Genomic DNA, 72,089 nt, shown 5'->3' with positions numbered 1-72,089 from the left:
TCTTCTGTCTACCATGAAATCATATGTTTGGGGTTTTGAGGAATTCGCATCATTATATTAGTCAGATAGTTATTTCTCAAAAATTATTAATGAACTGAATAGTCATCCTCATGATAATTTTTCCCTGATTGAAGGATTTTTATTTAAAGGCAATTTGCTTTGTATGCCAGACTGTTTCCTGCGACAACGTTTGATTTCTAAGATACATAATGAGGGACATTTTGGTCGAGACAAGACAATGCATTTAGTGTCTTCAACATATTTCTGGCCTCACATACGAAAGGATGTGAATAGATTCATGGAAAAATGGCATACATGTCATATCACAAAAGGAAATGTCATAAATATTGTGTTATATTTGCCATTGCCTATTCCTGAGAAACCTTGGCAAGATATAACCATGGATTTTGTTTTAGGGTTACCTAAGACCTCTCATAGTCTTGATTCTGTCTTTGTAGTCGTCGATCGATACACAAAAATATCTTGATTTATTCCATGTAGAAAAACCACGGATGCATCTCATATTGCAGATTTATTTTTTAAGGAAATTTATAAATTGCATGGCATTCCGAAAACTATCACTTCAGATAGAGATGTTAAATTTATAGGACATTTTTTGTGACAATTATAAAAAAAGCTAGGAACCAATCTACAATTTAGCATTGTGCATCATCCTCAGACTGACGGTCAAACTGAAGTTGTTAAGCGATCTTTAGGAAATTTGTTACGAGTTTTAATTAATGATAAACCAATGTCGTGGTCTTAAATAATTGCACAAGCTGAATTTTGCTTTTAATAAGTCTGTGAATCGTTTTACTGGATTTAGCCCTTTTACTATGTTGTATGAATTTAATCCTTGTTCTCCTATTGACTTAGCTCATATTCATGTTATTGGTCCTGTTTTAAATTCTATTCAAGATCGTATTTCTTTGTTACAAGATATTCATGAACAGGTACATTTGAATCTCCAAGACAACATCAGTAAGTATAAAGCAAGCTATGATAAGAAGCATCGACATGTATTGTTTGAAATGGGAGATCTGGTATGGGTTACTCTTACTAAAGAATGTTTACCTCCTGAGTTACATGGTAAGTTGGTGACTAAGTGCATTGGTCCTTGTGCAGTTACTAACACCATTAATACTAATGCTTACAGGGTTCAGATGCCGCCTCAATTCAAAACTTTGAACGTGTCCAACTTCAAACACTTGGAGCAGTATCGTGGTGATGCAGAAGGTGAGGAGACGACTTCGAGGATGAAGACTTTTCAACCTGGAGGGATGATGCAGAGCATCCACAGACAAACGGATTTGGATCCCAATCCAAATCTCCAGACCCATTTCGGACACCGCTACCCAAGGTGATCCACACGCTTGCAGGACGTCCCTGGTCCTTGTGGATCTCTCAGTTAGTTGATGCTCATCGTGCTCCTTTTATTGTCTTGATTCCATTGTGGAATCGTATTTTGGACTTTGTTTCAATAATTGTCGTGTCATGTAATCTTTTTTTTTTTTTTTTAGGAGCCGGATTCTACGGATCCGGATAGTTATGAAACCCTATAGGATTTTTTGTGGTACTAGAGGGTGTATGGGGTTCAAGGGTAGTTTTTTTATTTTTCGCATATTCGCTTCTCTAACGTGTTGGTGTAGGATCCATTTAACTGCATGATCCAAATCTGGATCGAGATCCGTATTCAAAGAGGAATCTTAGTTGGCACCACATGAGTGTGGTCCATCTTGGACCTCATTTAAATCTTGTTGACCAGTCCAAAGTCAAAAAAATGGGTTGTTGGATATTTATTTGCTCTTGGTATTTCCAGAATCATTGGAAAGTTGTACGAGTCGCACACAACTTTTATTTGGACCGTTTTTGTCAAAGTACAACGCTCGGGTCCTGAAAACTCGTTTCTCAGAGTTCTATCCAGACTCTCTATCATTTAAGCTTTTGCATGCATTTGGATCCTAGATCATGGATCGGTGTGTACCAAGTCCACACCGTACCATTGCAACATTTTGGTATCAGATCGAAGGTTGTTGGATTTTTTTCAATCTGACATGATTCTCGGTGTAGTGGGAAGTCAAAAAAAAAATTAGGAACCATTCATCATGGCGGGTCGAATGGGCGGTCGAGGTCAAAATAATTTTAATAGAAGAAACGATGATCGTGACCATCGATATGAGGTGCGAGATTTGCAAAGACAACTCATCGAGGCTAATCGCCGAGTTGAAGATTTAACACGTCAAATGGCCGAAAATGCTAGAGTTGACGATTGGCGAGATGAGTGAAGTTTGCATAGTTCTCGAAAAACTCATGAAACTCATTCATATGATTTTGATGATGACTTTGAGTCACACCGACGAAGTTCAGACAGAAGAGATAACCTACAGCCCAGGAGATCCCATTGGGATTCGGGCTTACGTTTTCATATCCCAGAATTCAAGAGAACTGGAACTCTCAAAGAATTCCTAGATTGGATTAGCGAAGTTCGTGAAATCTTTGAATTTAAGAAAGTCCCCGAAGATCGTTGTGTAGGATTGATATCTCTCAAATTAAAGGATCGAGTTGCAGCCTGGTGGCGACAACTCAAGCAAATGTGCAGACATCAGGGTCGTGCACCGATTGAGCGTTGGGAGCACATGGAGCAGAAACTCCGTGCTCAATTCTTACCATTGAACTATCACCGAGAACTTTATCAGAAATACCAAAGCCTTAAGCAAGGAACTCGTTCGGTGGACCAATACACCGAAGAATTTCAAGATCTTGTTGCACCGAACGACATCCGTGAAAGTGAGGAATAGTTAGTATCAAAGTATATTGGAGGTTTGAACTTCCAATTACAAGATATGTTGAACTCGTAGAGTGTTGGACTGTGTCACAAGTACACCAAAAGGCACGCCAATGAGAGAGGTCCACCCAGAGAAAGACCTTGGCTAGGCCTAGTCCTGTGACTAGACCAACAACGCGGGCTCCTATGGTCCCCAATGCAAAAGTTGTCCTACCCTACCGTCACCCCAATACGTCAAACCCACCTAGGGTTACAAGCTAGAATAGCCCGGTAGACAACTAGACTAGAACCTCTAATTCGAGCACCCCCATCAAGTGCTATACTTGTGGAAAACCCGATCATAAGTCCACTGAATGTCGTGGCAAGGCCTTATTCATTGAAGGAATTCATCAGGAAGAGGATGCTTAATTCAATCTCAAGTTTGACCTCATTTATGACCCGGAGGTTGAATACTTTAAAGAAGAATTTGTGGATGAGGATGTGTTGCTACCTGATAGAGGTGAAGTACTCATCACTAGGCGAGTTTTTTTAGCCCCGAGACAAGAAACGAGTGATCGATGACTAAGAACTCACATCTTTGAGTATGTCTGTACCATCAATGAGAAAGTATGTCGATTCATCATAGACTCATGTTGCTGTGAGAATGTCATTTCGGTTGAAGCCATGACCAAGGTATGTTTGAATTGTAAGACTCATCCACATCCCTATCAGATGTTTTGGCTCCAAAAGAGCATTGATGTTCGTGTTGACCGACAATGCTTGTTCGAATTCTCAATTGAAAACATCTATTTCGATCAAGTCTGGTGTGATATGCTCCCTATGGATGCTAGTCATATCATTTTGGAAAGACCATGGCAGTATGATCGTTCTATTATACATAATGGTTGATTTAACTCATACTCGTTCACCTTCGAAGAGCGGAAGATTCACTTGAAGTCGTCCAAGGATTTACCACCTTTGCATTCGACATATTCACCTGCTTCACTCGTACTTCTGCTACCACCCAAATTTCCCAACCCCCTTCATCCCAACCTACTCCTTCAAAAGTTAAGTTTTCAAGTGCTTTTATTGCTAGACATGAGCTTCAATAGGCTCCAAGTCAATCTAGCATATGTTATTTTTTGTTCTCCGTTGATTTTGATTCATAGCGTTGCAAGTCAAAGTCTGACACCATGGATCTTAGAATCACACCCCTGTTAGAGAAATTTTGCGAAGTCTTTCCCGATGAATTATCGGATGGATTACACTCTCTGCAGGAAGTCCAACATCATATCGATTTACATCCTGGTGCGGTATTGCCACATGCTCCGCATTATCGCATGAGTCCCACGAAGCATGAGGAGCTTCGTAGACAAGTTAAAAATTTGTTGACTAAGGGTCACATTCGTAAAAGTTTTACTCCATGTGCGGTTCCTACCCTTATTGTACCCAAGAAGAATGGAACATGGCGTATGTGCATTGATAGCTGAGCTATCAATAAAATAACCATCAAGTATAGGTTTCCCATTCCAAGATTGGATAATCTGTTGGACCAACTGACTCGTTTAAAGATATTTTCCAAGTTAGATCTGCGTAGCGGATATCATCAAATTCAAGTTAGGCCTGGAGATGAATGGAAAACCGTATTCAAAACTCGTGATGGTCTCTATGAGTGGCTCGTAATGCCATTTGGCATATCCAATGCTCCATCTACCTTCATGAGAATCATGAACCAAATTTTCTGACCTTACATCGGCAAATTCCTGATCATTTATTTTGATGACATTCTCATATATAGTCGAACCAAACCTGAACATCTAGAACACTTACGTGTAGTGTTTGATATCCTCAAAAGAAAATAATTTTATGCGTTTATAGATAAGTATGTCTTCTAGGCCACTGGAGTTTTGTTCCTTGATTACGTGGTCTCGATGATAGGTATATTTGTTGACCCTTCAAAGGTTGAGTAGATCCGAGATTGGCATGTGCCAAACTCCATTATTGTTGTTCGTAGTTTCCATGGGTTAGCTTCATTCTATAGGAGGTTCATTCTGCATTTTAGCAGTATCCATGCTCCGTTGACTGATTATATCAAAGGTAAAACCTTTCAATAGAATCCTGAAGCTCAACAATCATTTGAGCATTTGAAATCCTATCTCTGTTCGACGTCTGTGTTAGTCTTGCCTAATTTCAAACTTGCTTTCGAATTGTCATGTGATGCATCTGGAGTAGGTATAGGTGTTGTGTTGAGTCAAGAAGGTAAACTTGTGGCCTACTTAGCAAGAAGCTGAATGAAGCCAAACTGAAGTATAGTACCTATGATAAGGAATTCAATGTTATCATTAGATCATTAATGCATTGGAGGCATTATTTGGTGCATCAAGAATTTATGTTCCATACTGACCACGAGGCTCTCAAATACATCAATGGTCAGCATAAGCTAAATGCCCGAAGAGCCAAATGGGTAGAATATCTGCAAGAGTTCACATTCGTTCTGAAACATAAAGCAGGAAAGGATAATGTTGTCGCTGATGCCTTAAGTAGGAAAACTGTTCTTCTGTCTACCATGAAATCATATGTTTGGGGTTTTGAGGAATTCGCATCATTATATGAGTCAGATAGTTATTTCTCGAAAATTATTAATGAAGTGAATAGTCATCCTCATGATAATTTCTCCCTGGTTGAAGGATTTTTGTTTAAAGGCAATTTGCTTTGTATGCCAGACTGTTTCCTGCGACAACGTTTGATTTCTAAGATACATAATGAGGGACATTTTGGTCGGGACAAGACAATGCATTTAGTGTCTTCAACATATTTCTGGCCTCACATACAAAAGGATGTGAATAGATTCATGAAAAAATGTCATACATGTCATATCGCAAAAGGAAATGTCACAAATATTTGGTTATATTTGTCGTTGCCTATTCCTGAGAAACCTTGGCAAGATATAATCATGGATTTTGTTTTAGGGTTACCTAAGACCTCTCATGGTCTTGATTTTGTCTTTGTGGTCGTCGATCGATACACAAAAATATCTCCATTTATTGCATGTAGAAAAACCACGGATTTATCTCATATTGCGGATTTATTTTTCAAGAAAATTTACAAATTGCATGGCATTCCGAAAACTATCACTTCAGATAGTGATGTTAAATTTATAGGACATTTTTGGTGACAATTATGAAAAAAGTTAGGAACCAATCTACAATTAAGCATTGTGAATCATCTTCAGACTGACGGTCAAACTGAAGTTGTTAATCGATCTTTAGGAAATTTGTTACGAGCTTTAATTAATGATAAACCAATGCCATGGTCTCAGATAATTATACAAGCTGAATTTGCTTTTAATAAGTCTGTGAATTGTTCTACTAGATTTAGCCCTTTTACTGTGTTGTATGGATTTAATCCTTGTTCTCCTGTTGACTTAGCTCCTATTCATGTTATTGGTCCTGTTTTAAATTTTGTTCAAGATCGTATTTCTTTGTTGCAAGATATTCATGAACAGGTACATTTGAATCTCCAAGACAACACCAGTAAGTGTAAAGCAAGCTATGATAAGAAACATCGACAGGTATTGTTTGAAAAGGGAGATATGGTATGGGATACTCTTACTAAAGAACGTTTACCTCCTAAGTTACATGGTAAGTTGGCGCCTAAGTGCATTGGTCCTTGTGCAATTACTAACATCATCAATACTAATGCTTACAGGGTTCAGTTGCCACCTCAATTCAAAACTTTGAACGTGTTCAACGTCAAACACTTGGAGCGGTACCATGGTGATGCTGAAGGTGAGGACACGACTTCAAGGACGAAGCCTTTTCAACCTGGGGAGAATGATGCAGAGCATTCAGAGACAGAAACAAACTTGGATCCCAATCCAAATCTCCAGACCCATTTCGAACACTGCTACTCAAGGTGATCCACACGCTTGCAGGACGTCCCTGGTCCTTGTGGATCTCTCAGTTAGCCGATGCTCATCGTGCTCCTTTTATTGTCTCGATTCCATTGTGGAATCGTATTTTGGACTTTGTTTCAACAATTGTCGTGTCATGTAATCTTTTTTTTTTATTTTTTTTAGGAGCCGGATTCTACGAATCCGGATAGTTATGGTACCCTGTAGGATTTTTTTGTGGTACTAGAGGGTGTATGGGGTTTAAGGGTAGCTTTTTATTTTTCGCATATTCGTTTCTCTAATGTGTTGGTGTAGGATCCATTTAACTAAACGATCTGGATCTGGATCGAGATCCATATATAATGAAGGATCCAAGTTGGCGCCACATAAAGTTCGTCCATCTTGGACCTCATTCAAATCTTGTTGACCAGTCCAAAGTCAAAAAAATGGGTTGTTGGATATTTATTTGCTCTTGGCAAAAAATGATGCCTTTCATGCTCGTTTTTGGTGCAAGGCTTGGGAAGGCCCATGGCCACTTTATTGTGGCGCTTCCCAAGCCACAATGCTTTTAATTGAGGAGGTCGACCAAGGGGAGGGAGGCTCCTTCTCTTGGAAAAAAATTATGCGTTTTGGTGGTGGCTGGAGAGTGCTTGTGAGAAACTTTTGAGTGTGGTGCTTTGGTAAGAAAGGAAGAAACATATTACCTTGTGAGTATAGAAGTAGAACTTGTGAGAGGGTTCATTATGTTGTGGTTGTGTTGAGTTTAATCGTGGTGGTTGAGATTCCATCCCTATTGTTTGTGGTTCATCTTGTGGCGTTGGTTGCTTCCCAACGACGGCCATTATCGATCTCAACCCGGATATCACCATCGGTTCTTCGTTTTAATTCTTTGTCACTCTTATTTGCATTTGTTTTGCGATTATTCATGATTTATCGTTGTTAAGTTGTATTAGATCATAGAGAATTGCGAATCCAAGTTAGAAGTGTTTTTCATGTTATGATTTATCTCTATTGATCTTGAGTTTTCTCGGAATATGGATGTGTGTGAATGAAACTCGGATCCTGTCAAAAGACCAAAGTTTTGTTACAAGTTGACAGAGGCAACTCTGAAGAAACATTTGTACCAGACTCATTACTGATCAAATTTTAGCGTTCTTTAGCTTCCCGAAAAGCTAAAATGATTTTCTATAACTTTGTAGTTGAAGGTTTTTGGTGCAAGGCTTGGGAAGGCCCATAGCCTCTTTAGTGTGGCCCTTCCCAAGCCACAATGCTTTTAATTGGTGAGGTTGACCAAGGGGAGGGAGACTCCTTCTCTTGGAAAAAAATCATGAGTTTTGGTGGTGGCTGGAGAGTGCTTGTGAGAAACTTTTAAGTGTGGTGCTTTGGTAAGAAAGGAAGAAACATGTTACCTTGTGAGTATAGAAGTGGAACTTGTGAGAGGTTTTATTATGTTGTGGTTGTGCTGAGCTTGTTCATGGTGGCTGAGATTCTATCCCAATTGTTTGTGGTTCATCTTGTGGCGTCGGTTGTTTTCCAAACGGCGGCCATTATCGATCTCAACCCGGATATCACCATCGATTCTTTGTTTTAGTTCTTTGCCACTCTTATTCGTATTTGTTTTGCGATTTTTCATGATTTATCGTTGCTAAGTTGTATTAGATCATAAACAATTGCGAATGCATGTTAGAAGTATTTTTCATGTTATGATTTATCTCTATTGATCTTGAGTTTTCTCAGAATATGAATGTGTGTGAATGAAACTCGGATCCTGTCAAAAGACCAAACTTCTGTTAGGAGTTGACAGAGGCATTTCTGAAGAAACATTTACATCAGACTCATTACTGATCAAAATTTCGCATTCTTTAGCTTCCCGAAAAGCTAAAATGATTTTCTATAACTTTGTAGTTGAAAGTCTTTCGTGATTTGTTCATTTTAACCTCTAAAAGTGACTGTCAAGGTGTCAGACTGATGGAAGTCCACTATTATATTCCTGTTACAGAACCATCGTATTTGTGTTTGGTATTTTCTTGTTATTTGAAGACTCTCTGCATGAAATTTCAATTTTTTTATTATGTGGAAAGCTACGATCTAGACCTACATCTTTCTTGTTTTGAGTTTTCAATAAATCATATTTGTTCATCGAAAATAACAATCTCTCTACTGCTATCGTATATCTAAAGTGTTAATTCCTTGACAATATTTTATATCATTTCATAATATCAAAAATTCGTAGAGGGCTGTAAAAAACTCATAAAATTCTGATTCTTAGTGTTTTAAAAAGGTCTGAACCTGACCTTCGATTGCTTAGTTGTGAGTTTCAGCAAACTCTATCGTTTAAGGGGTCGAAAACCCCTTTGAACAGTCTGTTCATGGAATTTGATAGTCTGTGTTGGATTTGTTTAGTAGTCCAGATTATGAGTCTGTGGAATGGACATTCCTGCTCCACATCTTGTGTTTTCAGATTCGATGAAAAGTTGTGCGAGTCGCGCACAACTTTCATTTGGACCGTTTCTGTCAAAGTACAATGCTTAGGTCCCGAAAACCCATTTCTCAGAGTTCTGTCGAGACTCTCTACCATTTAAGCTTTCGCGTGCGTTTGGATCTGTTTGGATCCTAGATCGTGGATCAGTGTGTACCGAGTCTACACTATACCATTGCAACATTTTGGTATCAGAGCGAAGGTTGTTGGATTTTTTTTAATCTGACATGATTCTCGGTGTAGTGGGAGGTAAAAAAAAAATTATGAACCATTCACCATGGCGGGTCGAATGGGCGGTCGAGGTCAAAATAATTTTAATATTGGAAATGATAATCGTGACCATTGATATGAGGTGTGAGATTTGCAAAGACAACTCACTGATGCTATTCGTCGAGTTGAAGATTTAACTCATCAAATGGCCAAAAACGCAAGAGTTAACGATCGTCGAGACGAGCGGAGTTCGCACAGTTTTCGAATAACTTGTGAAACTCATTCATATGATTCTGATGATGACTTTAAGTCACACCGACAAAGTCCAGAGAGAAGAGATAACCTACAGTTTAGGAGATCCCATTGGGATTCGGGCTTACGTTTTGATATCCCAGAATTCAAGAGAACTAGAACTTCCGAAGAATTCCTAGATTGGATTAGCAAAATTCGTGAAATCCTTGAATTTAAGAAAGTCCTCGAAGATCGTTGTGTAGGATTGATATCCCTCAAATTAAAGGGTCGAGCTGCAGCCTGGTGGCGAAAACTCAAGCAAATGCACAGACATCAGGGTCGTGCACCGATTGAGCGTTGGGAGCACATGGAGCAGAAACTCCGTGCTCAATTCTTACCATTTAACTATCACCGAGAACTTTATCAGAAATACCAAAGCCTTTAGCAAGAAACTTGTTCAATGGACCAATACACCAAAGAATTTCATGATCTCGTTGCACGAAACGACATCTGTAAAAGTGAGGAACAGTTAGTGTCAAAGTATATTGGAGGTTTGAACTTCCAATTACAAGATATGTTGAACTCGTAGAGTGTTGAACTGTGTCAGAAGTACATCAAAAGGCACTTCAATGGGAGAGGTTCACCTAGAGAAAGACCTTGGCTAGGCCTAGTCCTGTGACTAAACCAGCAGCGCAGACTCCTACGATCCTCAATACAATAGTTGTCCTGCCCTACCGTCACCCCAATACATCAAACCCACCTAGGGTTACGAGCCAAAATGGCCCAGTGGGCAACAAGACTAGAACCTCTAGTTCAAGCACCCCCATCAAGTGCTATACTTATGAAAAATCCGGTCATAAGTCCACTGAATGTGGTGGCAAGGCCTTATTCATTGAAGGAATTCTTGAGGAAGAGGATGCTCAATTCAATTCTGAGTTTGACCTCATTTATGACCCGAAAGTTGAATCCTTTGAAGAAGAACCAGAAGAAGAATTTGTAGATGAGGATGTGTTGCTACCTGATAGAGGTAAAGCACTCATCACTAGGCGAGTTTGTTTAGCCCCGAGACAAGAAACGAGTGATTGATGACTAAGAACTCACATCTTTGAGTCTGTCTGTACCATCAATGAGAAAGTGTGTCGATTCATCATAGACTCATGTTGCTGTGAGAATGTCATTTCGGTTGAAGCCATGACCAAGTTATGTTTGAATTGTAAGACTCATCCACATCCCTATCAGATGTTTTGGCTCCAAAAGAGCATTGATGTTCGTGTCAACCGACAATGCTTGGTCGAATTCTTAATTGAAAACATATATTTCGATCAAGTCTGGTGTGATGTGCTCCCTATGGATGCTAGTCATATCATTTTGGGAAAACCATGGCAGTATGATCGTTCTGTTATACATAATGGTCGATCTAACTCATACTCGTTCACCTTAGAAGGGTGGAAGATTCATTTAAAGCCATCCAAGGATTTACCACCTTTGCCTTCGACATCTTCACCTGCTTCACTCGTACTCCTGCTACCACCCAAATTTTCCACCCCACTTCATCCCAACCTACTCCTTCGAAAGTTAAGCTTTCAAGTGCTTTTATTGCTATACATGAGCTCCAAGAGGCTCTAAGTCAATCTATCATGTGTTATTTTTTGTTCTCCGTTGATTCTAATTCATCGTGTGGTGAGTCAAAGTCTGACATCATGGATCTTAGAATCATACCCCTGTTAGAAAAATTTCGTGAAGTCTTTCCTGATGAATTATCGGATGGATTACCCCCTCTGCGGGAAGTCCAACATCATATCAATTTACATCCTGGTGCGGTACTACTACAAGCTCCGCATTATCATATGAGTCCTACGAAGTATAAGGAGCTTCGTAGATAAGTTAAAAATTTGTTGACTAAGGGTCACATTCGTAAAAGTTTTAGTCCATGTGCGGTTTCTGCCCTTCTTCTTCCCAAGAAGAATGGAACGTGGCGGATGTGCATTGATAGCCGAGCTATCAATAAAATAACCATCAAGTATTGGTTCCCCATTCCAAGATTGGATGATCTGTTGGACCAACTGACTGGTTTAAAGATATTTCCCAAGTTAGATTTGCGTAGCGAATATCATCAAATTCGAGTTTGGCCTTGCGATGAATGAAAAAACTTATTCAAAACTCGTGATGGTCTATATGAATGGCTCGTAATGCCATTTGGCATATCCAATGCTCCATCTACCTTCATGAGCATCATGAATCAAATTTTCTGACCTTACATCGACAAATTCTTGATCGTTTATTTTGATGACATTCTCATATATAGTCAAACCGAACCTGAACATTTAGAACACTTACGTTTAGTGTTCGATATCCTCAAAAGGAAATAATTTTATGCATCTATAGATAAGTGTGTCTTCTAGGCCACTGAAGTTTTGTTCCTTGGTTACGTGGTCTCGACGACATGTATATTTGTTGACCCTTCAAAGGTTGAGTCGATTCGAGATTGGCCTGTGCCAAACTCCATTACTGTCTTTCATAGTTTTCATGGGGTAGCTTCCTTATATAGGAGGTCCATTCTACATTTTAGCAGTATCCCTGCTCCGTTGATCGATTGTATCAAAGGTAAAACCTTTCGATGGAATCCAGAAGCTCAACAATCATTTAAGCTTTTGAAATCCTATCCTTGTTCGACATCTGTGTTAGTCTTGCCTAATTTCAAACTTGCTTTCGAATTTTCATGTGATGCATCTGGAGTAGGTATAGGTGTTGTGTTGAGTCAAGAAGGTAAACCTGTGGCCTACTTTAGCAAGAAGCTGAATGAAGTCAAACTAAAGTATAGTACCTATGATAAGGAATTTTATACTATCTTTAGAGCATTAATGCACTGGAGGCATTATTTGGTGCACCGAGAATTTGTTCTCCATACTGACCACGAGGCTCTCAAATACATCAATGGTCATCATAAGCTAAATGTCCAAAGAGCCAAATGGGTAGAATATCTGTAAGAGTTCGCATTCGTTCTGAAACATAAAGCAGGAAAGGATAATGTTGTCATTGATGCCTTAAGTAGAAAAATTGTTCTCCTGTCTACCATGAAATCATCTGTTTGGGGTTTTGAGGAATTCGCATCATTATATGAGTCAGATAGTTATTTCTCGAAAAATATTAATGAAGTGAATAGTCATCTTCATGATAATTTCTCCCTGGTTGAAGGATTTTTATTTAAAGGCAATTTGCTTTGTATGACAGACTGTTCCCTGCAACAATGTTTGATTTCTGAGATACATAATGAGGGACATTTTGGTTGAGACAAGACAATGCATTTAGTGTCTTCAACATATTTCTAGCCTCACATACGAAAGGATGTGAATAGATTCATGGAAAAATATCATATATGTCATATCGCAAAAGTAAATGTCACAAATGTTGGGTTATATTTGTCGTTGCCTATTCCTGAGAAACCTTGGCAAGATATAACCATGGATTTCATTTTAGGGTTACCTATGACCACTCATGGTCTTGATTCTATCTTTGTCGTCGTCGTCGATACACAAAAATGGCTCAATTTATTCCATATAGAAAAACCATGGATGCATCTCATATTAAGGATTTATTTTTCAAGGAAATTTACAAATTGCATGGCATTCCAAAAACTATCACTTCAGATAGAGATGTTAAATTTATAGGATATTTTTGGCGACAATTATGGAAAAAGTTAGGAGCCAATCTACAATTTAACATTGTGCATCATCCTTAGACTTACTATCAAACTAAAATTGTTAATCGATCTTTAGAAAATTTGTTGCGAGCTTTAATTAATGATAAACCAATGTCATGGTCTCAAATAATTGCACAAGCTGAATTTGCTTTTAATAAGTCTGTGAATCGTTTTACTGGATTTAGCCCTTTTACTGTGTTGTATGGATTTAATCCTTGTTCTCCTGTTGACTTAGCTCCTATTCATATTGTTGGTCTTGTTTTAAATTCTGTTCAAGATCGTATTTCTTTGTTGTAAGATATTCATGAACATGTACATTTGAATCTTCAAGACAACATCAATAAGTATAAAGCAAGCTATGATAAGAAACATCGACATGTATTGTTTGAAATGGGAGATCTGATATGGGTTACCCTTGCTAAAGAACGTTTACCTCCTGAGTTACATGGTAAGTTGGCGCCTAAACGCATTGACCCTTGTGCAGTTACTAACATCATTAATACTAATGCTTACAGGGTTCAGTTGCCGCCTCAATTCAAAACTTCAAACGTGTTCAACGTCAAACACTTGGAGTGGTACCGTGATGATGTTGAAGGTGAGAAGACGACTTCAAGGATGAAGCATTTTCAACCTGGGAGAGGCGGATGATGCAGAGCATCCAGAGACAGAAACGGATTTGGATCCCAATCCAAATCTCCAGACCCATTCCGGACACCACTACCCAAGGTGATCCACATGCTTGCTGGTTGTCCCTGGTCCTTGTGGATCTCTCAGTTAGCCGATGCTCATCGTGCTCCTTTTATGGTATCGATTCCATTGTGGAATCATATTTTGGACTTTGTTTCAACAATTGTTGTGTCATGTAATCTTTTTTTATTTTTTTAGGAGCCAGATTCTACGAATCCGGATAGTTCTGGTACCCTGTAGATTTTTTTATGATACTAGAGGGTGTATGGGGTTCAAGGGTAGTTTTTTTATTTTTCGCATATTCGCTTCTCTAATGTGTTGATGCAGAATCCATTTAACTGCACGATCCAGATCTGAATCAAGATCTGTATTCAATGAGGGATCCTAGTTGGCGCCACATGAGTGTGGTCCATCTTGGACCTCATTCAAATCTTGTTGACCAGTCCAAAGTCAAAAAAATGGGTTGTTGGATATTTATTAGCTCTTGGCAAAAAATGATGCCTTGCAGGCTCATTTTTGGTGCAAGGCTTGGAAAGTTATGTAGCCTCTCTATTGTGGCCCTTCCCAAGACACAATGCTTTTAATTGGGGAGGTCGACCAAGGGGAAGGAAGCTCCTTCTCTTGGAAAAATTTTGTGAGTTTTGGTGGTGGTTGGAGAGTGCTTGTTAGAAACTTTTGAGTGTGGTGCTTTGGTAAGAAAGGAAGAAACGTATTACCTTGTGAGTATAGAAGTTGAACTTGTGAGAGGGTTCATTATGTTGTGGTTGTGCTGAGCTTGTTCGTGGTGGCTGAGATTCCATCCCTACTATTCATGGTTCATCTTTGTGGCGTCGGTTGCTTTCCAATGGCGGCCATTATCGATCTCAACCCGTATATCACCGTCGGTTCTTCGTTTTAGTTCTTTGTCACTCTTATTCGCATTTGTTTTGCGATTGTTCATGATTTATCGTTACTAAGTTGTATTAGATCATAGAGAATTATGAATGCATGTTAGAAGTGTTTTTCATGTTATGATTTATCTCTATTGATCTTGAGTTTTCTCAGAATTGCGAATGAAACTCAGATCCTGTCAAAAGACCAAACTTCTGTTACGAGTTGATTGAGGCATCTCTGAAGAAACATTTATATCAGACTCATTACTGATCAAAGTTTAGCGTTCTTTAACTTCACGGAAAGCTAAAACGATTTCCTATAACTTTGTAGTTAAACATTTTTCATGATTCATTCATTGAAACCTCTAAAAGTGACTGTCAAGGTGTCAGACTGACGGAAGTCCACTGTTATATTCCTGTTACAGAACCATCATAGTTGTGTTTGGTATTTTCTTGTTATCTGAAGATTCCCTGCATGAAATTTCAATTTTTTTATTTTGTGGAAAGCTAGGATCTAGACCTACATCTTTGATGTTTTGAGTTTTCAATAAATCATTATCTTTGTTCATCGAAAATATTAATCTCTCTGCTACTATCGTATATCTAAAGTGTTAATTCCTTGATAATATTTTATATCATTTCATAAATTTAAAAATTCGTAGAGGGTTGTAGAAAACTCAGAAAATTCTGATTTTTAGTATTTTGGAAAGTTCTGGACCTGACCTTTGATTGCTCAGTTGTGAGTTTCAGCAAACTCTATTGTTTCAGGGGTTGAAAATCCCTTCGAACAGTCTGTTCTTAGAATTTGATAGTCTGTGTTGGATTTGTTTAGCAGTCCCGATTCTAAGTCTGTGAAACGGAAATTTCTGCTTCGCATCTGGTGTTTTCAAATTTGTTGGAAAGTTGTACGAGTTGCGCACAACTTTCATTTGGACCGTTTCTGTCAAAGTATAGTGCTCGGGTCCCGAAAACCCGTTTCTCAGAGTTCTATCCAGAGTCTCTATCATTTAAGCTTCTGTGTGCGTTTAGATCTGTTTGGATCATGGATCGGTGTGTACCGAGTCCACACCCATTGCAACTGCATCCCTTGCTACTCCCTTGGTGGTTAGCTAGGGGGGGCTAAAGGGTTTGACAAACTAAAGGCCAGCTAATGTGCGATCCATTTTTTCCGTTGGATTACTAAAAAAAAAGTTGGTCTGTAAATGTTCCAAGTGCAGTTATATAAGCCGATAGATGAACTAAAGATAATCTTTTTTATGATTGAAATTATTGGGTTTTAGATCGGACCGGATCCAACCTGAATGTGACCCATATTGACATGGGCACATCAAAGGACATACATGGGAGAGGTTCTTGGATTTTGAGGGTTACATGATAGCTATGAGGTCTCATAATTGTCCATGCCCATTACTAACCTCTATCGGTGTCCATTATGAACTCATTATGGACTTCCACCAAATCTCCCTATAAGAAAAAAAACGTAGTGGTGTGATGAGTACGCATTGTTAGTCTCTCTCACCGTTTTTGGGTTCTAAGGGTCCTGCTCTTTGTTCGATATTATAGCCTGGGCTCATTGTTGGTGTCAATTGGCAGAGGAGAATGCCGACCACCTACATCTATTGAAGTGTCATTCGGATCATCCATGACTGCATCTGGTAAGTGGCTCTCCCTCGCCAAACTATCATTTGGCTTTTGAGAATCGATAACATAAGGAGGAAGGTGCAGGATAGCAACACACCATATGTCGGTCTACTGCAAATACTATGATAGCCCTGTCAAGGCCGACGAAAGTCGCCCCCAGCAAGCATAGCCATCGACAAGCTAGCTTTCTGCCATGTTTTTAGAGGCTCCGTTAGCAATCCCCGCCACCTTAGACAAATCATCGTAGCCACTGGGAGGCTGGATCAAGCTCTAACAAGCAGCCGCCAACTACCAAAGACTATGACTGTAAACAACCACAATTGGCCACAGGCAACCCAAGGTTGGTTGTTTTCTTTGCCAGTAGGTGACCCTGACAGTGCCAGTTGGTCGTCGACGATCGGTTGTCACCATCGGCGATTGAAGGTTGGTCGAATGTGTCTGCAGATGAAAGGGGGGGGGGGGGGCTACCCATGCCATTTTTTACCGACAAACGACCCAACGCGTGATTGCAACACTCGCAACAGTATAGGGTAGCATAGGATACTTGGCGTAACAAGTAGGTTTCATTCGATTTGTTGTGGATTGGATGACGGAGAAACTGTTGGTCCTGTGAGAAGGTTGGAAGATCTAGCCAAAGAAGGTGATAGCTCTGTAGATTTGTTCCCACGGTTCGCCCGCTGGAGGAAACTATAAGCGGCAAAGTCCAGATGGGAAGGAGGGGTTGAATCCCTCCAGCTTTAGTGTTTTCGCCCCTTGCAGCCACCAACAGATGGCTGAGGCCGATGACAGTTGGTCGCCATCACCATGGCATCTAAGGTCGGCAAGCCAATCATGCATGATGGCAGTGGAAGACGGTAAGAGTGGGAGCAACCTTGATAAAAAAAACCGTTACAGGGAGGAGAGGGATCAAGATTCCATTGTAGCAGCTATAGTGGATCCCGATCAGATCAGGGAACCGATCCTGAGCTCTGCGTGCATCGAATCTATGCCCATCCTGGGGGGCACCCGATCCAGGCCCAAAAACCCTATAATGGGTTTCTGGATGGATCAATTTTCACCCAACCTGGCAGGACCAATCCAGACCCCGTCTCATTGGTAGGACCAAGTGGATCGGGTCTTCACCTAATCTGACAAGACCTGACCCAAACCCTGACCCTGACCCAGACCCATTGGCGGGACCGGGTGGATCAGGTTTGCACCCGATCCAGTGAGATCTGATCAAGGGTCCAGACTCGTCCCAGGGTTTAGACAAACTGGGTCCATGTTTCTCTCGATCTGTGACCCAGACCCGTTAGGGGTTTTGGGTGGATTAGATTCATGCCCAATCCGATCGGATCCAGACCCGTTTCAAGGTTTTCGGGTGGACCAGATTTGAGCCCACACCAGAGGCACCCAATCCAAACCCGGACCTAGTAAGTGGGTTCTGAGTGGATTGGGACTAAAACTCAGTCGAACCCGATTTGAGACCCTGACCTAATAGGGTTTCGGGTTTGCGTCTGACCCTGTCAGACCTGGTCTTGGACCCAGACCCGATGAGCATTCTAGGTGGATCGGGTTTTTAGCCTGACCCGCTAAGACCCGGTCCAGGACCCATTATTATTTCAGAGTGGACCCAGTCAATAACTATAGGTCGGATAAGCTCCAAAACCATACCCTTTAACCCATTAAGGACAGAATCGGTCCAGGAATTGATACGGTCTTTCTAGGACTGGTTCAGAGGTTCCCGAGGTAGGTTATGGGGATCGATTTTGGGCTTCTTAAGACCAGTACAGTTATTTTTTGGACGGTTTCATGTCAGATCAGGTCCAAAGCAGAATCCATGCAGTATTTAACCCTTTTAAGGAGTAGAATCGGTTTGGTGACTGATTTACTAGATTTTGAGATTAGTTTGGAGCATTTTTTGACCGGTTCCAAAAGGTTTTTCACCACTTCCTAAAAGAGGAGACCATGTTTTCATGTATCAGTGAAAGAACATGGGTTTTCTCATTCGGTTTTAGGGGTTTAGAGGCTTTTATGCATGTTTCAAACAAGTTCAGTAGTTTTGAGACTGGTTCAGAGTCTTTCTTGATCGGTTTGAGGTCATTTTAGACCGGTTCATAGTATTTTATGGTTGGTTCCAACACTAGGACCCCATGTATTACCAGTAACAACATGCTTTTGTTATTTTCTTTATGCTTTTATGTGTAATTTTATCATGGATGCATGACTTTTTGCATGCATTTTATATTGCTTTGTGTTAACCATGATATTTAAGCATTAATTATGGTTGAATTCATGATATATGTGATATGTTTCATCAAAATTTTATATGCATATGAGATGTAGCTTGAATTTGTATTTTTAATGTTATAATGCATAGTTTAGCATGAATATGCATGCATTATAATGATTGCATGAACATGCTTTTTAATACGAATATATTTGCAATAAAAGATCTCGATCAACTCACTCTGGATATCACCAAAGTGATTAGAGTTGTGTTGATTGAAGATTCCTTGGATCATATTGAGAGTGTTATTCAATATTGCGATTGTGTGTGACTTTATAATGAAATGATTATATCCAAAGGCAGGCCATTGTGTTCTAAATTCACACAGGCTATAATAGTAGGTGTGTACATCAACCTATGAATTATGATTATAACTAAAGGTACAATGCCAAATTATCTCTCATTACATTATCTACTAGTTTCACTAATTGAAGTCAATTCCTTGTGAATTGAGGAGATGAAATAACTCTGAGTATTATTGTTTCCAAAAAGGTGAAACAATAATGACCCTATTTATACTTGCTTTAAAAAATGTGAACAATAAAGTATCTCATGTTTACTTTTTTTATATAAATCTTGTACATAGTGATTTACCTTTCATTCGTATAGAGAATAAAATAACATATCAGAAGGTTGTCTATGAGAAGTGTGAGTGCTCAAATAATCTAAGTTTATTGCTTTTGCAATCACGAGTAGCTAAGAATATTCGAGGTGTCATCTCTCATTGCAGAACAATAAAAGAATTTTAGAAAGCCATTGAGGTAAAATTTATTGATTTAAATGAGATTTTGTCTCAAGCCATATGGATAAGAAACTCTATTTTGGGTCCTGGTGTTGTAGACTCTATTGAGAGGCCACTGTAGACCTTTTATGATAATGAAGTTGTTGGATAGAGAATCATTTAGTGTGTATTGATATCATCAGTATGAAAGAAATGATTATGAATCCTTTTACTAAAGGTCTAGCACCGCAATTATATTCTCAACATGTAAGGAGGATGAGTCTACTTGATTCTTTCTGATGTATGGCAATACATTATGGTTATATGTGATCACATTTATGAAATTAAATTGATTCTCTATAGCTTTTATATATTGTTGATTCTGTATAAAGTGTCTCTCATTTGTGAAGAAATAATAATAGAATAACAATATTAAAATGGCTAATAGAATGGGTTAAGAGACTACTATGTTTATAAATATATTTTTACTATGTAAAACACTGAAAATGAATAATACTATTGTACATGAAAATATGACATCTCATATAAAGGTGTTCATTTCCATGACTCATATGATTCATTCTTTTAATGCAGGATAACATGCAAACCCACATAAAAATTTAATCGAGATAAAGGTAGTAAACCTTGATGAAGTGATTTTTCATGTCAATGAGTCAAGTGGTAGAATGTTGGATTTTAGATCAGATCGAATCCAACCTGAATGTGACCCATATTGACATGGGCACATCAAGAGACATACATAAGAGAGGGTCTTGGGTTTTGAGGGTTACATGACAATTATGAGGTCTCGTAACTGACCATTCATGACTATTATGGACCTCCATCAGTGCTCATTATGAATTCATTATGGACCTTCACCAGATCTCCTTATAAATAGAAAACCCATAGTGGTGTGATGTGTGTCATCTATGCATTGTCGGTCTTTCTTACCGTTTCTTGGTTCAAAGGATTATGGTCACCTTTCGACATTCTGGCTTGAGCTCATTGTGGGTGTCAATTGGCTGAGGAGAACGCCGACCACCCGCATTCACCGAAGTATCGTTCGGATCGTCCATGACCGCATTCGATCGGTAAGCGGCTCTTCTGCGATCTATTTTGTGCTACCACGACATTCAGAAACTGATAAAAATAAATTGTGCCATTCATGTGCATGCTATTCGACATAATAAAATGGTTGGCAGCTTGTGTAGTTCAAGGACGTAACCTTTGTCCCTTTTGCAACCATTGAACCTTCAAATAGTGAGCCCACATATTTAACTGGCAACCAGGTAAGTTGGAGAAATCAAGTTGTCAAAGAATCTCAACTTGCACCATCTTTTTACTAATCAACTATTTCGTGCATGGGAAGATATGCTATTTTCTTACCATTCTTATGTGTGTTTATATATAGTACCCGATGTCTGTTTAGATATAGTACCTAAGTGATGGGATTGATGAAACAAATCAAGAACGCTTCTCGTGAATTTAGTTTCAAATTGTTTTTTTTATTTGAATTTTTACTGAGGTGGAATGTAATATGTTAAAGATCACTTTTCACATTTAGACTTTTAGTGAGCTGGCTAGTACATTCATGATTTACTTTATTTAACTATGGTTTTAAGAAAAATTGATTTTCCTCCAAAACTAATTAGCAAACTAAAAGTTTTAATCACATCTTGAAAAATGAAATAAGATGGGATGGGATTCTATATCCTAAAGCTAGCTTAGAAGGCAAGGTCCTCTAGGTGTTAAGTCGAATCCATTTGCATTTACCTTTGCCTATGCCAATTTCATGGCCTTGCTGGTCATTGTCTTACCACGTTGACCTTGCTTCGATTTATAATTGCTCTTGCTTTGGCTTCAGGTTTAATGCAAGATTGGTGTAATTCATATTTTATATGTTGACTTTTATTTACATGGTTGTGACCATTGAGGGCCATAAGATGATCGCTGAAAAGAAGGCTATGTAGATGGTTTACCTTGATCCACCAAAATTTGATCCCTGTTGTTTTGTGTGTCAAGTAACCATTTGATCACATGGGTCAAAATGTTGATGGGAATCGTCATGTATGAAAGAAAAGGCATAATTTTTCATGTTTTATCGATTTTATTTGATACATTACTTCACAAATTAATAACGTACTAAACTATTTTTGCTCTAAACATGTTTTTTCACTATTTTTTAGTGTTTTCTTTTGCAATCGATTGCTAAAGAATAGTTGCTTTCTTTTGTAGCAAAAAAGCTTTAATTTGGTCTGAAACATCTATCATTTAAGTGGTTGCTTTTTAGGACTCAAGTACATTAATTATCCGCTGGCAACGGGAACAATATATTGTTGAGTATATATTTAATACAAATTATTATACCCACAATTTGGTTGGAATCTCATGATCCAAGTTGTTTTGACTCAATCTGACCTCATAGTATGTTCAGCATCGTCCATCTAGAGGGAGTCGACCTATAGATTGTGTCTTTTTTAATAAAAAAAACAGTGATTTTATAGCCATTGATTTTTGTATCACTGGAAAAAGCCTGTATACAAGTTATATTCTAGGGATCCAAAAGCGGGTTCCTACAAAAAAAGCGGATGTAATCACATCCATGTCATCAGTTCTATACAACAGAGAAAGATGGGATTAGGCAGACCCCTACCAGTTATGCAACTATACCATTGGGATTCGAACTTCCAACGTCCCAACACAATATGACGTGCACTAGCTGATCCTGCCAGACAAAGTCTTCAGACTAGCAAAGCAATTGAAGCATCCAAAGAGCAAAGGTGGAAATGCCAAGTTTGTTTTGCTTTCCCCCCTAGCTAGTTAGTGGCTTAGCGGAATTAACGAGGGAGATCGATGAAAATTGTGGGGGGGAGTCCTTCAAAAAGTTGGGGAGAAGAAGGGAAGGCTTCTCATTTAGTCTTAGCCTGGTAAACGACACCACCCCACTTTTTTTTCATCTTTTGAAAGGCACAAGACCAAACAAACAAGTGCGGGCTTTCAACACTAGAAATACAGTGCATCTTTCTGTATTGTTCTTTTACCTTCTTTCCCTCACCCTTTGTTTTCCTCTCATCTTTGCCTTACTACAGACTATATCAGTATGAACTGAGATTGAGACATGGACAATCTTTAAAGAATTTGCTACACCATAATAAAGACAAGGCTATAACGTGTTCAGTTTCAAAATTTGTTCACTTGAGAACTTGAAAAATAATGTGTGATATATCGGGTTCACCTCATAAGGCACTAAGTTCAAGATTTATTCGCCGCACCACCATGATGAACCTTGTTATACTTACGTTAACTGAATGTCAAAATACATAGGTACCTTGAGTTATATTCTTTATGTGATTTCTCTTCAATGATACATTTAAATTTTTTATTAATTCGAAATTAGAGAGGAATGGTGAAAAAAATAGTTTCTTTTTTTGAAAGAAGTGAAAAAATAGTTTCAAAACAATAAACTTCTTAATTTTGAAATTTATATTGAGGTTAGACGTAATTTTTCAAAGTTTACATTTTTCATTTTTATCTTAGAGAGCTAACTAAGTGCATGCATTTTGACTCCAAAACTGTAGTCTTATGAAGATTTGTTTTTCTCTTCAAAGCTTAACTTTCAAATTGTAGTGCACCTTGCAATAAAAGTCTCTTGTTTTTTTATTCTTACCTCACCATTGTAGTTCTTATAAGGAACAATTCGCCTTTGTTTATGTGCACATGTGTGTGTTCGCTGTGGGTTTTTGAGAGTTTGACACCTACAACATGTGCATACCCCGGTCAAGCACAAGTTTATGCAAACTATGGTTACCCGAAGCTTCTTGCTACATGGTGAAGCTCGCTTTCTTAAAAGAAGGGGAAGCTTTGTGAGACCCACTCCCGAAGTATGAGAATTTTGATTCCCTTTACTTGGAAGTCAGCTTTCTCCTTGTTTCTCAATTCCTTAAACATTTTCTTCTTGCTTCTTATCACTTCTCATTCACTTCTACTCACTTTCTATGTCTTTTATATTAAATTCAGCTAGAGCTCTAGACCCAAGAAAAGATTCAAATCCTAGTGCTGATATGGACAACCCAGTCAACGTGAGAGCCACACATGTTGATATGGCAGCTTAGGTGGCGGATCAGGAGTAGGCCCCAAGTGTCAGTGTCTTATGGAGTTTATGGAGTTAACATATCCATAATATAACATGTGTCAACACTAGAATAAAGGAGAGCAAGCTAGCAGGGATCCCCTCTAAAATGTCTCCTACTTTTCCTGCATGTCTAGAGTTCAATTAGATCTACTTAATTGTCTTTTATGATTTTAGGACTTTAGGCTTGTATTGAGTCATGTTAGAGATAAGACTCTAAAATCATCTATATAGTCTAGTTCTTGTTTCACAATAAGATTCTTTTGTAGCTTATGAATTAGCTGGATTAGGCCTTTACTCCAAATCTTCGTGATATAGATAAAGGTATGGAGAACCCCTTTAAATTATTGAATGAATGGAGATCTAATTCTCAAAGTTCTGGCTCTAGTCGTTCCCCTCGCCCCCCCCCCCCCCTAAGTGTCCCTTCCCCCTGACATCTCTCTCTCTCTCTTTTTCTCATTTTCTACTCTCTCGCTTTCCTCTATTACATCTCTCTCTCCCATTTTTTATCCACGTGAAGACCGATGCCTCTCAAGGCTAGTCCTTCATCCCTTCCAAGGGTCCAAGCCCTTCTTTTACCCTTATCTTTATAGTAGGGTGATCCCCACTTTGGGAATCGACATAGAAAACTTGTCAGTTTTGGTTTTACTGTTTAGCCTTCCTTTCGGATGTGTCTAAAGTATTATGCCACTCTATGGACCTCTCTTACACCTTATGATCAATCCCTAGCATTCCCTACAGTCACCTAAACTGTTTAGGCCAAGACTGCATCCACAAAAGCGATGCAGTCCCGTTTTGTGGGGTAGTTTAGTCTTTCTTGACCCCTACACCATTACTGACCATACCTGAAAGTGTAGAGTGCTTCTAGACCTTCCTAGGTCACACAATCCATGAAACTAACCTCAGCCTAAGTATGGTAAGTCAAGTTAATCCTCTTTGCTAGCCTAAACCTAACTTAGAACCTGTTTGACCCAATCCTGCCTAAACTTGAAAACTAATAAACCCTCAAATTAGTCTAACTTCTAAAAATTGCCTAGGTTGCCAAACCGTAGTCTAAAATTTGGACCCAAGCTTCCTTAGGATATCTAGTTTCAACTCTCCGGAAACGATAATTTCATCATATCTCAGTTCTAAGATATGGATTTTACAAACCAAGTGTGTTTGTCCCAATTTGACAATGTCCAGTCCTGTTTATCCATCCCATTTTAGAAATTGTATTGACTTATCCCTGTATCACTTGACCCTGAAAATTGATATATACTTTCCTTAAATACTTTAGAACATTCACTCCAAATTTGGGAGTTTTCCTCCACACCATTTGGGCTTACCAATTTTTTTTACTAAAACCTATCAGAACCAACCTACCTTGTTTACTTAATTTTGACTTTGACTAAACCTAGACCTAACTGAGCCCACCTAAGCCCCAAACCTAACCTAGGTCCACCTGAAACACAACACCATCTCTGTGTCTCCACCCCTGACCGTGACCCCGCAGTCGGGGCTCCACTCTCTCACTTTCTCTTTCAATTTTCTCGTAACCTTTACGGCTCTACCTTGTTGTGACCCCACCTGTGGCCCCCTCTACGTGGCTTCGTCCCTGCCTGTGACCCTACACCCTCCCACTCTCTTTCTCTCTCTCCTTATTCACTCTTGGCCTTCGACCTCTCCATGACCCCACCTGTAGGCCTCTCTCTCTCTCACCCTATACGGCTTTGCCCCTGCCAATGACTCCACAAGCCATAACAAGTCAGACCTCTCTCTCTCTCTCTCTCTCTCTCTCTCTCTCTCTCTCTCTCTCTCTCTCTCACACACACACACACACACACACACTCTCTTTTGTATGGCCCTTGATGGGCCGACCCCATAACGGCACAGTCGTATGGCGCACCACACAAGACGAGGTCTACTCTACTCTCTCTCTCTCTCTCTCTCTCTCTCTCTCTCTCTCTCTCTCTCTATATATATATATATATATATATATATATATATATATATATATATATATATATCTTGTGTTTATGGCATAAATGCATAATTGAAGATGTAAAAATTAGGGTTTCGATTAGCATTGAGGTTTAGGGTTTTTTGTATTTTTTTTCAATTAGCATTTAGGTTTTTAATGATATGGATATTAATTAGTTATTTTTTTATTTTTTTAAGCAACACTATACATGATCCACATACTTGATTTTAGTTAAAAATTTGGGGGTTTTGTTATTTTTTATTTTAATTAGTTTATGTATGAAAACTATGAATGATGTTTGCTATGATTAAGGTTTTCATTTGGTTTTTTTTAATAGCATGAGTATTTTATTAGGCTTTAGGGTTTTGTATTCTTTCTAAATAGAATTTAGATTTTTATTTTATTTTTAAATAAGATGAATGTTTAATTTAAGTTTTTTTGTTTTTTAATTAACATTAAACATTATTCTACATGCTTGAATAGCATAAATGCATAATTGATGATGTAAGACTTAAGGTTTTGATTTTGTATTTGTTTAAATGGCATAAATTTTGTTATGTATTTTTTCCTTTTAATACTTGACTTTGGTTAGAACTTGGCATTTTAGGAGTTTTTTTTTTTCAATTAGCATAGTTTAGAATTTTAGTATTTTTTTAATTATCATGTATTTGTTTTAATTAATTCAATTCCTATTCACATGTTAATTAGTTATTTATTTATACGAAGTTTGTGTTTCTTTATCATATCTTGCTGAATGCATTTCAAGATTGAAACTTGAGCTTAGTCACATTGCATTATTCATGAAAAGTACTTTCTTTAGTCTTTATATCAAACAAAGTTAAATTTTGAAGTATACATGCATGTTTTTATAGTATTTTATAGTTCTTAGATAATTTTCTTTATTATTGAAAACATGTTTAGTTTTAATCAAAGTTCCTAATTATGAATATGACATGGTAGTTCGTCAATTTTTTTTGTACTTGCCCATCTAGTTTATTGTCATATAAATTATTTTTCATTTTTACTATGCATTTGTGCCTACCCTAGCTTAAATTCTTGGCTCCGCCCTTGCTGATGGGGCTTAAGGGGAGCAGTTGAATCCCCATAAGATAGTGTTCATGAAATGCCCACTGTATGGGGCCCATGTGCAACCACACGCCCATGCAAACGTTATTTCATCATCCCACGATGTTTTGCCTCTTCCCATGAAACATTGTGGGACCGACACAAGTAGACAGGTTAAAAAAAATGAAAACGAAGGAGAATTGAGGGTTACCTCGACTCTTCATGGTGTCCCCCCTCTTCTTTTCTCATCCTCTAACTCTCCTCTCCTCTCATCGTTTTCTTCCTCATGAGGAACACTTGCCGGCCAATGACGAGCTGAGGTACTCTCTCTCATAGTGAACCCTAATAAGATTTTAGGCATTTAGGATTTGTTAAATTTTTTGTTTAGATTTTAGGATTTTTTTTAATGCCTATTTTTGCAATTTATTATGTGAATGCATGCTAAATCTAATTTTTTTTAGTATGCATAGATTTTAAGGGTTTTATATTTTAATTCATAAATTTATAATTTATTAGATAAATTTATGCTAAATCTATTTTTTTGTATGCTTAGATTTTCAGGATTTTTGTATTTTAATCCCTATTATTACAATTTATTGAGTGAATGCATGCTCAATCACATTTTTTTTAGGTATGGTTAAAGTTTAAAGGCTTTGCATTTTAATTCATATTTTTGCGAATGCATGCTCAATCTGATTTTTTTCGGGCATGCGTAGATTTTAGTTTATTTTATTTTAGTTCCTATTTTTAATTTATTGGGTGAATGCATACTAACTCTGATTTTTTTTTTCAGATGTACTTTAGATTTTAGGAATTTTATATTTTTTTATATTTACACATAGAAACTGCCACATGATCAAAGACCTAGCCACAACTTTGTACTTTAATCCTTATTTTTATAATTTATTAGGTGAATTATGCTAAATCTGATTTTTTTTGTATGCTTTACACTTTAGGGGTTTTGAATTTTAATCACTATTTTTTAAATTTATTAAGTGAATGTATATGCTAAATCTGATTATTTTCAAGTATTCTTGTATTTTAAGGGTTTTATATTTTAATCCTTATTTTTTCAATTTTAGCAAGTATGTTTTAATTTTTATTTTTTGCAATTTATTGAGTGAATAGCATGATAAATCTAACCTTTTTTTTTTTACGCTTAGAAGATGAATTTTTATTTTTTTATCAAAATACACAAATTTTAAATATTTGTATCCAAATTGTCTGCGACGATGAATCAATCACAAGACACATGGTCAGTAGTGTTCCAACATGGTCAATGCAAACGCTAGACAAGAACACCATATAACTGTCCCAGATAGGGTCAAGACAAGACTAGACAGAACATGGTGTCCTTGTCCAGAGCTTTCCGCGAATCAAACACCCTCTTAAAGGGAACCCGGTTTGGGCCCTAGGTGGACCTGTCAGGCCCTAATGGACCCGCAGCCAGCCTGGCCTGATGTCCACCGTTACGTGCAAAATTAAGGCCTGATGCCCAGTTAACTAGGCAAGACAGCATTTGTTAAAACAGCTTGAGAGATCAGACGACCGAAATTAGCTCATTTCCTTGAACAAGCCCCATATTGCTTGACAAGCAATATTTTTTTGTTGACAGAGAAAGCTGGGTTAGGCAGACCCCTACCAGTTATACAACTATCCCATTGGGATTCGAACTTGCAACGTCCCAACACAAGGTGATGTGCACTAACGGTTCCTGCCAGACAAGCGGAGCCCCGTTGATACTTTACCAGTAATATTGCAACATAGAAGGCCACCAACAATATCAATAGAAAAGAAGGGCCCTTCGTTTTTATGCCTCCAGAGGCGTAAAATATAGACTTTGGTTCCAAAGCATTTGACTTTGACAGTGAAATTAACAAGGAAAATGGTGGGCATATTAGCAAACCAGCAATAAAAACCTTGGGGAAACGGAAGATACACGAACTCGCAAATAGAAGGAAAACAGCATCAAAAGCCACAATGACGACAGAATAAAAATTGATTAAGAAATAAGAACCAATGTTGTCAGTATCGTATCGGTAGAAAAATCGACATGATTCACCCCTAAATCGGCTGCTTTTTTAATGAATATAAAAAATACCTACAGTTATTTTTTTAATATTATTTTAATGACTTTAACATGTGTCACGTTCTGATTGACACGTAATATTTTTTTAGTTGTTTTTGGCTGATTCAGAACGATTCACTTGAGTATCCGTATTGGCTGATTCACCTGAATCGTTGGCCAAATCGATACAGGGCCGATACCGATACTGACAACATTGATAAGAACAATAAATAATAAATAAACATGGTTAAGCAAGCAACTTATGCGAAATAGAAAATATAATTTCAAAATTTATGCTGTCTCCTCCCAAAAGAAGAAAAGGAGTTTACCATCTCTTTCACTAAATTGCTTGGCTTTGGCAGCTAATATTCCAAATTGCTTGGCTTTGGCAGCTAATATTTTACTCAACGCTTCATATTTACATTGTACTCACCCTTTTTCTTTTTTATTTACACTAAACTTGTAGGAGTCTTTTTTTTCTAGGGTTAGGTAGACCCCTACCAGTTATACAACTATACCATTGGGTTTTGAACCTGCAACGTCCCAACACAAGGTGACGTGAACTAGCTGCTCCTACCAGACATGCGGGGCCCCGTTGGTAGAGACTTGTAGGAGTTTACCAAACCCCAACATTTACCCAAAAAAAAAAGATCGACCAAGTAATGAAAAGTTGAATACTACCACCAAGTAGTGACCACACGTATGTGTATAATCAAGTCAGGGTAGGGATGTCAGTGAATCGGATTTTAGTCTATATCTGACCGAATTCTATTCCATTTTGGTTGCGTTGGTTAAGCCAAAACCAAATCAGATTATAATTGGAGGATATGGATTTTAGTTTTTGCTACCAATCCGAACCGTTTACATCCCCAAGACAAGGGCTGAATCAGTTTGTCATCATGGATCCTTAGATGCTGTTAACATCGGCTGGCGATGACAGCATCCAAAACCTACCAACCAATGCACAGCTCTCTGTGAGCCGTCCATCCATCCAGATCATGATCGGCATCAGAAATGAAGGTGGTGTGTGGCCCATCTAAGTGATGGGTATCCATCCACGACATCTTGGATACGCGTACTTGTGACATATTAATGAGTGACATCCGAGTAGCCCCTTATCAGTAACACCACCACCAAGGGCACCCCTGACATCTCTCGTTTGTTATTGCCCTAATCTGTAGATAGACAGTACAGCTTTCCTCCAAAACTACAAATACAAGGCAAATGTTTTGCTCCCTGCTATAAGCCGCAGATGACAATAAGATACTACAAAGTATGATGTCAGATAGAGAAACTAATTATATGTACATATTTTTTTTTTATAATCAAGAAAGCTCATTATACTTGTTGGAAGACAATCAGCCAACATTATATAGAATCTGCTAATAATACTAGCATCCATGGAGAGGTAAATTAGTAGTCGTTGATCAGGAAAAGTTATACATTGGACTAAGCAAAATTGATCATGTCGCAGCCAACTAGATAAATACACTGAAACTGCGATAAAAACTTAGATACAACATCGAAATTAATTATTTATTAAAACCCTGCAAAATGTGTTGCATTATCGACATAATAGTCATCGAATCCCAAAATTATTCCTCATCTTTGGAGCTGCGTAGACCCATGTTCTACATGCACAGTTAGGGTTTTCACATAGAAACTAGTATCTTTAAAATTAAATGCAACAATCTGTCACATGGACAACATGTGTATCCCATGTTTGACACAACATGACACTAACACGGACATCAGATGCCATGATGGTTCATGAACACAATCAAATTTATGTTGGAGAATGATCAACAAAATCTTCCTGATTTCTTCCGTGTTTGTCTCTATTTCGATCTTTTATTTTGTAGTCATATTTTTTGTTAATTTATCATTAGTCATGTATATATCAGTTTTCAGCTTTCATTAATCAATATTATTAACCATAAGGAATTAGAATTTTTGCTCAAAGTTTCCAAGGATAACAGTCACGCTTTCTGCATTAGATAGTGAATTTTAACCTAGTCACAAATATCGGTCTAAGCCATATCTTGGCCAGGCAAATCTCAGGATATTATAGGTTTTCCGGTAAATATCAGAAAATTTTATTGAAAATTTCTTGGGAAAATCGCAGAATTTGAAAAAAACAAACAAAAAAATATAGGCTAAGCAAAGAATCCTTAATATGATAGAAAGAACATGATAGACAAGCTAACTATGAAACAACTTAATCTTAAGTATTGCATTAGACTAGATATATTCTAGAAGTAGCAAATCACAAATATTTCCTAAATAGTGCCAGTCAAAATATTATCATGATATTATCACAATAGATATAAAAAATTGATATTTTGAAAATATCATGATATTTTAGCTTTTAAATCATTTCTTTATTCTAAAGCTTTAATATCATGTTACTTTCAAAATTTTGCCTACCCTTTCAGGACCAGCACCCACTTTAGACAAGAAGCTTTTTAAGCCACTATAGAATCTTTCAAATATTGGCGAGAGCCTGAAAATGGCTACTTACCTAAAGGTGCTAATCATAGCAATGGCACAACAAAAGATAACATGGTCCTGCACTCCTTGTGTCTTTCTTTTTATCTCTTCTAAATGGAAATCCGCATGAGCATCATGGTAACTTGATCAAATAACATCATGTTCATATGTACAAAATATGAATATCATAGATTTATCACGTTGATCAAACTAACTTTCATGAGTGAAAAGTAAATCATTCTTGTTGGAGCAATCTATCCTCAACATTGCAGTAATTTCAGCAATCAGATTATAGAAATCAGCAACAAAAATCAAACTCTGAACATGAAAAGGATGACAACAAAGTGATGATAATTACATTGGCAAATAACGGCCTAATATTTCCAATAAGAATGAGAGGAGCATTTTCATTTTGAGAATGATTCTATATTACAAGATCCAGAAACTAGGAACATAGCAAAAGCAAACACTGCCTTCTTTCACTCAGAAGACAAAACGTTATGAATCCAAGGCATATATTTATAACAAAATTAACAATCATTATCACCTACATAAGCCATGCCATGCCCTTTGATCCAATCATTCATCATCATCATCATCATCATCATCATCATCATCCTGCACAAGTTGAGGCTCATTTGGTGTATTGCAAAGTAAAAAATTTAAGAATTGTGAACAAAAAACAGCAGAATGACATGCATAGCAATAAGGCCCATTCTCTGTTCGACTAGATCCATTCAAATCTTTCAATAATAAGACCCAGTCTCTGCTCAACTAGTTCTATTCAAGTCTTTCAATAACAGGCCTGGTCAAGCAAGAATCAATTCTGGATCAAGTTCATGATGTCCTGCTCAGACTTGTCATTGTCAACTGCTCATGGAAGTGAAGACTAGTTTGTGCTCTGGTCATATCTAATAGAGTCTGGCTCACTTTCCCTAAGAACAGAGTGGATTTAAATGCATCCTTTTTGTCCTAGACAAAGTCAAAGATTCAGCTGACTCAGCAAGTTGACAAAAAATCACCCCAGAGAAGATTGCCACAGATGAAAAGCTGTGATTTAAGATATATATATTTCTGTCTGCATAGTCAACTTGAATCACTTGTTGTAAGTCACCTAATCAAATACCACCTCATAGCCAATAACTTGGGTTTGATCATGAAAAGTCTTCCTCCAGTTAATGAAACAATTCTAAGAATAATAAGTGAGACCAATCAAGAATAATTCAGGTCTTACTCAATGACTCTATTATGGATAGACAGAATTTTGTCAAAGACAATGCAAGACTGGCCTCAAGCCACAGTCATTTTGACTGGGGACCTAAGGCTGACAGAGTGCAAGACTGTCTTATCAAGCCTCCTCAAATCTCATTGGTTTTGTTCTATCTTCCAACAGTCAAAAGCCAAACTCTATTGAAACAAGGACAAAAAGCAGAGATAAAAGGCAGTAAGTCTGATGTTGTATCACACTGCACAAAGCAAGAAAAGCAGATGTGCGGAAACAGGTCTCAATGCTATGAGAATTAATTCCTAGAAGTTACTGCATATCTGGAACACTAATTCAAACAATTTGTGATTTTCTTGGGTGGTTTCTATCTAAAAAAGGGTTCATGTATTCATTTGCATGCTGGAGTGACCATATAAATCAACGTAAAATTTGTTCATGTTCATCTTCCTGCACAAAAACATAGGAGCCGCTAGCTCATTTAATGTAAAGACTGAAATTCCATTACTGTCATTGATCCCATGCTTCATTTGGTTTTCTTGTTGCTACTGTTGTTTCTCTTTGTCAAAGTATGTGTCCCCATTCACACCTCTGTAAAATCTGCTCCGAAGTGCGGTAAAAAAGTTGGAAAAAAATAATAACACAACGTTGAGGAAACCGTTTCTCATATTGAGGAACGGTTCCTCATCGAGATAGGGAGGGGTTCGTGGGGAGTCCCCTCCCACGATTTTCTGAGAGTGGGATGTAGGGGGCTCCCACGGTTTTGAGGTCCCTATTTAAGGAACCTCATAACCCTCCCTCCTCCCCATCTTCTCAGATTTGCAGAGAGAGTTAGAGGGAGATCGAGAGACTGAAGGAGAGAGGGGAACGGGGCAGACATCGACAGGTAAACCCTCCCCCTTCTGCTGCTTTTCTTTCTAAAAGGGAGAGAGTGACGGCACCGGCAACCTATGTCACACGGACTCTTCTAACAGGGCACCGCACCGGCATCGCACCCAGGCGGGTGCGACACTTGGACACAACTTCCTTTGTGTTAGGTGAAGTCAACCACATTGAGGTCCATTTCTATCCAAAAGTAGATTCAGTTAACCCTAATCAAGTACATTTTTATCTATATTATAAATATAAATACATGAATGCACACACATACCCGTAGTGTTAACTCAAAACCATTAAAAATTATATATATATATACCCCCTCCCCGCAACCCCACACCCAAGTTTTTTTAAAATGCCGCATCGCCGCACCCGCACCTATGTGACATAGCCGGCAACCATGGTTGTTGCCGGCGCCAGTCGATCACATTAGAGGGACCGACAACCGCGATGGTTGTCAGCACCCTTTGGATGAGAGGAAGAGGGTGTGAGACAGAGGGCGAACCGGCAACCATAGGGTTGCCGGCGACACCACCTCATGTAGGGGAGAGACGGGTGACCCGTCCCGGCCAACGGGGGTCCACACCAAAACAGAAAAAAAAAAAAAGAGATTGCAAACTCGATCGACTCGGTCTGGGCTGAACCGAACCGATTTGGCCCAACCCGAACTGGTTTGGGGTGGAAACCCAGACCAGGTCGGGCCAGGCAGAAGACCGACTTGGTTCGGGTTCAACCCAAACTTGGTCTGGTCAGAGAATAAAAAAAAATGATTGTTTCAGCTGTATGCCGAACGACTCAATCTGGGCTGAACCGGACCGAGTCGGCCTAACCGAACCGGTCTAGTGTGAACCCTGACCGAGTCGGACTGAACATACCCGTCTGGGTGTGAACCCTGACCGAGTCGGCCTGAACGTACCGGTCTGGGTGTGAACCCAGGCCAGGTCGGGCCAGATTGAGGACCGACTCAGTCCGGGTTCAGCCAGACCGAGCCTGGTCAGGGAGTTAAAAAAAATGAGACAGGGACCGAACCCTGTCTCAGTTTTATTGCTGAACCGAACTCAAACCAAACTAGGTCTGGGTTCAGCCAGACCGAGCCTCGTCAGGCCAGATTGAGGACCGACTCAGTCCGGGTTCAGCCAGACCGAGCCTGGTCAGGAAGTTGAAAAAATGAGACAGGGACTGAGCCCTGTCTCGGTTTTATGTGCTGAACCGAACCCAAACCAAGCTAGGTCTGGGTTCAGGTTTTATGAGCTTGTGAGACAAAGTCTGTGTTAAAATGTAAATTTGTAAACATATATATATATAATAATATTATTATATATATAAATAATATTTTTTCTTTTCTTTTTCTGTATTTTTATTTTTCTGTTTTTTTTTTGTTTTTTGTCATCTAGTTCAATTTGAACTAGAATGACATAACTAGTCAAGTCTTAGTTAAGACTTGACTAGCAATAGAGTTGTTGGACTCCAGTCCAACAGCTCTATTTAGAGCTGTTGGAATGAGTCCATCGACTCTATTGAGTCTCTCATACTGTGTATATATAGAGGTTCAGCCCCTCTTGTATTACATTGAAAAATGCTTCTTAAGCATTGCATTCTCTTCTTTCAATAAAAGATATTTTTTTCCTTTTGTTTCCTTTATACCCTTCTTAAGGGTTATGCTTAAATGTCTTGTTAAGACATCATTTCGAATCTCAGCTCGTGTTTGGAAGATCATCATCTCATTTCATGGTATCAGAGCCGCGGAAGTAATAGTCCTTGAAGAAAAGCTGCCTCGGTTTTCGTGCCCACTTGCAAAAGTGTTCATCACTCGAAGAAGAAGTGTTTTATCATTTCGTTGGGAAAGATTCTACATCTTGCTGCCTCGGTTTCCGTGCCTGCTTGCAAAAGTTTGTCACTTGAAGAAGAAGTGTTTTATCACTTCGTTGGGAAAGATTCTACATCGTGCTGCCTCGGTTTCCGTGCCCGCTTTCAAAAGTATTTGCCACTTGAAGAAGTGTTTCACGTCTTGTTGTATTGTATCTATTTCTTTTTCTCACTTCTCTTCTTGTTTCTCTTCTATCTCTATTCTTTCTCTCTCCTTGTAATCGATGGATGACAATGATAAAGTCATCATCATGCCTATAAAATTGAGTGATACAAACTATGTAACATGGGCTTTAATCATGAATCACCATATATGGGGAAAAGGCCTATGGGGGATTGTGGATGGTTCTGATTCGAAACCTAAGCTATCACTTACTAAAAAGGAAGGAGATAAAGAGGTTCTTCTATCGGAAGAAGAGAAAATCAAGACTCTAGCCTCTTACGAGAAAAAATGGAAAGAGTAGAGAATATCTCATGTGAAGATAATGTCATGGCTTATTAATAGCGTTGACATTAAAAAATGTTCAAGTCTTACCAAGTTTGATCATGCCGATAAGGCATGAGAATACCTTAAGAATATGTATTCCCTTAAAGATATTGCACATGTGCGCAATCTCCAAGAAAAGGTTTGAATGATGACCCAAGGAGACAAAACTATTCGTGAATATTACAATGGTTTGTCCGAACTTTGGGAAGAATTTTCCCTCTTAGAACCTAAGTGGCATTATGCCGAAGACATCAAGCTTCGTCAGAAACAACTCGATGCTGAACATTTTACCAGTTTATAACTAGTTTGAGGGCGGAATTTGAAACCACTAAATCGGGCCTCCACCGGAAAAAAAATTCTTTCTATTGTTGAAACTATTGAAGAATTAACAATGGAAGAAAATCGTCTCCGAAAAGGTTCTTCTAAAACTGAAGATGATTCTGTTCTAGTTGTGTCTAGACTAGGGAATCATGTTCGATCTTATAGACCTCCTCACTTCAATCGTCAAAATGATGACTATGACAAGAAGAAAGTTATTTGTCATCATTGTCATGAATGAAATTCCACTAGAGGGGGGGTGAATAGTGAAATTCGATGCAGATCGATAAGATAAAAAATAAGGCAATAAGGCACAACACAATAAACACAAGATTTATACTGGTTCGGCCGAGTTACTGACCTACATCCAGTCCCCAAGTAAAACACTTGAGCCTTCCACTATAACATCCGAGTCACCGGATAAATAGTACAACACCCTCTTCCTTAGAGGTCTACTTCTCTCATCAGAGAAGGGAAAACACCCTCTTCCTCAGATGTCTACTTCTCTCAACAGAGAAGGGAAAACACCCTCTTCCTCAGAGGTCTACTTCTCTCAACAGAGAAGGAAACACCCTCTTCCTCAGAGGTCTACTTCTCTCAACAGAGAAGGAAAAACACCCTCTTTCACAGAGGTCTACTTCTCTCAACAGAAAAGGGATACAACAGAGATCAGAAAGTTACAACACTTTCCTATAGAACCTTCAAAATGATATGCAGAGTATGAATGCACGTATGAAGATTCTCAGAATGATCTTTTTCTTTTCTTACACACTCTTGTATTTTTCTGAGAGCTTTTCTTGACTTTTTCTCTTTCTTTTTCTAAGCTCTTTTCTCAGGGTGTCAAGCAGGAATTTTTCTCGTTGAAAGCTTGCTTGTATTTTCACACTGTTCTGTTTGTATATATAGTCTTTAGAAAACTAGTCATTGTCTTTTTGAAATGATTGTCCTTTTGGGATATGAGAAGTCAGATCATTTCAAAAACAACTTAGTGTGAAAAGATAAGTGTACTATATTGCTTTTTCAAAAAGTCTTCTTTCCATACGAAGCATTTTTGGAGTACACTATTTGTTGGTGTATTTTAAAATGAGTTATTCTTTGTATTAGGTCTTTTCTCATAATAAATGTTTTGTAGTATTTTTGAACGTTGAAGTGTAGTTTATCATGTAGTTTTGTCTTTATTCTAATTAATGATTTGAGGTACATAAGTACTTCTTTACTTTAAATGAGTGTAAGTACAATAAATGCTTTGAGATATTTATTTGTACATAGTCATGTCAAGAGTTTTCTTTATGTTGTGTTTTTCAAAGTCTACAGAGAGAATGAAGACTTTAAACAAGTCGACATTCTTGAGAAGGATATCAACAAGGATTTCTTACAGGAGGTATTTAATGTTATACAAAAAGAATGATGACTTCAAGTAAGTCGACATTCTATGGTTTTGTAAAAAGGTAACTAGAGTCTTTTCAAAACATATTATATTTGTATTTTATGTTTATGAGTAAGTCGACATTCTATGGGTTTGTAAAAAAGTAACTAAAGTCTTTTCAACATATATTATATTTGTATTTAATGTTTATGAGTAGGTCGACATTCTTGAGTGTGGGTTTTATTTATAAATAAATAGTCATTTCTCAAATGTTTGTGTATTATCTTTTCATAATTTGTCTTTTCTTACATAAATATTTATGTATTATGAACAAAAATTTCTTACGTAAAAATTTGTGTATTATGAACTAATGCATTTTGTCTTTTCTTACATAAATGCTTATGTTTTATGAACCAATACATCTTTTCACATTTTGTCTTTTCTTACATAAATGCTTATGTATTATGAACCAATACATTTTTTCACATTTTGTCTTTTCTTACATAAATGCTTATGTATTATGAACCAATACATCTTTTCACATTTTGTCTTTTCTTACATAAATGCTTATGTATTATGAACCAAAATTTCTTACGTAAATGTTTGTGTATTATGAATTAATTCATTTTGTCTTTTTCTTTCATATTTGAAATCATTAGCTTTTATATCTTTTCAAGTTGTCTTTTTCATAAATGCATGTTAGAAGGTACAATTAATGCTTTTGAAATCATGAGATATTATATCTTATCAAAATGTCTTTTTCATAAATGCTTGTAAGAAAGTACAATTAATGCTTTTGAAATCATGAGCTATTATAACTTGTCAAAATGTCTTTTTCATAAATGCTTGTAGGAAGTACAATGATTTGTTTCAAAAAGGTGTTTTTGAAATGCTACAATATACATAACGTATCCTTTTATGAAAGCTTAACTTTTTGTAAATAAATGGCTTGTATGATTTCAAAGCATATAGTCTAATATGAAATATGCATGCTTCTGAAGGTTCTGTTACATATGACTCTAAAGAAGAAAAAAGTCTTCATCTTGAGGAAGCCGATCTTCTTGGATAATCTTTATGAATGTATGGCCCATCAAGCTTTTTCTTCAGAGTAGTATGATTGCATCAAATAGTTGCACTTGATCAAGTTGTCTTCACTCTTCTTAAGTGAAATAACCTTGCATCAAATACTCGTTAAATACATGGCACATCATATCCAGTCATAATATAACATATTCAGTTTCACATATGAAAGCATATCATATTTATCATATCTCATGAAAGCATATCATGTATCATATATATGCATCATGAAAGCATATCATATTTATCATGTATCATCAAAACATAGTTTCTCAACAATGAACCGGGACACTACAGGCTACAATGTCCCAAACTTAAGGAGTTGAGAGAGAAAAGAGCTGCAATTGCTAGATCGGAGCCCAAAGATCAAGATGCACCAGTTTTCATGGCCCAACTAATGGAGATTCTTCAGCCTCTCATCAAAAGTACATCTTCTTCATCTGAAGCTTCAACCGGCGCAGCAACCTCATCTTTTTTCGATCCAGGTAAAATTTCTTGGCTCCTTGACTCTGATGCATCTTTTCATATGACTCCAAATAATCAAAGTCTATCCGAATGTGTTAAAAACAAAACAAGTGTGTCAAAGGTCTTTACAGCCGATGGGACTTTTCTTGAAATAGAAGGAATAGGAAATTTTGAAAAAATCTATAAAACAAAGAAATTTTTTATTTTAGAAATTAGATATGTTCCCAAATTGAATTTAAATCTTTTATCTCAAATTTCTGACTATGGGTATAATATTTCTTTTTCTTCTGATGGTTGTTGGATACAGGATCGCCAGTCAGGCAAGCTGATTGGGGAAGGCCATAGAGAATGACTCTATTACATGGATTTTTTAGAAATGCCGAAGAATGTTTTTTGCTATAATATTCAGAAAAATGAGTTGGAACTGTGGCATAAGAGACTTGGTCTTCCACATATAGCCAAAATCCAAATTTTTCCAAATCTAGGAAAATTGTGTAACTCTGAATCATTTGACTGTAAAGATTGTATTCTTGGCAAAATGAAAAGATTACCATTTCAGAACAGAACATTTTTTCTTCAAGACCACTTGAATTAGTACACTCGGATGTTTGGGGTCCTGCACCAATAATTTCTAAAGGAGGATTTGCTTACTATGTTATTTTTGTTGATGATTTCTCTTGACATACATGGATTTACTTTCTTAAACATAAGTCTGAAGTGTTTTCATACTTTCAAACATTTCATAAAATAGTTAAAAACAAGTTTCAAAATGATATTACCATTTTTCGCACAGATTCAGGGGGCGAGTTTTTATCCACAGATTTTAAAAATTATCTTAGGTCACGTGGCATCACACATCAAAGATCTTGTCCTTATATACCTCAACAAAATAAGCTGGCAGAACGTAAACATCGTCATATTATGGAAACCACTAGGACTTTATTAATAGCAAATCAAGTCCCGAAAATCTTTTGGGCAGAAGTTACCTTAACTGCTACCTATCTAATTAATAGGATGCCATCCTCTTCTTTACAAAATATCACTCCCATTGAAAAACTTATGAACGTTTCTCTAGACTACTCTAGACTGAGAATATTTGGGTGCAAATGTTTCATATTTACCGACAAAAATGATAAACTTTTCTCTCGTGTGATTCCCTGTGCTTTTTTAGGATATGCTGAAAGTCAGAAAGGTTATAGGTGTTTTGACCTCAAAAATAATAGATTATGTGTCTAGAAATATTTCCTTTCTCGAAAAAGAGAGCTTTTTTTATTTTGAAAAACCAAAGGATGACACTGAGTACTCTTTTTTATTAGATCTGAACATTCCAACTAGACGGTCATCCAGAGTCTCGAGGCCTCCAGGAAAATTTGTCTCATACGAGTCCTTCTCTCCTACATATGGGGCAGTCATTGCATTAATTCACTCATATGAAGAACCATCTACATATCTCCAAGCAAAAAATTATGTCAAATAGATAGAAGCCATGAAAGCTGAATTAGATGCACTAAAAAAGGCTTCTACATGGACTATTCAAGATCTTCCTCCAGGGAAGAAAACCATAGGATGTCGATGGGTTTATAAAATTAAAACCAAGAGTGATGGCACTCTTGAAAGATATAAAGCCCGATTAGTAGCCAAAGGTTATGCCCAAGAATATGGCATTGATTATGAAAAAACCTTTGCTCTTGTGACTCGTATGACAACTGTAAGAACCATAATTGCCTTAGCCTCTATTAAGAAATGGTTCATTTTTCAAACGGATGTCAAAAATGTTTTCTTAAATGGAAAGCTAGTTGAAGAAGTATACATGGAACCCCCTCCTGATCTAAGTATTCCTAAGGGTAAAGGCCTTCGCTTAGAAAAAACTTTTTATGGACTTAAACAAGCATCAAAAGCTTGGTATTTAGTCGTGTTATGATTGATATTGGTTTTTAATTTTGTTTAACTGACAATGCTTTGTTAAGAATTCTAATGCAGGAAACATTGTGCTTCTTCTTTATGTAGATGATATGATCATCACTGGAAGCGATAAACAAGGAGTTAAAAGGATCAAAACACTTCTTAAATCTCATTTTGAAATAACTGATTTAGGCTTATTGAGATATTTTTTAGGCATTGAAATTGCTTATTCTCCTAAAGGATATTTATTATCTCAGACTAAATTTGCTTTTGACATTGTTTGTTTTCAGGTCTGGTATTACTGATGGTAAGAAAGTAGACACTCCAGAAGTTGTTAATGTTAAAATGAAGATTGATGATAGAGAACTTCTTGCTGATCCTACTCCTTACAGACAGCTTGTCGGGGCACTTTCCTATCTATCCATTACCAGACCAGATATAGCACATGTTGTTAACACAGCAAGCCAATTTCAACATGTTCTTACTTTTGTTCATATGGGAGCAGTCATGCGTATTATCAGATACATCCAGTCCCCCCTTTCACAAGGATTTTTTTTTGTCTTTTTCCTACTCTCTTGATTTACTCGCATATACTGATGCCGATTGGGGAGGTGATCCCAATAACAGACACTCAACCACTGGTTTTTGTGTCTTTTTAGGTGAATCATTAATCGCGTGGAGGTGCAAAAAGCAGCAAAAAGTATCTCTATCATCCACCGAAGCTGAATACAGAGCCATGGCAACCACGACTATGAAAGTAGTTTGGCTCGGACGACTGCTTGCTGACATGGGAGCTGAAGCAACAAAAGTCTCACGAATGTATTGTGACAACAAAAGTGCGATCTACATTGCAAGTAACAGAACATTCCACGAACGCACCAAACACATCGAAATGGATTGTCACTACGTCAGAGAGAAATATCTACATGGGACAATTGATCTGTCATATGTTACTTCAGAATATCAGTTAACAGACTTCTTTACAAAGCCTATCACTGCTCCTCGATTTCACTTTCTCTTAGACAAACTTTCGCTCATTGTACCGTAAGTTTGAGGGAGAGTGTTAAAATGTAAATTTGTAAACATATATATATAATATTATTATTATATATAAATAATATTTTTTCTTTTCTTTTTCTGTATTTGTATTTTTCTGTTTTTTTTTTGTTTTTTGTCATCTAGTTCAATTTGAACTAGAATGACATAACTAGTCAAGTCTTAGTTAAGACTTTACTAGCAATAGAGTTGTTGGACTCCAGTCCAACAGCTCTATTTAGAGCCGTTGGAATGAGTCCATCGAACAACTCTATTTAGAGCCGTTGGAATGAGTCGATCGACTCTATTGAGTCTCTCATACTCTCCCTCTCTCATACTGTGTATATATAGGGGTTCAGCCCCTCTTGTATTACATTGAAAAATGCTTCTTAAGCATTGCATTCTCTTTGTTCAATAAAAGAATATTTTTTTCCTTTTGTTCCCTTTATACCCTTCTTAAGGGTTATGCTTAAATGTCTTGTTAAGACATCATTTCGAATCTCAGCTCGTGTTTGGAAGATCATCATCTCATTTCAGTCTGGACCCTTTGTCTCAGGTCCAGACCCAGATTGGAATAAGTCTGGTCCAGTCTGTGCCAATAGAGACTGAATCTCTGTTTGGATCCAGTTGGTCCAAACCCAAGTTAAACTGAGTCTGGATCTATTTAAGCCTAACTAGATCTGAGTTCAATTTGGACCAAAACCAAACTAAGACTAGATTTGATCCAGTTTGCACCAACTGGGTCTGGTCCAGTTGTACCAAACTGGATCCGGATCCAGTCTACTACCTTGAGAGAGAGCCAGAGACTAGATCTTTGTCTTTGATCCAATACCAGACTGAACTGAGTTGGTTCAGATTATACCCAACTGGAACTGGGTCCAGTTTGCTAAACTAAAGAGAGAAAGACTGGGACTGAACCCTTCAGGTTTAGTTTAGACTGAAACCAGACCGGGCTCAGTCTAAAACCAGACTGAGTCAGGTCAGACCGCATGACAATAAAAAGAGCAAAATAACCTTATGACATAAATTAGTAAAACAATCATAACTTCTCACCCTAAACTCAGAATCGAGTAAGGTTTGGTTCATTGAGATCGGGACACATAGGAATCAGACCGTCTCGATCTCATACCAAACACGCAACACGAAAATTGAAGCCGGACAGAGCACCTTTGGGAGGGGTAGTTTGATAATTTTACAAAATATAAGAAATGTAATTTAGTAATTAAATGAGTCCTTGTGTTATGTATATACTCGATTAATATGGTGAGACTCGATCGCAGGTTAGAGTTCAGCGCTTGCATTCAAGATAAAAGATATAAGAATGTCTAGTTAATAATAAACAAGGTTTTTATTTGCATGTATAAGATAGTTGCATGAAATTATACATATTTGAGAATGTCGTTTTACCTTGCATGTTATGTAGTTGTATTTTTAGAAAATGTGTATTTTTTAGAGATAGAATGAATGCATGAGTTAGCTATCATGCAAAATGATTTCATGTATACCTGAGTTTCATCATGATACGCATGATTAGAGAAATATAGTATTTTAGACAAAAATATAAATATTGAGCCTGAGAACATATAACTACATGCATGAGAATAAAACTGAATATTTGAGTATTTTCCTTGAGTCCCTTCTTTCATTTATGTTTATTGCAAGATTCGAGTTATCTTAGCATGTTAAACTTAGCCCCATAAATCTCGGAAGAGACGACGGATGAAAATGGTTACCGGATGGACGCTAGAGTGAGAGCCGCCATAATCGTAAGCCACCAGCGATTTATTGATGTAGAAATACTATATCGATGTAGAGACACTACATCTTCTTCATGCTTAGATATTTGTGAATATCATAACCTTAGGTATATTTGGAAAAAGTTGCTTGAGATAAAGAGAAAATGAACTTGAGGTAGTTCACGTAGGAAAGCAAGAGTTATATAAAATATCCTAAGGGTTATTTTCACACAATGAGTGAAACTTTAAGCAAATCAAGATGTAGCATGATCCACGAACCTTAGGAGTAGGTATAACTCCTCAGTTGGACTCTTCGTCTAGCTACCAGTGGGTCCTATTTCACTACAGTGCCTAGTGATTCCGATCAGAATTGCTCAGAGTGATTCATAGTCTGGCCAACATCGTAGAATTGGGGTATTATACACGGGTTGTTACTCCCATAATAGGCTATTATCAGTATAGCCAATCTAGTATAGTAGTTAGCATTGAGTGAATGCTAATTTGTGAACTTAAGAAAGTTAATGTGAAAATTTAAAAAAAAGAAACTTGTGTGTTCTATGATGAAAATTAAACTAAGAGTAGGGGCTTAGAGCTCGATACAATTGTAAGTCTGTCTTAAATTGTTTATAATTATTTCTTAATGAGTTTTAGACGTCAACATGAGGCAGGTCAACGTAGTTACTTTCGTCCACATGTGTTCGCAGATGGCCAAAGAGTCGTGCAGAGACTTTTATTTTATTGTCTTTATTTATTAAACCTTATGTAAATATGTACTTTTGATTTGGATGATATAGCTTATATGACCTTGTTTATGAGATTATGATTGTTTATTTAAAAAAAAATTGTGCCATGTTTTTGTGCGCTACTCTGGTATTTCCCTCTGAAAAGTAATATCCATGAACTCGAACTCGAGAGGTCTCGGATCGAGGTGCTACAACCTCCCTCTTAGGCCTCTTGGGCTAATATTGGGAAAAGTCTTACACAAATTCAAGTTTCAAAATAACTTGATATTCAAAACATATGCCAACACAAAATAGCATAAAAAATCTTCACATCACAAAAGAGAACAAGTGCGTCAAATGCACTGTGTCATTAATATGAGGGGATAAAATCCCTTCTTGAACTAACTATTACAATGGGCTCATTGCCCTTATTTACAATGCATTACACCTTAAAAGAGTCGTTGGGATATTCCCAACAGCTCTAATTAGAGCTGTTGGGAATCAGCCCAACGGCTCTTATTTGACAGACTGTGTACACAGTCAGTGGCTGACTGTTGTACACTTTACACAGTCAGCTACTAACTATGTACAGAAAGGGTACAAAAAGTAAAAAAAAAATGAAAAATTATAGAAATAAGTAAATAAATAATACAAGAATATATGTATATACTTTAAATATGTATTTATATAAATATACTTATACATATACATACTCTTGTATTACGAAGAGTATATATATATATATATATATATATATATATATATATATTCAAGTATATACATATATGTATTATTTTCTAACAGTCTCCCTCAAAGTCTCAAACTTATGGTGAAATCACCGAAAGTTTGTCAAGTAAAAAGTTGAATCTTGGTGAGCACAGTGCATTGGTCAAGAAATCCGCAAGTTCATATTCTGATGTCGCATAGGGAAGATCAATAGTCTTCTTTATATATTCTTCACGAACAAAATGACAATCCATCTCTATATGCTTAGTTATTTCATGAAACGTATGATTTCTAGCAATGTATATGGAGCTCTTATTGTCACAGCATAATCTTGTAGGGTTATGAAGATGAATTCCCATATCTGAAATTAGTTGTTGGAGTCACACAAATTTCATGGTAGTAGTTGTCATTGCACTATATTCAGCTTCTGTAGATGATAGTGACTTCTGTTGTTTCTTGCACCTCCATGAAATCAAAGATTCACATAGAAACGCACAAAAATCAGTTGTTGATCGCCTATTATTTGGATCCCCTCCCCAATAAGCATCAAAATATGCAATAAGATCTAAGGAGGAAAAAAAGGATAGAAAAACTTTTTTATTTATTGTGCCTCTAATGTATTTGATAATTCTCATCAGTGCACTCATATGAGTTGATGTTGGAGCATGTTGAAATTGACTGGCTATATGTACAGCATGAGCTATATCTGGTCTTCTAATACTCAAATATATAAGAGATCCCACGAGTTGTCTAAAGGGAGTTGGATTGTCTAAAGGAACTCCATCATCGGCTCGTATATTCACTCCAACCGTCTCTGGGGTGTCAACAACATTATCATCTAATAGTCCTGACTTGTCAATAATATCTGAAGCAAACTTTATTTGTAACAATATGTACCCTCTGTTAGAGTATATTACTTTTATACCAAGAAAGTATGTTAGGAATCCAAGATCTGTCATTTCAAAAGTATGTTTTAAAAATTGTTTTACTTTCTTGATTTCTTCTTTGTCACTCCCTGTAATCAACATATCATCAACATATAAAAGTAAAATTATAATACCTGCAGAAGAATTCTTGATAGATAAAGTTGTATCAGTATAGCATGGTTTAAAACCATATCTTGTAATAACATTATTAAAAGTATCAAACCAAGCTTTAGGTGCTTGTTTGAGACCATACAGTGCCTTTTTTAATTTAAGCATTTTACCTTAAGGAATTATCAATCCAGGTGGAACATCCATGTATATTTTCTCATTAAGATTCACATTAAAAAAAACATTTTTAACATCTATTTGAAATATATTCTAATTTTTAATAACTGAAATAGCTACAAGCATTCAAACAGTGGTCATCCTGGCAACAGGAGCAAAAGTTTTTTCGTAATCTACTTTATATTCTTGAGAATATCCTTTGGCAACTAGCCCGGCTTTGTCTTTCCAATAATCTATCTACATCCTATGGTCTTCTTTCCAATGGGTAAATTTAGAATTTCCCAAGTGTTAGCTTCTTTAAGAGCGTCTAATTCTATATGCATAGCTTTTATCCATTCGGGTAAATTTTTTGCTTCATTGTAACATGAGGGCTCAAAATATGAATGAATAGTTATAAGACATGTTGTATGTCTAGGAGAGAATGAGTCATAAGAGACAAATTTATTTGGAATTCTTGAGGTTCATTCAGATCTACGAATGGTTGTTTGTTCTGAAGGAATTTCTAATGCTTCATTGTTACTTTGATTTACACTTTCATTGGTTGCATTTTGACTTCTAGTGTATACTATTGGTTCAACTGTTGCTCTATCTTTAATAGGAGATTCTACATAACTATTTTCTATCATTAGACAACAATTTAAACAAGAAACAATAATCAGAACTTATGTCTTGTGACGTATTTCCTTCAAATCCACTTTCATTTTCAACAAAATTAACATTTCTTGAGACAAGAAGTTTATCATTTTTGATATCGTAGAATTTAAATCCTTTTTATGTTTCAGAGTAACCAATGAATGCACAGGGGATAGCCTTAGAGGATCGTTTATCTCCTTTATCATTTAAAACATAACATTTACAACCAAAGATTCTCAGTCTTTGATAGTCAGGTTGATATTTGAATAATTTTTCAAAGAGAATTTCATTTGATAAAGTTTTTGAAGACATCCTGTGTATGAGATATACTATTGTTAATGCAGCTTCAACCCAAAGATTTTTAGGAACATTTCTAGCAATAAGAAGGGTTCTTGTAGTTTCCATAATATGTATGTGTTTTCTTTCTGAAATTTTGTTTTGCCGTGGGGTTCTAAGACATGATTTTTGATGTAAAATTCCTTTTTTTCTAAAAATTGTTTAAACTCATTTGACAAATATTCTCCTCCAGAGTCAATTATGAGAATTTTGAGCTTATTTTCAAATTTATTTTCAATCATGTTATGGAATGTTTTGAAGGTTGCAAATACATCTGATTTAAACTTAAGAAAGTAAATCCAACAATATCTAGTGAAGTCATCGATAAACACAACGTAGTAGGAAAATCCGCTTTTAGAAACAACAGGAGCAAGACCCCACACATCCGAATGAACTAATTCAAAAGGCATTGAAGAGTAAAAAGTTCTTTGACCATAAGGCAAGGTTGTCATTTTACCAAGTAAATATTCTTTACATTCAAAATTATCTTTACAAAGATTCTTGGTAATCGGTATAAAATTTAATTTCCTTATATTTGGATGCCCAAGTCTATGATGTCAAGTCCGTATATCTTTTTTGGGGGCAGTGGTACAAAACGATTCCTTTGGAATACAAAGGAAATCCATATAATAGAGATTTCCTTGCCTAGAACCTTCCCCAATCAATTTCCCGGACTGGCGATCCTGCACCCAACATTTACTTGATGAAAAAATGATATCATATCCATGATCTGAGATTTGAGAAACTGAAAGTAGGTTAAGATGAAGTTTTGGTATAAGTCTTATTTTTAGAATGTAAAATTTGTTATGTTTTGACAAATCATTTTTAAAAGTTCTAACATCCTCTATTTCCAAGGCAGTGTCATCTATTTCCAAGGCAGTGTCATCGACAATGGAAACAAAAGATGCATTCAAATTAGGTTGACATTCGAATAATATAGACTTACGTGGAGTCATGAAAAGAAGTTCCTGAATCAAGAAGCCAAGAGCACATACCAGGAGTAGAAGAGAATACAATGGCCGCTCCTGAGCTAGATCCTTTGAGTAATGGTTGCAATGCTTTCGTTAGTTGAGATAATGATTTGGTGAGGTCTTTGAGATTCAGAGTATCCTCAAATTGTTTAGATGGTACAGCGGCAACACGTTTTTCTTGAGGCCTATATTTGTATCTAGGACATTGAGGCTTAATATGACTAAGTTCATTATAGTTATGGCAAATGATTTTTTATTCTCCTCTATTCTTGGTAAAATGAGAAGGTTTATATGGATTGATATGATGCCCTGGTTTTGATGCGGCAAGTGTGCAATCCTCTTCTTGGTTATTGCTAGAAGTAGCAAGCACACTAACATTTTTACTCATATTTAGTCTAGTTTCTTCTCCATTAAGCTTAGTGAGAATCTCATGAATAGAAGAAAGAGATGAAGATGATAGCAAGGAGGCCCTTCTTCGTTCAAACAAGGGTCTCACACCATAGAAAAAAGCAAAGAGTTTATCTTCTTCAACTTGAACTCTTCGCATTTCTATACACTTACCTTCCCATTTGGGTTCAAATTGAGCAAGTTGGGTCCATATGGAAGATAACTCCATGAAGTAATCTCTTACATTTTTATCTCCTTGTTTGATATTTCTAACTTTTTCTTGAAGATAATACTTGGGGGTCATATCTTTTTCGGTAAACATATCTCTAAGATATTCTCATGTTTTATTTGCCTTTTTATAGCATAATAGGTTTGAGGCAATTTTTGTCTCAACTCCACTTAGCATCCATGAAAGAACTTTTGCGTTTTTCATTTCTCATTCATCCAATTTCTTGTAGTATTCTTCCATGGCTTTGTTTCTTTCGTCAAGACTAGTCTCAATCCCATTTTCACCTAATGTAATTTTGGGAGTAGGTTTAAGAATAGTACCTCTTACGAATCCCCACGAACCTTGACCCTTGATGAATGTCTCCAAGTGTCCCGCTCAAATGTTATAGTTGTTTCCTTCAAGTTTGAATGGCGGAATAAAGTTGAAGTTGCTTGTATTGTGTGGAAAAAATTCACCCATAGTGAATTAGAAGAGAAAAACTAATCACCACCACAAAGGAGAATAGGCACGCTTTTTGAGGCAACCCACCGATGCATGGTTGATCATACACCAAGCTCTGATACCATGTGAAAAGTCTTACACACATTCAAGTTCTCAAATAACTTGATATTCAAAACATATGCCAACACAAAATAGCATAAAAAAGCTTCACATCACAAAAGAGAACAAGTGTGTCAAATGCACTGTGTCATTAATATGAAGGGATAAAACCCTTTCTTGAATTAACTATTACAATGGACTCATTTCCCTTATTTATAATGCATTACACCTTGAAAAAGTCGTTGGGCTATTCCCAATGGCTCTAATTAGAGCTGTTGGGAATCAGCCCAATGGCTCTTATTTGAGAGACTGTGTACACAGTCAGTGGTTGACTGTTGTACACTGTACAAGAGAAAGGGTACAAAAAGTGAAAAAGAAAAAGAAATAAAATGAGAAATTACAGAAATAAGTAAATAAATAATACAAGACTATATGTATATACTTTAAATATGTATTTATATAAATATACTTATACATATACATACTCTTGTATTACGAAGAGTATATATATTCAAGTATATACATATATGTATTATTTTCTAACAAATATACCATGGTTGCATATTGAGGTCTCCCATTCATGAGTGGAAGATGCATTTTGCTGGTACAACTCTTTTGTAGGACTAAGATTTAACAATGTAAAAGACAATCAAGTAACCAGGTAAGAAAGCCTTTCTTATGGATGTAGTTGTAGTTAGATGCCTTTCATAATATTAGAGCAATGCTTTTGAAGAAATTTCAGAAGTCATGCTCAACGATAAACATGCTTTTCAAGGTCTGAAGCAGGTCTTGCAATGCAATCCAACAAATTGTAGGACTTCTGCCACAAACTTTCTATATGAAAAAGCAAATGTACTTTGTAATGTTAATAATAAGCATGCACACACATTACCTCTTCACTTTCATCATCATTAACATCGGATTTTGACCTGTCAGATTCCTCATCCCCGTCATGAGCCATACTCTCCTGTGAACAGAACAGCCCTTACTCATTAATTAACAAGAAAAAATATCACACAAATAAAAAAAAATTAATGAAATCTGACGAATAGTTAAACTGAAACAAAGCACAAAGATGCCTGTGCCTGTTTCTTGTTATAGGCTGAAACAAGCTTCTCATATTCACTTTTTTTCTTTGCAGCCTTGGCTTCAAATGGTGCTTTCTCCTGCCAAATACAAGCAAGCCATCAAGTTCATGTGTATGAGAGAGAAAGAACTCAGAGAAAATTATTTATTTGAAATACCTTATATTTGCAAACTTTCAAACTTGACAGTTTTTTGGAACAAGAAAAAACATTTTACCTAATTCAATAAACTAAGACCTCCCTGATGCTTCAAAGATATGTATTTATGAATAATCATACAGTGGAGCCAAATCTAACTCTTTGATTTCAGGATTTTCATCATATTGGACAACAAATGGCTAAATCATCTTTCAAATTTCATGGAAATCAATGGAGACAGCAAGAGATAAAACAATGGAAATGCATCCAAGAAAGCCTTATTAAGCAAGAAACAACAAGAACATAAAATAAATGAGAGAATAAAAACTAATCAGGATAAGGTAATAGACAAGTGCATAAGTCCACTGATAATATTACGACTGATGTAATCAGTACCTTCTAAAATAGTGAAATGTCTCAATGTAGGGCTCAGAAAACTGTGAAAATCTCTATAAAAAAGGATTTTGTGTATAAACACAATACTAGAAACACAAAGTGTGCACAAAGGCATAAAAGGAGAACTCTCACAAGTGCACAAAGGCACGGATACAAATGCACAAACGTAAAAAAATATCAACTTCAATATGTTGGGTCCCAAAAGAGGGCTTTACAAAAGTGTAAGTTACAAGGGGGTAACACCCCATATTTATAATACAAGGGAGAGAGGGAATGAGGGAGTGTTGGGCTCCCAACGGCTCTAAATAGAGCTGTTGGGAGTCCAACAGCTCTCTCTACTTTATGCTTTTTGACTTTGGTCAAAAAAGCATAAAGCCAAATAAGTCCAAAAACTAAACTAAAAAAGAAAAAGAAACCTAACCTAGTTAAATAAACTAACCTAATCCTAACTAAACTTAAAAGTCTATGAGATTACATATTGAATTATGTTACATTATTTAACACCCCCCCTCAAACTTAGGGTGACATAACCGAAAGTTTGCCAAGAAGGAAGTTAAATCTTGGAGAGCACAACGCTTTGGTGAAGAAGTCTGCTAGTTGGTATTCTGATGTAACATATGGAAGGTCTATAGTTCTTCTTAAGTATTCTTCACGAACATAGTGGCAGTCCATCTCAATGTGCTTCGTGCGCTCATGAAATGTGTGATTTTTGGCAATATAAATTGCACTTTTATTATCACAACATAGTTTTGTGGGCCCTTGAACTTGAATATTCATATCATCCAGCAAGTTGCGAATCCAAACAATCTCCATGGTAGTAGATGTCATGGCTCTATATTCGGCTTCTGTGGATGAAAGTGAGACCTTATGTTGTTTCTTGCATCTCCAAGAAATTAAAGATACACCTAAAAAAATACAAAAACCAGTGGTGGAGTGACGGTTATTTGGGTCACCTCCCCAATCAGAGTCAGTATAAGCAATTAAATTCAATTCATAAGAAGAAGATAGAAATACCTCATTGTTTACTATACCCTTTATGTATCTGATGATGCGGAGAATGGCACTCATATGAACTGAAGTAGGTGCATGTTGAAACTGACTAGCAACATGTACAGCATGAGAAATATCAGGCCTCGTAATGCTGAGATACGTTAAAGATCCAACCAGTTGCCGGTAAGGTGTGGGATCTTTTAGGAGAATCCCATCATCAATCTTCATCTTTGAACCTACTATTTCAGGAGTTTCACAGACCTTGTCATTTGTGATTAGTGATTTGTCAAGAATCTCACAAGCAAGTTTAGTTTGAGACAAAAAATAGTCTCTGTGAGAATAAGCAACCTCAATTCCCAAAAAATATGTCAGAAATCCTAAGCCTGACATTTCAAATCTTGAAGTCAGGATAGATTTAATGCTCTTGATTCCTTTGACATCATCACCTGTTATTAACAGGTCATCAACATATAACAGTAATATAACAATCCCTGCATCAGATTTCTTAACAAATAATGCAGTGTCAATATAGCATGAAGTAAAACCATTTTCAGTCATTACATTGTTAAACCTATTATGCCAAGCCTTGGGAGCTTGTTTCAAGCCATAAAGAGCTTTACGAAGACGAAGAACTTTATTTTTAGGAATTTCCATACCAGGTGGAGCATCCATGTAGACTTCTTCATTAAGATCACCATTTAGAAATGCATTTTTGACATCCATTTGGTAAATATTCCATTTTCTAATAGAAGCAATGGTGACGAGACATCTAACAGTAACCATACGAGCTACTGGAGCAAATGTCTCTTCATAGTCAATCCCGTATTCTTGACTATACCCTTTAGCTACAAGACGAGCTTTATACCTCTCAAGAGAACCATCACTCTTTGTTTTGACTTTGAACACCCATCGGCATCCTATAGTTTTCTTTCCACTGGGAAGCGTTTGAAATTCCCAAGTGTTGGCTTTCCTAAGCGCTTTGAGTTCATTCTCCATGGCTTCTCTCCATTCAATACATCGTTTGGCATCTTCAAAATTTTTTGGTTCAAAATATGAGTGAATGGCACTTAAGCAAGCCCGATATTTATGAGAGAAAGAATCAAAAGATACGAATCTAGAGGGAGTTCTTCTAGTTCTCTCGGTTCTTCTAGGGTTTGAATCATGTGAGGGGATAGATTCGCTAGGTTCACTATATTGCTCAATAGCACTTCTAAAGGGGAGTCTATCTCTATGAGTATAGGTGATAGGGTCTCTAGTTATATTTTCTTCTTGAGAGGTAGTAGGGTTAGAGTTATTGTTGATTTCAACCACTTCATTGTCACTGTTATATGTTGATTCATCATCACTAGAGATATCATCATCTTTAGATAAAAGATCAAAGAGAAAGGAATAGTCAGCAATTTCTAAATGAGATTCATTCTTTTCAAAACCACTATCATTTTCTAAAAATGTTACATTCCTTGAGACATATAACTTATCATTTTTAGTATCATAACATCGAAACTCATTTTGGGTTTCGGAGTAGCCAAGAAAAGCACAAGGAATGGCTTTAGGTGAGAGTTTATCATTCTTATCTGTAAGGACAAAGCACTTACAACCAAAAACTTTCAATCTATTATAATCGGGTTCTTTTTCATATAGAGTTTCGAAAGGAGAGATTTTATCTAAATTTTTGGATGGAAGACGATTAATAAGATAAACTGAAGCAAGAGCCGCTTCGGCCCAAAATTTTTTTGGAATACTTTGGGAAATAAGAAGGGTTCTAGTGGTTTCAATGATATGCCTATGCTTCCTTTCGGCTAACCCATTTTGTTGTGGGGTCTTAGGACACGATCTTTGATGGACAATACCATAGTCTTCAAGATATTTCTTAAATTCATTGGAAAGATATTCGCCTCCGGAATCGGTCCTAAAAATCTTTAAATTACTATTAAATTGATTCTTAATTGTCATATGATATGATTTAAAACATGAAAACACTTCGTGCTTATGTTTAAGGAAATATATCCAACAATATCGAGAAAAATCATCTACAAAAATCACATAATAGGCAAAGCCTCCCTTGGATATGACGGGTGCCGGTCCCCAAACATCCGAATGAACAATTTCAAAAGGTTTTGTGGTAAACATAGATCTTTGTTCAAAAGGCATACTTCTCATTTTTCCAAGAATACAATCATTACAAGAGAAAGTATTTTTACAAAGATTTTTAATAAAATGCAAATAGGATAACTTGGTGATGTTGGGATGACCAAGTCTTTTGTGCCAAACATTTATGTCTTTATGTTGGGCCACATTACAAAAAGGGGTTTTAGGGATTTGGAGAGAATCCACATAGTACAAGTCTCCCTTCCTAGAGCCTTCCCCAATCAACTTCCCGGACCGGTGATCCTGTATTAAACACTTATTAGATGAAAATTGAATGTCACATCCAAGGTCCGAGAGTTGAGAGACGGAAAGTAAGTTCAAATTCAATTTAGGTATAAATCTAATTTTGGGAATAAAAAAAATTTGAGTTTCAAAGTTTTCAATCCCCTTAATTTCAAGAGAAGTGTCATCCGCAGTTGAAACAAAAGATGGTGATAAACTTTTAGAATATTCAGAAAGAGAAGAGATGTTTGGAGACATATGAAAAGATGCACCCGAATCTAAAAGCCAAGAAGTTTTACCTGGAGGAGAAGGAGTGGATACGGCGGCACCGGAAATAGCTCCCTTAAAAAGAGGTTAAAGAGCTTCCATAATTTGATTTAGAGAGAGAGCTCCACTTGTAGATTCCTCTTTTTGTGATTGAGATGTGGTTGCCATTGCAAGTAGTTTCTTCCATTTAGGACAAACCGGTTTGATGTGACCGTGTTCCTTGCAAAAGTGGCACACAATTTTGCTATTGTCCCTTCTTCCGCCTTGACCACCTTTGTATCCTTGATTTTGGTTTTTAAAGTGAGGAGGTTTATATGTCCTCAAGTTGTTGTCAGGCCTAGACACGGCATTAGCTCCATCACATTCATCTTGATTTGTGGGCATTGCAAGAACACTTGGATTTTGCTTGCTAATGCTCATACGAGTTTCCTCTCCACTTAACTTGGTAATAACATCTTCAATGGAAGGAGATGTGAAAGAAGATAGAAGAGAGGACCGAATTTGTTCAAATTCGGGTCGAAGACCATTTAGGAAGTTAAAGAAGTGATCTTCCTCTAATTGCTTGTATCTAAGTTCAATAGCTTCGCCACTCCACTTGGGCTCAAGCATGGCAAGCTCATCCCAAATAGAGGATAATTCAGCAAAGTACTCACGAATAGACAACTCATTTTGTTGTAGGGTCAAGGCTCTCTTTTGAAGATAGTACTTGTGAGATAAGTCCCGTGAAGTATACATCTTTTCAAGATAATGCCAAGCTTCGGAGGCTTTCTTGAATTTGATGATATTGGCATTGATCTTGGTTTCAACGGATGAGAAGATCCAAGATAGGATCTTGAAGTTTCTCATTTCCCATTCCTCATGTTTCTTTGAATATTCTTCAAGAGCTTTTTGTCTTTCTTCTCCTTCAAGAATTTTGATTTCTCCTCTTTCAACCATCGTAATTTTTGGTTCGGGTTCCGTTATGGAACCTTGAACATATCCCCAAAGCCCCTTTCCTTTAATATGAGCTTCCATATTTCCGGCCCATACATGATAATTGGAACCATTGAGCTTAAAGCCAAGAGAGAAATGAGAGTCTTTTTCACCCATTAGAGAGATAAGATGAAGGAGAAAAATACGTACCACAAAGAGATTTTAACTCTTACTTGTTGTAGTAATCTTCCAAAATATTTGATGAAGAGAAGTCTTCACGCCAATCTCGAAAAAATTGAAGGCACGCTTTTCGAGGCACTCAATGTTGTGAAGAATCACAAGACTTTCCTTCTCAAGCAACCTTGCTTTGATACCATGTGAAAATCTCTATAAAAAAGGATTTTGTGTATAAACACAATACTAGAAACACAAAGTGTGCACAAAGGCACAAAAGGAGAACTCTCACAAGTGCACAAAGGCACGGATACAAATGCACAAAGGCATAAAAGGAGAACTCTCACAAGTGCACAAAGGCACGGATACAAATACACAAACGTAAAAAAATATCAACTTCAATATGTTGGGTCCCAAAAGAGGGCTTTACAAAAGTGTAAGTTACAAGGGGGTAACACCCCATTTTTATAATACAAGGGAGAGAGGGAATGAGGGAGTATTGGGCTCCCAACGGCTCTAAATAGAGCTGTTGGGAGTCCAACAGCTCTCTCTACTTTATGCTTTTTGACTTTGGTCAAAAAAGCATAAAGCCAAATAAGTCCAAAAACTAAACTAAAAAAGAAAAAGAAACCTAACCTAGTTAAATAAACTAACCTAATCCTAACTAAACTTAAAAGTAAACTAAAACTATGAGATTACATATTGAATTATGTTACATTATTTAACAAAAACAAGCATGGCTAAAAAGCTCAGTTTACATTATTGTCAGTGTGTAATGAACTCAGCACCAAACACCAATATTCAAAAGTAGTATCTTCCAAGTAGAGGTTAGCAAGCTGCCTCAAACATCCAACATGAAACGATCGGAAAAACTGTGTGTAAAGAACCCCCCAGATTTCCATATCAAAGAAACGGGAAAAATAGAAAAGGACTTACTGCCTCGGACAATGACTTCCACTTTACACCTCCAGCTTTGCCAACCTGTAATTTCGCAACATTAAAGGCTTAGGGAGTCAGAGATAATAAAAAAAATTAAAAAGATGATTTCAATAATCAATAAATACTTACAGCTGATACAGACTTCACATTAGGATGTTCTTGTTTGTATGTCTTTCTAAATTCTTCACTGAGAGAGAAAGTACACAACAAAATGAAAACATAATAATGCAACACTACATGAGCAACTGAACACTATGATACAGTAATCTAATTAAAAGGGCTAAAATTCATGCTACCGACCCAATTAACAGTGACCAACAAGGAGGAAAAAGAAAATTACAGAAATACAAAGAAAGCACTAGGGGGCCTCTTTGGCTTATTAGGGTCTTTCTTGGCAACTTTTCCTTTCTTTGTCTGCCTTTTACTTTTGTCTGCTTTTATAGCAGGCTTGCGCTTCCCAAGCTTTCTGGGGAAAAACGGAAAAAGAGGAAGAAAATCAGCATAAAGATAAGCAATATACTTCTTAAATCGTGTTTCATATAGCTTACATTCTCAGATATGCAAAGTAAGGAAACACGTCCATGACGGCTCATCACAAATCCACTATAATTGCAGTGTAATTTATTTACCAATTAAGTTTATTTTGTTTGTTATCGACTTGATTGCAAGATGATCAGCACTTTTTTTGGACAGATAAACCACCAAACTGGGATGTACTTTTGGAGCTTTGCTCATACTAATTTTCTAATACTTGATTGTATTCGTCAAGATGATCAGGGACATGTATGTGACAGAGTGCTTCTTCTCTGGATGAAACATTAGTTGCTCACCAGAAAGTTTTCAGCGAGTACCACTAGTTACTAAGCAATCGACTTCAACTAAGATCTATGCCACATGGATACAGCTATAGAAAGGCAGGTATTTTCATGTAATTTCAAGTTAAGAGTTTCTAAAAGGGTGCAAATGGATTGTTCAGGCAGATCGGTCAACCAAACGTTTGGGTCATGTTAAAACATAATGAGCACTGAGCAGAGGCTCTAGCTAGGTTTTGAGGAGCATCGCCCAAGAAGCTAAATAGGCGTCATCTATTCTGATGAATTCGGGTGTCAGGCGCGCAGCTAATCGGCAATGCCGACTCACCCGCTTCAGCCAATGGAACAATCATAGACACTTGTGTCCCCACCTGTCTCTGTCAACGGGTTCCAGGGTTGTAACACGAGTAATAGGTTTGTTGCATACTTTAATGGCCAAGAAAATCGCCAGAAAATAAGTAGAAACTGGAACCATGTTCTTTTAACATTAATTACTGAACGGCTTAAAAGGAATACTACAGTGTTCAAATAAATGTTCAAGGAAAGAAGATCCATAGTTCCGTCATAGAAAATGTGACAGCAACGTGAAGTGCGAACCCAAAAACCATGATAAAAATTTGGTAGAAAATCATGGACCGACCAAGAATTTCATTCTAGTATGAATTCGTTGTTTCTAACCTGTCATCAACGGGCTTCAATGATGTTTCCTTCTTCGTAGTTCCCTTTCCCTTTGTTCCTTTCATCCTAAAGCAAAGAAATTCCTGGAGGAATGAAACAGAGATGCACACAAGAAAACACACATACATTGGAATGAAGTAGAGTGATGGAGAGAAGAACACTCTTTGGAAAGAGATCGCCATGGCATTAGCAAATAAAGATCATAATTCTGCGCCAAGAGACCCTTCCAACACCTTTTGTTGATTGATAGAGATCAAAACAAAGAGGTCGGTCGGAAGCATAGTTATGATTATTTCTTTGGTGAGAAAAATAAGAAACCGTATAAGTGGGTTAAGAGCAAAAGAGAAAGGGGGCGAATGGAAGGAAGAGAAAAGGAAAAACAGAGAAAAAATGCAACATGTCCAGACGAGAGAAAAAAACGTAACTGCTTGTAGAAAAGCGAATCATAATTTATCAAAAGAACCATTTCTTCTTCCAACAACAGCCGTTCTGATCAACCATTTATCAAAGGTTTTCCCAAGAGCAAGAAAAACAGTAAGAACAAGAGAAGAAGAGCGCAACATCGCAGGGCATGGAGAATTTAAAAATAAAAAACTAAATATACTGGCATATTATTCCAGAGGTCTCATAAAAGAAAAGAGAGGGACGCAAACAAAAGCATAACAAGAGGACGAGATACAGATCGGCAACGCCACTCAAAAAACAGATATAAATGAAAAATTTGCTAAAATCGGGAGAAGAATTCTCGATCGAAGAGATTGATGAAAACGAGAAGATCGAAATTAATGATAAAGAGGAGAATGAAGGAAACGAAAGAGGCGCAAACTACAAGACATCTAACAAATATTCCGCGTAGAAATTGAGAAAAATGGGAAGAGGAGGAGGAGGAAGATTATACCTTCCAAAGCAGAGGAAAAAAAAAAGTTAGGCGAGGCCTCTTTCTCTCCTCTTCGACTCTCGCCTTCGTAGCCAACAATTATTGGACAAAGCGAACGAAATAAAAAAAAAAAAAAGGCCTTTTATTGCAAAAAGAGCGTGAGAAATTAGAGGCTAAGATGAGAAAAAATAAAAGAAGAAAAATCTAGTAGGAAAAAGAGAGGTCTTGTCAACGAGAGGGAGGGCATCTCTGGTATTAAAATTGGATGACCGGACAAGCCGGTCGCTGAGTCAGGCTTTGACGCCACACACAGGCACTACGACGAGACGATAACGTTGTGACCGGCTGCTGCCACCAGTTACATATTGCCCAGTGGCGGTGGGGTCCAAAACAAGGAGTGATATTAGTCATTGCTTCCATCTCTTTTTTTTCAAAAAAAAAAAAGCCTATGCCGCCCTTTTAGAAAGTTTTAGGGATGTCAACGGGTCGGATCTCGGCATTACCGAATCCGACTAAGTAGGATATGTCTGATTCAGATTGAAGTCTGATGGAAAATGATAAAACTGAATCCGAATCCGATATTTACAAATAATCGGATTCAGATTTTAATCTAAAATTAATACTGAATCTGAAACCAATTTTTAATCGGATCCGGATTTGGCTACTGAATCTGATCCAACGACAACCAGCGGCTAGTCTCGTTTCCCAGCCCTACCCGTGGCTTGGTTGCTGCATGGATTAACTGTAGGACGTTTATATATAGAAAAATGAAAATAAAAGAACAGAAAAGAAAGCACATGTGTGGATGGGTAGGACCTACACAAGAAATTGGTGGGACCCGACATCGATCTCACTAGGAGGTGTTGGTATTAGATCCAGACCCGGGCCTGGTCAGATCTTTCAAAAACCATATCCAGATCCAATATCATTTTTTCCTTGAAAATTGTGGATCTTAAGCGGAACTCAGGTCAGGCCTGGGCTTGGTATCAAGTTCCATAAACAATATCCCGGTTTGTATGTTAATCAAACCTCATGGATTGGACCTGGATAGTTTAATCATACTCCTTTCCTTTGTTACCAAATCCGAAGCCTACTAAATCAGGTAAACTATACCTGACACATTGACGCCTCAAAAAAAAAAATTTAAGAAAAGGTATTTCATTAAATCAAGAAGCAAGAAAGACCGGTTGAGAAGAGGTGACGAAGAACCCATGTACATATCAGAGCATGGGAATGTAGAAAAAATAGAGAAAAATATGTTAAAAAAATAGTGTGGGCCTACATATGCTTAATCACACATTATAAGTTGTCTAAAGTTAAGGCTCATATAAAGTCCTCAAATCATATATAGTGGTTATTTTTCTTCAGATTCTCCATCATCATCAAGAGAAAATTATCCTTCTCTCATTAGGTTTAGAGAAAAAGGCAAGGCCATGCATAAAGGTTCTGAAAGATCATACCCGTGAAAGATCTATCAAAGCACTGATGAATTCAGGTATGCTTCCGCATCAAGTTTTAGATTATATTCTTATCAATGATTTAGCATGAACAAGTTAACGATCTATTAAGTTTATCGGTGGATTTAAATTTCAACAATTGATATATCAGATCAGCTTGTTCTTGTTGAATCATTGAAATATTAAATTTTTTTATATTATGTTTTTCGTTGGTGGCGATAATCGGTGCTAGTCAGTTTTTTTTTAGTGCGGGCACCGCTGGGTGTCTGCACGATTCTCGAGAAAAGAAAAAAGATTGGATCCCCTTTCCCGAGTCTCAACGACTGATGGCGAGACATGAGCGAAGGAGGGTTGATTGACCCTTCTCGAATCATTCGGTAGTGCCCAGACGCTAAGGAGGGTCGTTCGACCCTCCCCTCAGGGATATCGGATAGACGGAAGGACCGATCAACCCTCCCTCTCCTGACTGTCAGATCATCATCAGTAGGGGGTTCACCCCTTTTTCCAGTCGGTTGGACGGGAGAGCCAATCGGCCCTCCCCTTATTTTTCCTTCTATTTTGTCGGTCAGGTTGCCGCCTGTTCAGATCGTCGGATGACGGGAGGGCTCTTTCCCTTTTTGGATCATTGAAAACGAGAGGCGGGAGGAACAATCGGCCTTCCCCCCTTTTCAGCAAACCAGATAGGGATGGAGTTGTCGCCCGCTCAGATTGGCGAGGCTTCTCGATTGCTCAGAATGTTGGATATGCGCTCGCCTGCTCAGACTGCCGGATAGTGAAGGCAGACGCCCATTCAGACTTAACATTTTTGGGTTCGACGGCAACCCAGGACCGGGTTTGGCCATCATCAAATGCTTTGGGGTCGATGGCATTCAGGGTCGGGTTCGACCATCGCCTAATATTTTAAGGCCGGTGGAAGACGACACCCTATTTAGGCTTGTCCTATGACAGTCAGGGCTAGTTCGACCTTCAGCCGCTACATCGATTTGGGGCCGGTTTGGGGTTCAGCCGATCCGGTGACCCGGGGCGGATCAGCCCTCAGCCGATGAATCGACCTGGGGTCGTTTCGAGCTTCAACCGACCAAGTCGGGGTTGGTTTTGTTTTCAGCCGATGAGGCCAGGTCGAGTACGACCTCCAGGGTTGCCCGGTTCGGTTCTCGTTAGTTTAAGGGGATCGAACCGGCTTGGGAGGAGCCAGACCCGTGTCAGGTCAGGCTTCGTCAAATCCAACCCAATGGCCCAGACCGTGTACCAGCTATGGTGTTGGGGTCTAACCCAAAGCCTGCTTTGACCTGCCGATGGATCTGGATTGACCCGGTGGACTGGACCCCTTAGCATGTACTTTAAAATTCATAAAAAAAGAGCATATTCTTTTTTATAAGAATCCCTTTTTAGATTTAGGGACATTAAGTATGCTTTTGGTTCTTTTTGGAGGGTTGTCTTCGGTTACTTTTTGACCCTACAAAGATTATGATTATGTTTTTTTTATTCATATGCATGTATTTACATATTTGAACCATGACATTCTTTTCAGAATAAGGGTCTAATATTCTAATTGATTTGATGGAACCAATATGTTACCAAAGTAACATCTTTTGTATAGATTGACTTGTTTAGAATATTGAGATGTTTATATATTTGGGATTCATACAAATAGTGATCAGCTCAAAGGAAGATTACTATTTTGACGAGCCTAAATATATATTTTTTAATAATAAATATAGGGCAATTGTACGATTTTTCATGTGAATAACGAGTCAGTCTAAATAAAAAATCTCATTGTTTGATAGGATTAATTGTCCATGTTTGATTACTGTAATGAGAGTACCACTTACAAGTTGACATTTCTATCCAAAAACTAAATGTCAATGTTATGCTAGGTATCTTGTGATAGAGTTCACCACAGTTTAAATATGTTATGTTAAAATGCATGTGAAAATGTATGTTAATTGTGAGCTTGTTTTGTTCTTAAATTAGTTAATATTTCTGCTTCTACGATACATGCAAATATAAATTCGATCCATGTTTTAAGTAGTTCTAACTTCAAAAACTAGAAAGAGAATGTTATGATTGTTCTCGGATGTATGAATTCAGATCTTGCGCTTTGAGATGATCAACCACCTACTCTTACGGATATGAGTTTTGCTGAGGATAAAAAAAAACTCTGATCTGTAGGATCGATCCACTCGCATGAGTCTTATGATCATGAAATGTGCAATTCCAGAATCCTTCAGGGGTACTATGTTTGAAGAGGTTCCTTGAGGAAATAAAAAAGCATTTTGCTAAAAATGAAAAGCTTGAGACAAACACTCTCCTTTTGAATCTTGTTTTAATGAGGTATAAGGGTAAAGGGAACATTAGGGAGTACATTATGGAAATGTCACATCTTGCTTCGAAACTAAAGACACTAAAGTTAGAGTTGTCTGAGAACTTACTCATGCACTTAGTTTTGATATGTCTTCCTGCGCAATACAGTCAGTTTAAGGTCAGCTATAACTATCAGAAAGACAAATTGACTCTTAAAGAGCTCATTTTTCACTATGTGCAAGAAGAGGAAAGGATACAACAAGAAAAGATAGAAAGCGCTAACTTGGCAATAGCTTCTAAGGACAAATTTAAGAAAAAAAAAAGAATAAGGAAGCTGTAGTGGACCCTTAATCACAGAAGAAACCGAAGAGACATCAGGATCCAAAGTGCAGTTGTTTCTTTTTGTAAAAGAGAGGGTCACATGAAGGACTGTACCAAATATCATGCTTGGTGTGAAAAGAAATGTATGCTCCTTACTTTGTTTTGTTCTGATGTTAAATTAACTTTTGTATCCAAACACACTTGATGGATGGATTCCGATGCTACCACTCATATCAGTGTATCTATGCAAGGTTGCCTAAGTTATCGAATACCAATTAATGTTGAAAGATTTATTTATGTGGCCGATGGCAAATCAATTCAAGTTGAGGTAATAGGGACCTTTAGGTTATTGTTAAAGACGGTTAGTTATTTAGATTTGAAAGAAATATTCATTGTACCGTCTTTTAGACAGAATTTGGTTTCTATTTTCGCATTAAACAAATCTTGTTATTCTTGTTTATTTAGAAATAGTCAATTTAAATTATTTCTTGATTTAAATCTTATTATGATCGGGTTTTTATGTGTGGTTGATAACTTTTATTTGCTTAATATTATTACCTCATATAATGAAACCTTACATTCTAGTTCCCATGGTATAAAATAAAAAATAGTCAGTAAACTTTCTGCTTTATTATGGTACAAGCGCTTAGGTCATATTTCTAAACAAAGAATTGAAAAACTTATGACAAGTAAAATTCTTGATTCTCTTGATTTCACTGACTTTCAGGTTTGTGTTGAGTGTATAAAAGGGAAACAAACAAACATAAGAAAATTAGGTGCCGAAAGAAGAATAGATGTCTTAGAACTAATTCATATAGATATTTGTGGGTCATTCCCTACGGCTTCTTGAAATGATCAATAATATTTTATTACGTTCATAGACGACTATTATCATTATGGGTACCTGTATTTAATTTATAAAAAGTTTCAATCTCTAGATCTTTTCAAATCATTTAAGGCTGAAGTTGAAAACCAACTTGTTGAAGGTTTAAAGTCATCAAATCTAACTGTGGTGATGAATACTATGGTAAATATGATAGATCAGGTAAACAACATCTAGGGCTCTTTGCTAAATTTTTAGAAGAATGTGGTATCGTCCCTCAGTACTTCATGCTAGGCACTTTTAGCATAAATGGTGTTGCTGAGAGACGAAAGAAAACTTTAAAGGATATGGTAAGAAGTATGATTTCTCATTCTACCTTACTAGAATCTCTCTGGAAAGAAGCATTAACGACTACAACTTATGTATTCAACAGATTACCATCTAAAGTAGTAACCAAGACCCCATATAAAATATGGATAGGTAAAAAGCCTACTATAAAGCATTTTCTTATTTAGGGATGTCCAGCTGAGGTTAGACCCTATAAGCCACATAAAAATAAACTGGATTTCAGAACGGTTAATTGCTATTTTGTTGGATATTCTGAAAGATCTAGGGGTTATAAATTTTATGACCCTTTGAATAAATCTTTTTTTGAGACGAGAAATGCTTGTTTCTTTGATGATATTAAGTTTGGGGGGAGTGATAAAATAAAAGACATTGTTTTTTAAAAAGAGTTTGTTTCTCTTCCTACAGTTATTGACAATGATCAGATTTCTATTTTTGATATTGTCTCAACAAATCCAAATTAAGGCAATATTATAGATCTCCCTATCCAAAATCAAGTTTTTTCTCTTGAAATACAAACTCAACAACCTCAAGAAACACCTCAAGTAACTCAAGAACAAGTGTTATTAAGAAAATTTACTAGAGATAAGCAAAGGGAAATTCCAAATGATTATATTGTTTTTCTTCAAGAACATAAGGGTGATATTGGCTTAAGGAAAGATGATTCAACAAACTTTCATCAAGCTATAAAGAGTTCTAACTCTCAACAGCGGATTGATACAATACATGAGAAGATTAAATCCATGAAAGACAATGTCATATAAGATCTTGTCTCATTACCTGAAGGTGTGAAACCTATTGGTTGCAAATGAATATTTAAAATCAAGAGAGATTCAATGGGTAATGTAGAAAGATATAAGACATATTTTGTTATAAAAGGATTTACTCAAAGGGTCGGCATTGACTATATAGAGACTTTCTCTCTAATTTCTACGAAAGACTCTTTCAGAATTATGATGACACTTGTGGCTCATTATTATTTAAAGCTGCATCAGATGGATGTAAAAACTGCATTCCTTAATGGTGACATTGATGAGACAATATATATGGTGCAACCAAAATATTTTATCTTAAGCAATACAAAGAAAATGATTTATAAATTAAAAAAAAATTATCTATGGACTTAAGCAAGCTTCTCATCAATGGTATCATAAATTTCATCAAGTTGTCCTCTTATTTGGTTTTGAGATGAATGTGGTTGATGAATGCATATGCCATAAGTCCAGTGTGGGTAAATATGTTTTTCTGGTTTTATATGTCGATGACATATTACATGTTAGTAATGATATAGGCATACTGCACGAAACCAAGAGATTTCTGACAAATATATTTAAAATAAAAGATCTTGATGACAACACTTTTGTATTAGGGATCCAGATACATCGAGATCATTCTCGGAGTATTCATGGATTATCGTAAAAGAGCTATATCGAAAGAATTCTGGATAGATTTGGCATGAATGATTATAAACCAGGTGATACTCTTGTTGCTAAGGGAGACAAATTTAGTCTTATTCAATGCCCTAAATGCCAGTTTAAAGTTAAGGATATGAAACAGATTGTATATGCATCTGCTGTGAGGAGTTTTATGCATGCTCAAGTGTGTACATGTCCGGATATAACATACATTGTTAGGATGTAACACAGATGTCTTAGTAACCCAGGTATGGATCATTGAAAAGCAGTCAAATGAGTTATGCAGTACTTGCAAAAAACAAAAGGTTACATGCTCACATACATGAAGTCAGATTAGTTGGAGATCATTTGGTATTCTGATTCTAACTTTGTTGGATTTCAAGACAGTTACAAATCCACGTTAGGTTATATTTTTTTGTTAATCGAGGGAGCTATTTCTTGAAAGAGTGCCAAGCAGACACTCATTATTTTTTTCACTATGATAGTAAAGTTTGTAGCATGTTATAAGGCATCCAATCATGGAATATGGTTACACAATTTTGTCACTAGGTTGCAAATTTTGGATAATGTTGAATGACCGCTAAAGTTATTTTATGACAATAATTCGGCAGTGTTATATTCGAACAACAATAGGAGCTCATCGAAGTCAAAGTATATTGACATTAAGTTTTATGTTGTTAAAGAAAGAGTGCAAAATGGTTAGATATCTATAGAACATATTGGCACAAACTCCATGATTGCAGATCCGCTTACCAAAAGTTTGTTACCCAAGGTATTTCACGCGCACACTGCTCGAATGGGTGTTTTATCATTTAATGATATCTTGGTTTAGTGGGAGTTTGTATTTGGACGTTCTATGATATAATAAAGTTTTATTTTACCACTTTAATATAAAGTTTCAGTTTTAGTTTCATTTTGTACTCATTTGTTGTCATCTCACTAAAGAATAAGGAAAGACCAGTTGAAAATAGGCATGTTTGGATCACATTACATGTAATTTTCATGCTTCATATCCATACTTGATCTATGTCATTTGGTTACGTCAATATATATGATCGTTGATGGGTCCAATTAAGATGTTTGTAATGAAGACTGCTTTGGTTCTATATTGATATGATCAATAGATCAAATTGTTAGAGATATCATTTGATAAGGCAATGTTTTGAGCTCATAAGGTTATAATGTGTAATTATAAGATGACATATGTGGCCCAAGTAAGAGATTGTTAGAAAAAATCGTGTGGGCCTACGTATGCTTAATCATACATTATAGGTTGTTTAATGTTAAGACCCATATAAAGTGGTCACATATGGTTGGGTCATATGATATCTTATATGGTATGGTCTTATTATGTGTATAGACGTCATTTACCCCTATCTATCAATTTTTAATTTTATGATGAGTTAAATTGAAAATAGACCCTAAAGTGGTTACAATTGGGTTATGGTCTTCAAACTATATATAATAGCTATTCTCTTTAGGATCCCCATCATCATCAAGAGAAAATTGTCCCTCTCTTATTAGGTTTAGAGAAGAAGGCAAGGTCACGTACAGAAGTTCTGGAAGATCATACCTGTGAAAGATCTATCGGAGCACCAAATGAATTCAAGTACGCTTTCGCATCAAGTTTTAGATTATATTCTTTTCAATGATTTAATACAAACAAGTTAACGATCTATTAAGTTTATCGGTGGATTTAAATTCCAATAAAATATACATGTTTGGGCGAGCAGGATTGAAGTCAATCGACCCTTTCCCCATCCAGCTCAACTCCAAATCAGTTCCTTGAGCAGGGCTAAGGCATCATGATTTAAATTCTGAAGGCATCTCCAAATGAACATCTACCTCTAACCCAGGCGCTTTGCTTCATCAGCCACAATCACGGATTGTAGTAGGGTGTTCAGATCCCATCTAAGCCTCAACTCTTCCCAGACCAGGCCATACAGCTGATGTTTATACCGACAGCACCAAAAAAGGTGTGTGGCTGTCTCTTAGCTAACCTTACAAAGGGTGCATGCTGAGCAACTGAAAGCCTGGCTTCTTAAGGGTGCCGTATGTTAGGACATCTCCTTGGCATGGCATGGGTTCCATGTGGTTGAGGTGGCTTCAGATCAATTAGAGATTGGATAATGAATTCGGTTCAGTTTGGCTTGGACCTGTTTGCGTGATTTAGACTTTTGAAGCTGGATCTGACTCACCCAGGACTTGGTCCGCATCAGTTAAACTCTTTGGTTCGGATATGATATAAACCGATAATCAACAGAGATGGAGATGTCTGGGCTTTTGGTAGACCTCCTGCACTGTTGATCACACACATTGTTGAGAGACACCACGGACAACATCTGCATCAGCTCGAACCACTCGTGCTGGGTCTGATTGGAAGGGTTTCTGCGCAGAATTAGGTCCCATCCATCGCTGGGGACCAGCAACTATCTACTGTTCACTTGTATGAACCATGAATCTGTAGACAACTAGATCTAGATCATGAGGTCATTCAAGCTATAGGTACAAGTGCGCGAGTGGTGCTCACCTGAGCACTTGGCCTATCTTTCTGTATTATTTTATAAGCCACAAATTGACCTGTCACAGGATTAATTTAACAACGACAGCATTGATATTTGCCAGCGAGACAAAAGCTGGCAAAACATCTACCATTTTGTTCTCATTTTCTTGCATCTTGCACATTTCCTGCGAAAGGACTGAACTGGTAGAATTGTGGCATTAGAAAATCATTTGAATCCCTTCAGATGCGCAACTCCTAAGCAAACTCAGTAAGGCTCTGTTTGTGAGCCTAGAATCAGAGGTGCGTTGCTGTTTCCACAGTGCTTGCTCTCATGCTTAATATCTTGCCAAAATACCACATTGGGAATGAAGTTGGCAGCCCCAACGCCACATTTCAACACCACCTTCCTACCAAATCAAATCGAGAGGAAGATGGATACTTTTCATCACCAAGAATAATGTAGGGATGACTATGAGAAATCATCGTTATAAAGATAGTACAACACAAGTTTCTTTAGTTCCTCTCTGTTTAAATGAAAGCCAGATTCAAAATAAGGTCAATCTAATTCTTAATCCCATTTTATTTCTGTGCTGCTACTGATATTACCCCAATTGATTCGTTAGTTTTGGTGGCAACCAGCAAGGGATAATTTTCATGAGGCTAGTTTGTGGTTGACATCTCGCTGAGATTCTCATATAAAAAGGAAAAAGGATGTGTTTGTGATTAACGGGTTTTGTTAAGCAGTAGCAGCTACAAGTCCGTTTCCACTTCCAGACCTGGTCATGTAATAAAACCTCAAGAGAAATTACGTTGGGATGGAGGTTCGGCCTCTTCATCCAAAATATAAACAACAAATAGTGGGCTTAACGCTGATAACATCAAAGAAAAGACTAGCGTTAGGTTCATCTTTCACCATATATATGGAGTACACAAAAATAGTTGGGCCACTTTATTTGGCTTGGGGACCAGTTGTAGGCATCTATGTATCCATTCAAAGTTTCATAGATATTTTGTCGTCAGGAGAGGTCACCTCCCTTTGTGATTGGCTACTTGTGTCCCACGTACTCCCACCGACACAGACGTGAATAGACTAGACGTAGCATGAACCATTGAGGCAAATGGGAAGGATAAAGGAAGGGGAGGAGAGAAAAGCCAGATGCATAACGGCCACGCGGTTGTGCTGTAGCGATAAGGCGGAGGGGATGAGGAGAGCCGTCAGATGGAACATGGTGGTTGGTCTTTCGTAGCCAACGGCTGGCGATAACGTCATAGGGTAGTAGGGAAGGCTTCCGGATCATAAAACCGTAAAGCCAGCAGAGATTATATAATACATCCCTCCCGAATCGCAAAACAAAGAGAGAGAGAGAGAGAGAATCAAAATCAAAATGGCTGCTGCAGCCACAGCAGGAGCAACGTCCGCCTTCTTTGGCAGCCGCCTGAGCAATGTCCAAACCGTCCACGCCAAGGGCGGCAGGTTCCAGGCGAGGTTCGGGTTTGGGTTCGGTGGTGGAGGGAAGAAGAAGGACGCAGCCGAGAAGAAGCCGCCTAAGAAGACGACGACGGTGTCGGAAAGGCCACTCTGGCTGCCTTGGGCGACTGCGCCGGAGTGGCTGGACGGCAGCATCGTGGGCGACTACGGGTTCGACCCCTTGGGGTTGGCGAAGCCCGTGGAGTACCTACAGTTCGATCTGGACTCACTGGACCAGAACCTGGCCAAGAACGAGGCGGGCGATGTCATCGGCACCAGGTTCGAGAGCTCCGACGTCAAGGCAACGCCGTTCCAGCCCTACAGCGAGGTATTCGGCCTGCAGCGCTTCAGGGAGTGCGAACTGATCCATGGGCGCTGGGCCATGCTCGGCACCCTCGGCGCCCTCGCCGTCGAGGGCCTCACTGGTGTCGCCTGGCAGGACGCAGGCAAGGTAATCACATCTCATTTAGCTGTCGTAAGAAGAGTCTCCCTCTCTCCATCATCAAATCAGGCGTGAGAGTTTCCTTCAGATTTATTCCCTCCCAAGAAACCAATTATTATTATTGTATTTTTTTGGTCAGGTGGAATTGGTGGAGGGGTCGTCTTACCTGGGGCTCCCTCTCCCCTTCTCTATAAGCACATTGATATGGATCGAGGTGATCGTGATCGGTTACATCGAAATCCAGAGGAACGCAGAGCTGGACCTGGAGAGGAGGATATACCCGGGGGGACCCTTCGACCCGCTGGGGTTAGCCGCCAATGCCGACCCCGATGAGAAGACACGGCTTCAATTGGCGGAGATCAAGCACGGTCGTCTGGCGATGGTGGGGTTTCTGGCCTTCGCCCTCCAGGCTGCTGTCACCGGCAAGGGTCCCCTCAACAATCTCGTCGACGCCTTCTCCTCCGCTTGATCTCTCTCTCTCTCTCTCTCTCTCTCTCTCTCTCTCTCTCTCTCTCTCTCTCGTTATAACTAACTAAGAGCTCTGTATTCTGTCTGCTTAATTATCATGTAAATCCCGATGTGTTTGGGTCCATTTATGTTATCCTAAATCTTATAAAAGCTTATAATGAGTGCCAAAAATTAAGTGCTTTATAACTTTTTCTTAATTGACATGCTTGCCTTGTGCTTTGCCAAGGTTATTTTTATATTTTTTTAAAAGAGGTGGTTCGGTGAAATTTTCACCTACGTCTACGGAACACCTCAAAACGTCTCACCCTTTTTCACACTTAGTGTTTATTACACATTGGAGAGAACTCTCATCCATGCTTTTCCTTAGTTGGTCTCCTTGATCACAGGCATTGTTTACAATTTTGATATGTTTAGAATGAAAACAATGTCTCATTCCCTATTCTTGATTCTTAGACTTTCCTTGAAGTAGGGATACTGAAATTTCTTTCTATCTTCATGAGGATCCTTCTTACCTTCTTTGTAAAGAGGATCTTTCTTGCCAACTGCATTCTTTTCATCTTCATACAGAGTCTGCTTGTCATTCTCATGAAACCTGTCAAGTACACTCTTTCCATCCTCATAAGCATGAGTCTTGGACATTCTCATGAAACCTGCCAACTGCATTCTTTCCATCTTCATCTGCATGAGTCTGCTTGCCATTCTCATGAGACTCACAAGAATCTGCATGAGAATACTTAACGTTATCAGTCCCCCCTCAAACATCACATGGGTGGATCGTAAAGTCCAAGTTTGTCTGGCATACGGGCCAGATTCTATCTGGGTAGAGCCTTGGTAAGGATATCAGCAACTTTTCTTGTAAAGAACAAACTTAGTCTCTAAGGATCTAAAAGCAACTTTATCGTACACAAAGTTGATGGTCTATCTCAACATGTTTCATTCTGAAATGACAAAATGAGCTTGATAGAAACTTCAAGAGCAGACAAGTTATCACAAAACAAAATTGGTGGTTTAGATAAGTATAAACCCAAATCATGGAGGATAAATGTTAACCACATGAGTTCAAGGCCTAGCTTTGTATTTCGCCTCAAAGTTGGAACGAGCAACTGAAGCTTGTTTCTTGGCACTCCAAGAAATACAATTTGCACCAAAAACATGCAATAGCCAATGGTGAACTGTCGGGTGAGAGGAGATCCTGCCTAATCAACATTGAAAAAGGTATATAATTCAAGTGGTGACTAGGCAAATAGCCGAATTCCCAAATCTATAATACCATGAATATAACAAAGAAATCTCTTGATCAGTTGAAAATGAAAATTGATAGAATTTTGCATAAATTGGCTCACATAATTGATGTTGAAGGAAATAGCAGGTCTCATAAAAGTTAAGTACTGAAGTCCAACAAGACTCTGATAGAGAGTTGGATCTGAAAAAAACATATGAAACATCCTTAGAGGATCGAAGATTAGAAACCATAAGATTGGACACTAGCTTGGAGTCAATCATTTGAGCTTGATCAAGAAGTTCATAAGCATACCGCCTTTGATTTAGAAAGAACCTTTTTGAAAATTTGTTAGCTTTTATACCGACAAAGAAATGAAGTATACCAAAGTCTTTCA

The 72,089-nt window shown here is 37.4% G+C and overlaps 2 protein-coding genes across 8 annotated transcripts; one reads left to right on the top strand and one right to left on the bottom strand.

The window, feature by feature from the left end:
* Window positions 1–31,532: 31,532 nt before the first annotated feature.
* LOC149840036 (high mobility group B protein 3-like) lies at window positions 31,533–59,078 on the bottom strand. Of its 7 annotated transcripts, none has more exons than XM_090003008.1 (9): window positions 58,949–59,078; window positions 58,051–58,116; window positions 56,901–57,026; window positions 56,690–56,747; window positions 56,558–56,602; window positions 50,909–50,940; window positions 50,369–50,455; window positions 50,182–50,256; window positions 31,533–31,799 (listed from the first exon to the last, which is right to left on the bottom strand). In XM_090003008.1, exons 2-9 carry the CDS (start codon window positions 58,113–58,115, stop codon window positions 31,712–31,714), a joined length of 576 nt encoding a protein of 191 aa, XP_089859134.1. In that variant the 5' UTR covers window position 58,116; window positions 58,949–59,078; the 3' UTR covers window positions 31,533–31,711. The 7 variants fall into 7 exon arrangements, with proteins under 7 accessions (XP_089859134.1, XP_089859135.1, XP_089859136.1 ...); XM_090003009.1 differs by having other exon boundaries at window positions 50,375–50,455; XM_090003010.1 differs by lacking the exon at window positions 50,909–50,940.
* A 10,333-nt stretch (window positions 59,079–69,411) lies between these two features.
* LOC149840035 (chlorophyll a-b binding protein CP29.2, chloroplastic-like) lies at window positions 69,412–70,644 on the top strand. The gene is made up of 2 exons (XM_090003007.1): window positions 69,412–70,014; window positions 70,145–70,644. The coding sequence occupies exons 1-2, from the start codon at window positions 69,481–69,483 to the stop codon at window positions 70,472–70,474; spliced, it is 864 nt and encodes a 287-aa protein (XP_089859133.1). The 5' UTR covers window positions 69,412–69,480; the 3' UTR covers window positions 70,475–70,644.
* Window positions 70,645–72,089: the final 1,445 nt, after the last annotated feature.

Source organism: Nuphar pumila, chromosome 4 (assembly GCF_984573655.1).
Source record: "Nuphar pumila chromosome 4, dmNupPumi1.hap1.1, whole genome shotgun sequence".
NCBI lineage: Eukaryota > Viridiplantae > Streptophyta > Magnoliopsida > Nymphaeales > Nymphaeaceae > Nuphar > Nuphar pumila.
The sequence above is the reverse complement of the archived record's forward strand: the minus strand, read 5'-3'. Positions and strand labels throughout refer to the sequence as shown.

Coding starts and splice junctions, on each gene's coding strand:
- LOC149840036 (XM_090003008.1), bottom strand. CDS start 58,115: ATGAAAGGAACAAAGGGAAAGGGAACTACGAAGAAGGAAACATCATTG. Junction 56,603..56,689: donor ATGTGAAGTCTGTATCAGCT/GTAAGTATTTAT, acceptor GCGAAATTACAG/GTTGGCAAAGCTGGAGGTGT. Junction 31,800..50,181: donor ATGATGATGAAAGTGAAGAG/GTAATGTGTGTG, acceptor CAACTTGTGCAG/GATGATGATGATGATGATGA.
- LOC149840035 (XM_090003007.1), top strand. CDS start 69,481: ATGGCTGCTGCAGCCACAGCAGGAGCAACGTCCGCCTTCTTTGGCAGC. Junction 70,015..70,144: donor CCTGGCAGGACGCAGGCAAG/GTAATCACATCT, acceptor TTTTTTGGTCAG/GTGGAATTGGTGGAGGGGTC.